This window comes from Rhinoraja longicauda, chromosome 29, assembly GCF_053455715.1.
Source record: "Rhinoraja longicauda isolate Sanriku21f chromosome 29, sRhiLon1.1, whole genome shotgun sequence".
NCBI lineage: Eukaryota > Metazoa > Chordata > Chondrichthyes > Rajiformes > Arhynchobatidae > Rhinoraja > Rhinoraja longicauda.
Window position 1 is genome coordinate 17,477,249 of NC_135981.1, and position 72,089 is coordinate 17,549,337.

At 44.7% G+C, this 72,089-nt stretch overlaps 1 protein-coding gene across 1 annotated transcript; it reads right to left on the reverse strand.

Moving 5' to 3' along the window:
• Window positions 1-5,293: 5,293 nt before the first annotated feature.
• acbd4 (acyl-CoA binding domain containing 4) lies at window positions 5,294-56,297 on the reverse strand. Its single transcript, XM_078424641.1, has 11 exons — window positions 56,211-56,297; window positions 53,983-54,135; window positions 43,509-43,629; window positions 39,985-40,069; window positions 34,753-34,870; window positions 32,132-32,335; window positions 30,482-30,576; window positions 26,109-26,382; window positions 22,075-22,280; window positions 14,309-14,359; window positions 5,294-5,416 (listed from the first exon to the last, which is right to left on the reverse strand). The coding sequence occupies exons 2-11, from the start codon at window positions 54,056-54,058 to the stop codon at window positions 5,303-5,305; spliced, it is 1,344 nt and encodes a 447-aa protein (XP_078280767.1). The 5' UTR covers window positions 54,059-54,135; window positions 56,211-56,297; the 3' UTR covers window positions 5,294-5,302.
• Window positions 56,298-72,089: the final 15,792 nt, after the last annotated feature.

The window sequence follows — 72,089 nt, forward strand, 5'->3', positions numbered from 1 at the left end:
TATTTGATAATTCCACTGTTTTCACAAAGTCTAGATTCACTCTGACGATGACCACCCTGAGCTTTTCCATCTGAGAACATGGCCAGAATGACAGGCACGTGACAATTTTCTCCATCCAACTACCAATTCACTCGCTGTTTCATTAGAATAAAAATGTCAAGCTTTGCACTATATTGCTTGGCTTTAGGTTATACAGATTCTTCAACAAATCCATAAAGTCTTTAATTTTATTTTAAATTAGTGTTTGCCTGGTCTGAATAGGTTTCTCATTACACCATGCGCAGGGCATGCACCTGTTACGCTGGTTACAGTAGTCCAGTTTATTTCCATCGTTGATGCTGTTTGCAGCAAAATAAATGCACCAGTACCTCACGATATTCCTCCCTTTTATGGGTTGGAGAGTCACATATAGCAATCAAGCTATATTGTTTAGGGGTCTCATTCCTTTTGTAGAAGCAGGTGGTCGTTAAACTTTCCTTTTCCCTCAAATATTTTCTTTCTGAAAAAAACAGTTTCACTTCAGTCCTTTGGAATCAATTTTCCTCATAATCAATATATTTTTTTTCTTAAAAAGGTGATGGTTTAGTTCAGCCTTTTAGGCGCTTTGTTTATTTTCCTCAAGGCTGCTGCGTATGTGTTTGCAAATTAATTTCTTCCAGTGCTGAACGAAAATGGTGCCTGCCAAAGATGAAAAGAATCACACAAGTAAGCACCCAAAAGCACCGTGATCTTTGCTGTATTGGAGGAGAAATATGAATAATATAACATTCCATCGTATATTACTACATACATTAGATACATAATCCCTACACAACAGACGAGTTTCGGGATTTAAAAAAAAATTGTGTCTGAACAGCAACAAAACCAGCATTATCTAAGGCATAGATAGGGTAGACAGGCAGAACCATTTTCCCAGGGTGGAAACGTCCAACACTAGAGGGCGTAGCTGTAAAGTTGAAGGTGGAACATCTAATGGAGACTCACCAAGTGTACCCGTTGGGGCCCAAAACTCTCCTGCATTGGTGCAGCACTCTCTCCTCCCTAACTCCCCCTTCCCTTTTCCCAGCCACCCACCCTCCCCCCCCCTTCATTTCCCCCTCCCTCCCCCCTCAACCCCCCTTATCCCCCCTCCCCACACCTCCACCTCCCCTCCCCTCCCCCCCCTCCTCCATCCCCCCCTTCCTCCATCCCCCCTCCCTCCCTAGGAGATAGATTTAAACTTTAAAATGTGAATATAACACCAATTTCAATGAAACTTCTTCCATTAGCACCAAAGGGACGACAGTGAGTAAGATGGGCCTAAAATTGTCATGCTATCGTGTACCATTTTGGCTGTAGTTCAGGAACAAACAAACAAACAAACAAATAAACGAGAGTTTCAGTATATAGAGATGTGCGGGCGTGGTGGAGGCACATGAGAATGGTGGGGGCTTGGAACGCATTGCCAATTTTTTTCCCACATGGAGGGTAGTTGGTATATGGAATGAACTGGGATGGCGGTACTGACATATGATGAACGAATGGTTTGACTGGGCTTATATTCACTGGAATTTAGAAGAATGAGAGGGGATCTTATAGAAACACAAAATTCTTAAGGGATTGGACAGGCTAGATGCTGGTAAAATGTTCCCCATGTTGGAGGAGTCCAGAACCAGGGGTCACAGTTTAAGAATAAGGGGTAGGCCAATTAGGACTGAGGTGAGAAAAACATTTTCACCCAGAAAGTTGCGAGTCTGTGGAATTCACTGCCACAGAAGGCAGTGGAGGCCAATTCACTGAATGTTTTCAAGAGAGAGTTAGATATAGCTCTTAAGGCTAACGGAATCAAGGGATACAAGGAGAAAGCAGGAACGGGGTACTGATTTTGGATGATCGGCCATGATCATATTGAATGGCGCGCTGGCTCGAAGGGGCGTTCGTCACCTATTTTCTATGTCTATGTTTCTATGAGCTGCCAGAGGAGGTAGTTGAGGCAGGTACTATAACAACATTTAAAAGTCATTTGCACAGGCACATGGATAAGAAAGGTTTAGAGGGATATGGGCCAAATACAGGCAACCGGGACTAGTGTAGATGGGCATCTTGGTCGGCCTGGGCAAGTTGGGTCGAAGGGCCTATCTCTTTGCTGAATGACTACGAGTTATTTATGTGTAGGAAAAAAACTGCAGATGCTGTTTTAAATCGAAGGTAGACACAAAATGCTGGAGTAATTCAGCGGGTCAGGCAGCATCTCTGGAGAGAAGGAATGGGTGACGTTTCGGGTCGAGACCCTTCCTCAGAAGGGGCACCCATTCCTTCTTTCCTGAGATGCTGCCTGACCCACTGAGTTACTCCAGCATTTTGTGTCTACCTATGTGTTATTTATGATCGCTGAAATTAATACTACACGGCAATCAAATTTACTGCCATTTTTCTGACCTCCCTCTTATCAATTCCCTTGACTATCTTAATTAAAGCAGTCCTTAATTTTATTCATGAGGGAATATAAATCTTGTCTATGAAACCCTTCCTTATAATTTAGGCTCATAACAATATTATTCTACTTTATTCAATCTCAAGGGATGGAGATGCAGGCTCCAAAAAGATTGCACTTTTTAAGCCAGTTGTGGAGTGTTCTCTGGAACAATACCCCACAGTTTGCTTGTCTAATGGTGGTATTGCAGGATAGGCACAGGCCACAGCAAGAAGCTCTTTAATTTCACCAACAATCTTGGCTCGGTATTCGAGTGAGAACCCGGAGAGCTCCTTGCAGGAAAATACCACAGTGCCACCTACATCTTGTTTTGCTGAATCCACTCCTAAAATAAGCTCCGAGTGCAAAGAGCTCCAACAAAAATAATAACACAGGGGGGAAAAAAACAGAGAACAGATGTAGTTTTCACTTCATGAGCAACAAGGTGACCTTTGCTGTAAATGTATCGGAGCTGGAGGGTTTCTTTGTATTTTTTGACAAGAGCTTTCATGACGGAATCAGGGCTCGGGAGTGGGGAGGGAGGGGGGGGATTTCATAAAACTCAGCTGCTTAGGCTTAATGTCTGCCTCAATAGACCAAATAGAGATCTGGAACTTCTTCAAAACACATGGGAGAGTCCGGTTCCACTGCAAAGTAATGCCCACATTAGGAGAGTCTGCAAATCCTTTCCTTGCTGTGTAGTTCCGGGTTTTGTATTGATCCCAGTTGGAACGGTCGGAGAGAGGGGGTGTGACTGTGGCCAGTATCCACAACTTGGCAACAACAGCTTAAAGACCTCATCCTGGGAAAGGGGGATTGACAGCTACAATGTAAACAACAGGCCCAGAGACCTGCGGGTTTGTTGGTTAATTGGCCTCTGTAAATTGCTCTTACTTTGTTGTTCAGATTAGTTTATTGTCACGCGTACTGAGGCACGGTGATAAGCTTTTTTTGCTGCGTGCTCTCCAACCAGCGGAAAGACTACACATGATTACAATCAAGCCGTCCACAGTGTACAGATACAGGATAAAGGGAATAATGTTTGGTGTAAAATAAAGTCCAGTGAAGTCCGATTAAAGATAGTCCGAGGGTCTCCAATGAGGTAGATGGTAAATAGACACAAAAAGCTTGAGTAACTCAGCGGGACAGGCAGCATCTCTGGAGAGAAGGAATGGGTGATGTTTCAGGTCAAGAACCTTCCCCAGAGGTAGCAGAGGTAGGTGTAGCTGTAGTCATGGGATGGTTCAGTTGCCTGATAACAGATGGGAAGAAACTGTCCCCAAATCCAGCAGAATGTGTTTTCACACTTCTGTACCTCTTGCCTGGTGGGAGGGGAGAAGAGGGAGTGTCCGAGGTGAGACTCATCCTTGATTATGCTGGTGGCCTTGCCGAGGCAGCATACGTAGGTAGTGAATATGAGAGTGGGATAACATTGAACTAATGTGAATGGGGTGGTGATTCGATGGGCTGAAGGGCCCGTTTCCATGCTGTATCTTTCATTCAAAAAGCCATCCACTGAATGTGTCACTGTTATTAAAGGGCCTATTTCTTTGCTGTATGACTATGAGTTATTTATGTGTAGGAATAAAACTGCAGATGCTGGTTTAAATCGAAGGTAGACACAAAATGCTGGAGTAATTCAGCAGGTCAGGCAGCATCTCTGGAGAGAAGGAATGGGTGACGTTTCGGGTCGAGACCCTTCTTCAGAAGGGGCACCCATTCCTTCTCTCCTGAGATGCTGCCTGACCCGCTGAGTTACTCCAGCATTTTGTGTCTACCTATGTGTTATTTATGATCGCTGAAATTAATACTACCCGGCAATCAAATTTACTGTCATTTTTCTGACCTCCCTCTTATCAATTCCCATGACTATCTTAATTAAACCAGCCCTTAATTTTATTCATGAGGGAATATAAATCTTGTCTATGAAACCCTTCCTTATAATTTAGGCTCATAACAATATTATTCTACTTTATTCAATCTCAAGGGATGGAGATGCAGGCTCCAAAAAGATTGCACTTTTTAAGCCAGTTGTGGAGTGGTCTCTGGAACAATACCCCACAGTTTGCTTGTCTAATGGTGGTATTGCAGGATAGGCACAGGCCACAGCAAGAAGCTCTTTAACTTCACCAACATCTTGGCTCGGTATTCGAGTGAGAACCCGGAGAGCCAGACAACTTTTTTTTTCCTGAAGAACGGTCCAGACCCAAAACATTGCCTGTCCATTTCCCTCCACAGATGCTGCCTGGCCTGCTGAGTTAATCCAGCAGTTTGTTTATTGGAACTCACTATTTGCAGTTCCTTGTGTCTCAACTTTTGCTACTGCAAGTTATGGTTATTTTAGGTCAGACCTCAAGAGTGCGAATAAAATCAATATCTTGCACTCACATTGCCATGCTTTTCCTGCAAAGGCTTGGATTGCCAAAGCAAATACATCTTGACGGCATAATGCAAGAGTGCAGTACATGGAGCCACGCATGCGGATCAGATGAATACTAGGAAGCTGACTCCTATAAGGTGGCGCAGTGGTGGTGTGGTGTGGCTGCCTTACAGCGCCAGAGACCCGGGTTCGATCCTGACTATGGGCACAGTCTGTACAGAGTTTGTACGTTTTCCTCGTGACCTGCGTGGGTTTTCTCCGGTTTCTTCCCACACTCCAAAGACGTACAGGCTTGTAGGCAAATTAGCTGGGTATAATTGTAAATTGTCCCTAGTGTGTGCAGGAAAGTGTTGGTGTGTGGGTGTCGCTGGTCGGTGCGGACTCGGTGGGATGAAGGGCCTGTTTCCGCGCTGTATCTCTAAACTAAAATAAAGGCGGCCTTCCGCAACACAGACACTTACCATGGTTTCTCAGGTCCTCCTCCTGCGCAGCAAGGCATGGACAATCCACTGAGCAACGAAGGGCCACAAAACCAGAAAGAACAGGGTGCGTCTGGATGGGCTAAAGAGCCACCTGGAAGTTCTCTAAAAGTAACAGAGAATGAACCGGCTGTGATAAATCATAATAGCGATCGTAAAATTACAATCAAACGAGTCTTCCCTTGCCTTCCCTGTTCCGAAGAAGACAGTCCCCTAATAATTTCCCCATTTTCCTTGCCGACAATAAAAATGGTTCGATGGTTCAATAAATTTCCAATGGTTCAAACATTACATACTCGAAATGTTGTGTGTTATACAATCTGATAACCTTCCCACCTCACATAGCAGACTGATGCATCCGACGTGCGAGAGCTTGGGACAGTTGCTACGTATCAGCAATTTCTTTTTAAGGTGTAGTAATCCCATATTGGACTGTAATAAATATTTCTGATTGAGGTGTGAAAGAGACAAGAAACATGGCCATGAAGTGTGGACATATCGGAAGTAATCAGTATGGTTTCAATGGTCATTGAGAGTTGACGAGGTGGGTGACCAACCTTGGTGATGATCCGAGATCGGCTTGGGAAACAGAGCATGGAACCTCTGTGCATGGAAATGGAAGGGCTGCTGCTGGAGGCGATGAATGTCATGCTAGCGGAGGTCGCAGGTTGTGGTGTCAGCAGAGGCGACCGCGGGAAGCCTGACAGCAGTCGGGTGAGCTAGCCGGTCAGGCGCGGCCTGTGGCAGCTACATGGAGCAGCAGCAGAAGGAGCCGATGGCAATGCACTGGGCCAGGCCAACCCCTACTTCATTGTAGACGGACACAAAATGCTGGAGTACCTCAGCAGGACAGGCAGCATTTCTGGGGTGAGAGAGAAAACGGGGACTTATAGATCAGTTAGCCTGACATCGGTGGAGGGGAAGATGCTGGAGTCAATTATTAAAGAAGTAATAACGGCGCATTTGGATAGCAGTAAAAGGATTCGTCCAAGTCAGCATGGATTTATGAAAGGGAAATCCTGCTTGACTAATCTTCTGAAGTTTTTCGAGGTTGTGACAAGTAAAATGGATGAAGGAGAGCCAGTGGATGTAGTGTATCTGGACTTTCAGAAAGCCTTTGATAAGGTCCCACACAGGAGATTAGTGGGCAAAATTAGACACATGGTATTAGGGGTAGGGTATTGACGGATAGAGAATTTGTTGGCAGACAGGAAACAACGAGTAGGAATGAACAGGTCCCTGCCAGAATGGCAGGCAGTGGTGAGTGGAGTGCCACAAGGCTCGGTGCTGGGGCCGCAACTATTTACAATTTCTATGAACGATTTAGATGATGGAATTAAAAATACCACTAGCAAATTTGCAGATGACACAAAGCTGGGTGGCAGTGTGAACTGCAAAGAGGATGCTCAGAGGTTGCAAGGTGATTTGGACAGGTTGAGTGAGTGGGCAGATGCATGGTAGATGCAGTATAATGTAGATAAATGTGAGGGTATCCACTTTGGCGGCAAGAAGAAGGAGGCAGATTATTATCTCAATGGTGTCAGATTAGGAAAATGGGAAGTGCAAAGAGACCTGGGTGTTTTTGTACACCAGTCACTGAAAGTAAACATGCAGGTACAGCAGTCAGTGAAGAAAGCTAATGGCATGTTGGCCTTCATAACGAGAGGATTTGAATACAGGAGTAAGGAGGTCCTTCTGCAGTTGTACAGGGCCCTGGTGAGACCCCATCTGTAGTATTGTGTGCAGTTTTGGTCTCCTAATTTGAGGAAGGACATCCTTGCTATTGAGGTAGTGCAGCATAGGTTCACGAGGTTAATCCCTGGGATGGCTGGACTGTCATATGAGGAAAGATTGGAAAGACTGGGCTTGTATTCACTGGAATTTAGAAGGATGAGAAGGGATCCTATAGAAACATATAAAATTATAAAAGAACTGGACAAGCTAGATGCAGGAAAAATGTTCCCAATGTTGGGGGAGTCCAGAACCAGGGGCCACAGTCTAAGAATAAAGGAGAGGCCATTTAAAACTGAGAAGAAAAAAACCATTTTCACCCAGAGAGCTGTGAATTTGTGGAATTCTCTGCCACAGAGGGCAGTAGAGGCCAATTCACTGGATGAATTAAAAAAAATAGTTAGATAGAGCTCTAGGGGCTAGCGGAATCAAGGGATGTGGGGAGAAGGCAGGTACGGGTTACTGATTGCAGATGATCAGCCATGATCACAATGAATGGCGGTGCTGGCTCGAAGAGCCAAATTGCCTACTCCTGCACCTATAATCTGTTTCAATGTATAGAAGGAATGGGTGACGTTTTGCATCGAGACCCTTCTTCAGACTGGAGTCTGAAGAACGGTCTCAACCCGAAATGTCACCCATTCCTACTATCCAGAGATGCTGCCTGTCCCACTGTGTTATTCCAACATTTTGTGTCTATCTTCAGTTTAAACAAGCATCTGCAGTTCCATCTTACATCCGACTTCATTGATTCAGCACCGCCAGGACATTGGGTCTTAAAGTGAGAAAATAATAAATTGCACATTTCCTTAGGCCAAAAATTGGACTTTTCAGAGACTTGGAGATTGGAAGATGATACCGGAATGTGGTGCCCCTCTGCGTGCTGTTCCCGAAGAGAGTCTACTTACAATCATTTCATTGTTCTGCCTGTGTGTGCTTGTACTCATATGGAGTATGATTTGACTTGACAGCATGCAGAACAAGCTTTTCACTGTATCATGGCACACATGACAGTAATAATCTAAAGTAAACTAAGAAAAAGCTCAATCCAGGCTGATGTTCTAATGAAAAACTGAAGACATCAGTGACTTTGGGTCAGATGTAAAAGAGCATCCACTCTTGGGTAAAACAAAACTTTACATGTTGAAGGAGGATCTGGGGTAGAAGAATGGGGGTTGGAGGAGTGAAATGATGAAACCATTATCCTCTCCAGAGAGCAGCACTGCGGCACAGTGATGGGAGGCACAGTGGCACAGCAGTAGAGTTGCTGCCTTACAGCGCCAGAGACCTGGGCCAATCCTGTCTACGGGCATTGTCTATACGGAGTTTGGCCGTTCTCCCAGTGACCATGAGAGATTTCACCGGGTGCTCCAGTTTCCTCCCACATTCCAAAATGGTGCAGGTTTGTAGATTAATTGGCTTCTGTAAATCCCCTTAGTGTGCAGGATAGTATTAGCGTACGCCCGATCATTGGTTGACGCAAACTCGATGGGCTGAACAGTCTGTTTCCACGCTGTATTTCTAAACTAAACTAATTTACCACTCAATTAAATATTATCAAAAACTAATGATCAGATCACAATCACATTGCTGTTTGCAGGCATATTGGCTTTTTTCTTCATCATAACTGACTATGCTACAAACGTATTTTATTTTAGTACAAACTCTGCACAGACATCACGTGTAGTTGGGATAGAACCCAAGTCTCCAGCGCTGTAAGGCAGCAACTCTACCGCTGCACCACTGTGCCGCGGTACTTCACTGATTACGAGATGCTATGTAACATCAGGAGAATATATAAAGCCTATATTCCTTGCTCTAATATTGAACGGGAGGAAGCTATTGCCTATCTAAAATTTAAGGTTGAATGAAAGTAGCCGTGAAGTCAAAAGAGACAACGAACTGGTAAAAGCCACAAAAACTAAATGTGAAAACTAATTTTATGACGATGCCAAGGGCACTACACTAGAAGGAAGGCGAGGAACAAATCTTTGTGAAAATTAAGGAGAATTGACATACAATGGGCAGAATCCCAAAAGGTGTTGTTCCACAATGTGCAATGCTGGTGTTTTCTCTTTAGATAGTTGTAAGTGAAATGGGGCATAGCTGGAGGTCAGCACCAGAAAATCTCAGGTGATTAAAAATCACCCTGCTTTTTCAGCAAGGATCTAGGTTTTTTTTTTTGAGGAGGTACAGGTAGAAAAGATGGAGGGATGGTGGTTGACATGAGCAGACCAGCTGGCATGGTGAACATTTAAAAGACATTTGGACAGGTACACAGACAAAAAAGCTTTAGAGGGATATGGTTCAAATGGAAGCTGCTGGACCCAGTACAGATGGGACATCTTTGTCAGCATGTGCAAATTGGGACGAAGGGCCCGTTTTTGTGCGGTACGACTCGGAAACAGTGTACAGATTAGATGGACAGACACACTGTGGTGCAGTGGAGGAAGTGATGTTGGGTGGTGGGGAGAGAACCAGGATATTGTTGCTGAATACAAATACATTATTCTTCATTAAACTGTACTTAGGGCTGATATAATCAGGGAACAAGATTTATTTAACATTGAAAATACCAGCTCCAGATTTACAAAAAGATGGATTAAAAACAATTTGAAATATATTTAGACAATATAAATGTAAACTGAAAATTCAATAGAGCATGAAAAAATGAAATGGCTATGTCAAATTTTAAAACCATTACATTCGGGAAAAAAGGTACAGTACTGGGATGTTCCAATTAAATTGTCTATTTGATTTCTGATGCGCGCAGTTCACTAAAACCGTTAATAACCAGCTTTCATAAACATAATACATAATTTTGCAAAAAAGACAAATGCAAACATAGGGGAGCAGGTTTAATGTCAACATGATTACATTAGTAATCATGTCTTAGATTGCCTTTCTAAGACATGAAAGATATGTATCTTGTAGTCATCACCTCCGAAGAGTCCACCAGGGACTACACTGGAAGTTGCGAGAGTGGGTTTGGTCTAGAGGGGGTTTTGCCGTCTGTGGGCCTGGATGGAGGTCTTGAAGGTTGCGTAGGTGGGCATGTCAACAGAGGATTGTGGGAGGGCATTCCAGAGGGAAATTGCTTCAGGGAAAAAAGACTGGATGTAGGGAGTAGATGTGTGTTGTTGAACTACAAAACTTGCTTGTTGTGGCTTCTTCTGGATCTTGTTGTTTTCTCTTTGACGTTTCAGTCAGCGTCGAGGATCGATGTCCTTGTTGATGATCTTGTGAAGGGTAGTCAATCTGAGCATCTGGCGTCTGGTTGCAAGGGAGTCCCAGTTTAAGTCGGTGAACATTTTGGTTACATTGGATTGTCGTCGGAAGTCGCTGTACACAAATCAGGCTACTCATCGTTGAACATTTTGAAGAACATCTTTATTTTTCTTGGGTTCCAAGCAGCAGAGGCATACTCCAAGTGCGGTTGGATTATTGTTTGGTACAATTTTTTAATAATTTTGGAACAATGGTGGAAGTTTCTCTGGACGAATGAGCATCTTCGTGGGTTTGTTTGCAGCATAATGTGACCGCTTATCCCACTTTAGGTTGTTTTGTATAAAGGCACTAAGATATTTGTCTTCAGTGACTTCCTGTAAGGTTTCGCCAAGCATAGAATACTTTGCTGATCCTGGTTTACGTTTCCTGGACACCCTCATCACTTTACATTTTGATGCATCAAAACTCTTGCCCCATTCTTTGGACCAGTTAACAAGGCTTGTGAGGTCAGACTGAAGAGAAGTTTCATCCTCTTGAGAATTGATGGCTTTATATATGATGCAGTCGTCTGCAAACAGTCTTGTGGTAGATTTAACAACTTCAATAATGTCATTTATGAATAGGATAAAAAGGTGCAGGCCCAATACAGTGCCTTGAGGGAGACCGCTCAGGACTGGTTTCTATGTTGACGCACAACCGTTGACTATAACCCTCTGGAGACGGTCAGTGAGAAAAACTTTAATCCACAGAGATGTTTTGTTCCTAATACTGTGATACTTGAGCTTCAGTAGTAAGCGCTGGTGGGGCACAACTTAAAAGACCTTACTGAAGTCCAGGATGGCAATGTCAGTCGTCTGGTGATTATTATGGTTTGTAGTCAAGTCGTGAAGAGCTGCAATTAATTGTGTACCACAAGATGTGGATTTTCTAAAAGCATGTTGAGCATCAGTGAGAGTGTTTTGTGAAGTCAGGAATTTCATAATCTGGCTGTCAATGATGTGTTCCATTAGTTTACAACAGATGCACGTCAATGAAATGGGATGGCAGTTAACCGGGTTGGACTTACAGCCTCTCTTATAGATGGGAGAAATATTTGCTCTCTTCCAGGCAATGTGCTTTGGTCCAAACTCTGTTTAAAGATGAACTGCAGGGCAGGTGCTAACTCAGCTGAAGCAATCTTCAGGGCAGCATTTGGTCATTCGTCTGGTCCAACAGCCTTGTTTGTTTGAAGCGCGACAAGCAATTTCTCAACACCATCACCAGTGATCTCCAAGTCTGGCACATCTGGGCACAGACTGGTTGTTAATGAGGGAAGGTTTGGGGTCTTCACTTACGAAAACACTTTGAAATTGGTCGGCGAGTTTGTCAGCTTTGGATTGGTCGTCCACAAGTATCTCATTTCCAATCTTCAGTGTCTGAATGCCAACATTGCCTTTTCTACGAGATCTTATGTAGTTCCAGAATTTCTTTGCATCATGCACCTGCAGTTGCTGCGACGTGCACATTAATACACAGACTCATCCCAGTCATTCCAATTCAGAAATAATCTATTGTACACGGAGTGTTCGAACACCTTTAAGAATGCGGCACAGTGGCTCGGAGGTAGAGTTAATGCGCCAGATACCCAGCTTCAATCCTGACTACGCATGCTGTCTATATGGAGCTTGTACCCTCACCCTGTGACTGTGTGGATTTTCTCCCACGGTGCTCCGGTTTAACTCACAATCCACAGTATACAATCCACAGTCCACAGGTTTGTAGGTCAGTTGGCTTCGGTAAATTGCTCGTAGTGTGTAGGACGTGAAACTGGAATAACAAAACTAGTGCAGGGGTGATTGTTGGTCGGCACAGACTCAGTGGATCGAAGGGCCCGTTTCCACGCTGTATCTCTAAACTAAATTTCACAGTTGGCAGAAAGACATTGCACCAATATGCTTTAATCAAAATTCCCTAAGTGTTGAAAACACACGTCAATTGGAATACACTAATCGATCTACGTTTTATGAAAAAGATTATAAATGTGCAGACGATTTCTAGAGAGCTAATAGTATTTTCATTAGTTTCTCGTTCTCTCTTTTTAAAAAGATTCAAAACTATTTGGTTCGGAAGAGAGCCTTAGTCTTTTCAGCTGAAGCAACAAAACCTTTTAAGGCAACTATGATCACTAGGCATTATTTAAAGAAGTCAGACAATAGATTGCAAAGTCTGTAGATATTTCTCCTAAACCTTTGATGCAAGAATTTTTTTACTAGTTATCTACTAGACAGACATCATATTTCAGTTCAAGAATGATTGGAAAACTAAACAAAGCAATTTTAGATCAGTTAATCTAACATCAGTTACGGGCATGTTCTCATTATTTAAGTAGCCACTTAAATGTATTTTAATGGATGAATCCAATTGTGAATTTAACACAATAAAGGTGTCTCAAAGAGAGCTTGGTACAAGAATTTAGATATAGGCTTCAAGAAATAAAAATGTATGAGCACAAACAGAAAAAGCTAATGAAAGATTAGGACTGGTTCAAATGGACATTCCAATGGGCCTGCAAGAGAGCGAACCAGAGCCTTGCCTTCCACGTCCTCAAGGTTGGCTGTGGGAGGCATCCTCAGGGCACAAAGGCTGAAGGTGGCCGGGTGAGGAGAGGGACAATGGTTCACTGGACAATATGGACAAAGGCAATGGATGAAGGCCCTGCAGAAGCCTGGGGCTGGCCTGGATCAGGCACCGTTCCAAAACACTGAGCGCATGGACTGGACTGCACTTTGATAATGGTGCCAAAACCTGCCAACTCTCGCACGCAACGTCTCAGTGGACTATTTCTTTGGCGCTTTGTACCAATCAGGGATTGTACTTTAAGTATGGCAATATTTTACTGAACTGTTTGAAAAAAAAGAATTTCGCTGTACGTCTGTCCATGGGAAAATAAAAACACATTGACCATTGGGGAGATTGAAAGTGAATTTCACTGGTGCCAAGTGATAGGAAGCAGCCCTCGCTCGCCTGCCTCGGGCAGTGAGCCTGGTTCAAACGATTTGAAATGATCTTACTCTGCGGTCTCGGGATTGGAACTAGTCTTCTATTTGTTTCATGGGATTGTAAGAAATCTTCTGTTGTTAGTGTTGGCTTTAAGTTATTTTTTAGTTTAGAGATACAGCGTGGAAACGGGTACGGCAGCCAACCGAGTCTGTGCCTACCAGCAATCCCCACACACTAACGCTATCCCACACACGCAAGGGACAATTTACAATTTTACCAGTCCAATTAACCTATACGTCTTTGGAGTGTGGGAGGAGACCAGAGCTCCCGGAGAAAACCCACACGATCACAGGGAGAACGTACAATCTATGTACAGACAGCACCCGCAGTCAAAATTGAACCCAGGTAAGTCAATTATTATTTGTAAAAAATAATTTGACTTAAGTATAAAGGAACACAGTTATAAAATGTATTTATAACAACAGGAATTTGGTGCAGGAGTAGGCCACAGCTATTCTGACACTTAATAAGATCACAACTGATCTGATTGTAATCTCAAATGCACATTTCTGAGTACCCAAAGTAACCTTTCACCCCAACTCTGTGTTGTTCAATGAACCTTAGTCTGTTTCCTGTATATTGTGCAGTAAAATGAATGCATTTCACAGCTTAATCTGATGACATTGTTCTAAGGGTGTTACATTTAGTATTTGTTTTTGGTGTGGAGATGTTGGAATATTTTCTTGTGATCCCCAAAGCACGATGCCCTGGACAAGGTGAATTTATTATTTTCACAAGACGCAGAAGAACATAGATTTGAGTTCATCAGAGACGGAGATTATTGTGTTAATGTCAGGAAACACGTTTACAACCTGTTCTTCCTATTGTGCTTCAGAGAGAGGTTAGTGAGGAAGAAATCAGCCTTTACAACATTAACAGCAGCATGTTTTTTTCAGTGTAATTGTGATATCAAATGTAATGTCCATTGCAGGCAAGAAAACACTGATATTTAAGAAAGTAAGATATTATTAAAATAATTACTCTCATGACATTATTCACCTTAAACAGAGTCATTTTCAAGCATGAAGGTTGTAACTCAGTTGCTTCCATCTATAATAAGAAAGTAAAAATAAGTATTCATCATAAAAACATCTCATATTTCAGTAGGCTGTGCGTAAGAATTGCATTACAAGGCTTGTTTTCAAAGTATTCAATGATCTGCCCATGGGTGGACCAAGCTTGAAGTGAACGTATTTGTGGGAATGAGTGTTAAAGAAAGCAAACGCAATGCTAGCATTTATTTCAAGAGGGCCTGTAGACAAAAACAGGGATGTAATGCTGAGGCTCTATAAGGCGCTGGTCAGGCCTCTTTTGGAATATTGAGAGAAATTTTGGGCACCGTATCTGAGGAAGGATGTGCTGGCTCTGGTGAGGGTCCAAAGGAGGTTTGCAAGAATGATCCCGGGAATGGGTAGGTTAACATATGATGAGCGTTTGACGGCACGGGGCCTACAGTATATTCGCTGGAGTTTAGAAGAATGAGAGGGGATCTCATTGAAACCTACAGAATAGTGAAAAAGTGGATGCGGAGAGGATGCTTCCACCCGCGGGAGAGTCTAGGACTAGAGGGGGGTCATAGCCTCAGAATTAAAGGAGGTTCTTTTAGGAAGGAGATGAGGAGGAATTTCATTAGTCAGAGGGTGGTGAATCTGTGGAATCAATTGGCACAGACAAAGTCAGTGGATACATTTAAGGCAGAGATAGATAGATTTTTGATTGGTACGGGTGTCAGAGGTTATGGGGAGAATGGGGTTCGGAGGGAGAGATAGATCAGCCATGATTGAATGGCGGAGTAGACTTGATGGGCCGAATAGCCTAATTCAACTCCTATCGCATGATCTGTACATCTATTCCAGCGTTTAGTTCCTCTCTCTTGGTACTTTGTGAGAATTTATGGTTAAAGCAGGCCCAAATGACCAAATATTCAAGGCCACATACCATTGCAAGAAAACATAAAACGTTTCCACCTACTGCTCAATATTTCTAATTATTAATAAGCACAAGTTAAAGTTTAGTTTAGTTTAGAGATACAGTGCAGAAACAGGCCCTTCAGCCCAACAAGTCCCCACCGACCAGTGATCCCCACACACAAACACTATCCTACACAATCCAAGCCAATTAACCTACACACCGGTTTTCTCCCACACATCTAAAGATAGACAGAAGATCTCGGAGAAAACCCATGCAGGTCACGGGGAGAACATACAAACTCTTTAAAGACAGCACCTGAATAGCCTCATTCTTTGCCATTAGGAAGATTGAACCCAATACCTTGAGTTATACTGAAGTTCTCTAGGTCTAGTTTGCAATACCACTGTTTCTATTCTATCCTGAATTTCCAGACAGCAATGAACTTTCCAGTTCAGCTGATTGTGACTATCAAGGGGGACATTGGCATCTTCACTTTACTCAAAGTAAACAGTATGAAAAAAAAACTTTGAGACACAAAGAATTGCAGTTGCTGGTTTACAAATAGGAGACAAAGTGCTGGAGTAACCCAGACACATCTCTGACAAATATGGATAGGTGATGACTGAAGAACGCTTCCAACCCAAAACATCATCTATCCATGTTCTCCAGAGAAACTGCCTGATCTGTTGAGTTACACCAGCACTTTGTGTCCTCTTTTTTTTAAATTGAGAGAGAAAAAACCTTGACGTGTAGGTTTTACTCAGGGTGAATTAAAAAAAACCTTAATTCTCTTGAGTTGGTATTAATCTCAGAATATGGCGCAGACAACTATTCCTGGGCGCACCTGTACAGGTGATGTTACTGCAGGTGCATCATCACGCAATGCACATCACAATTGCACCAGTTCAATATTAATCACAGGTCCTACTAGCAGGAGTAGAATTCTGACTTTGGTAAGGCAAAACAAAAACCTGCCCCAGATCCCCATCTGCTGATCTTTCTTGGGAATGTCATTTGTGGAGCTCAGAAAGAGGGGAGAAGATCTGGCTTGGTTACTTTGACCTCTTTTGCTGAATAGTCCCTGAACAAGCTGAATAGGACACTGTCAAATTGCTCTCTGCTGTACTAACACAGTCCTTGATAAGTCAGTGACTTATGGAGAAATAAATATAAGGGGATAAAACCCTAGAGAGGAAAGTGTGAATTTTCACAGGTTTTGCCACACCAGAAGTAATTTGCTTTGTGAAGTATTAACCAGCTACTAATCATAATACATGCATATTATCACTGGATATGACACTAATAATTTTGTACTAATAATTATATTCTGAATATTCTGATTCCACAAGTTTAATTGCACTACAGAAACGATGCAGTTTGAATAGTAAGTAGTTGTGCATGATAGTTTTTGCAAAAAAGTGTAACAGCTCTTCCCAATATGGACTGCTGTTGCAAAATACTGAAAGTAGATTGCTGAATTACAGTAACATACAGTAAACAAGAACCTCAATTGGAAAATATCACACCCTTCCACTCACTTCAACATGAAATAGATACATTTTGAATTCAAATGATTATCAGTTGTATGCTGTGCTAACATCAAAAACCTTGGAACAGATCTAGGGATTAGTTGAGAGTCTAGAGTGTCAAGAATGTTTAGTTGTCATATGTACCAGCGACGGAACAATGAAATCCTTACTTACTGCAGCTTAACAGGCCCGTAAACACAACAACACACAGATCATGTAAAATACAAACAATTAAATAAATTAATAACCGTAACATTAGCTAATCATAATAGTTCAAAAACATAGTTATGTTTTTTTTTTCTGGAGCATTGGAGGCTGGGGAGAGACCTGATAGATTATTAAAAATCATGAGAGGCACAGATAGAGTAGACAGTCAAAACCTTTTGTCCCCAGAGTGGAAATATTAACGACTAGAGGACATAGTTTTAAGGTGAGAGGGGCAACATTTAATGGGGATTTACGAGGCAAGTTTTCTTGTGCGTATAGAGTGGTAGATGCCTGGAATGCGCTGCCAGGGGTGGTATAGAGGCAGATACAGTTGTGGTGTTTGAATGGTTTTCAGATAGGCAAATGGATAGGCAGGTTTATGGATCAAAGCACAAGAGATTACGTTTTATCTGTCATCCTGTTCAGTGCAGACATTGCGGGTCAAAAGCCTATTTCTATGTGGTACTGTTTTATTTTCACTGTGCATGCAACAGGTTAAAACAATTATGCTGGATGTAGACAAACACCGCAACTTGACTCCACCCGAGCAAGTGCAGCATCTGTGACTTAACGCAATGGTTAACAAACATATGTTATGTATTGAAGTAGTAGGGTTTTTCATGCACCACATCAAGTGACACAGTCAAGGCTATTAACCACTGTGGGGGGGGGAAGGATTACAGACTGCCAGCAGGACACCATCACGCTGTAACGCTGCCAGTATGGTTCCCATGCCATTGAGCCCCTGATCATCATTGTGGGAAAGCTCTCTGCAGCATCCTGGCTAGGGTCCCTCATTTGCTGCCCTGTTTCTCAGTGACAGGTCTAGGAGCTGACCACCAGCCAGACTCTTGGCTCCAGGACTAAGCAAAACGTGCGAGAGAAAATTTGGGGAAATTCATAGGACTGAATGAATCGAGCATCGTGTTAGCAAATGAAATACGTCAGAACAGCAGGCGGCTTGCAGCTGGAAGTGGCACTGATTTTCAGCAGGGAGGATGATGTGCAGAGATTTTTGAACATCAACAAAAAGGTCAGCATTTTAACTGTGTTCTGCTGATTTCCCCTGACCATTACCTTGGTGATTTGTTGCGAGTAGATTTATCACTTTAGCTCTGGTGACATGATTGACCTATCAGGGATACCTGGATGACGTCATTCCCTTTGCCACTTTGTTTAGGGAAGACTGCAGCAAAACATGCATCACCGATCCCACGACTTATTATCGTTAGACTTTCATGAGGCAAACCGGTCGGTCTCTGCACTGTCGGGGTCAGACAGGGATTTACCACCACATGGTCCATCCCATCTTGCCGTTCCTGTCGGTTCTCACCCTCATGGTCATGACCTCCGAACATTCACCGCCCCCGTCCTCAATCGTGATCCAGCCAACTCCATTTCCAAAGACCAATCCCTCTTGTGTCCTGGTCGTCCGATCTGGTGACCCACCAAACCTCGAGTCCCCACCCTCAGGACTAAGTCCACTTTAACCAACAAAAAAAAAATATCACTATATATCTGTTCCTTATGAAAATCCTTAATATCTGCCTGTCCTGTAAATCATTTCACACTATGAAATGCGATGATATAGAGACAGAAATTCAGTGTTTTATTCCTCGATAGCTGTGGAACAAGAGGCAGGCTGCTGCACTTTAGTCCCCTGAAGATTGGGGCTGACTCAGGTTACACATTAGTGCGTTGTTTACCAAAAATGCAAGATTGCAATTGTTCCCCTGTGCAGTTTCACCACCATTAACGACTGACAACTGTCAGAACTTCTACGAGTCTCCCCTTTATCTCCTTGTTCATCATTGAAGATGACATTTCCCCCTCGTGTCAGTAACATGAGTTGCATTGCAGTGCCCACATTGATTACAGTGTGTTTGTAGGCTGCAGAGACTGGAGCCCCATTAATGAATGACTCTCTGCCTTTTGACAGGACAGCACCCGGGTGGCACAGCGGTAGAGTTGCTGCCTTACAGCGAATGCATTGCCGGAGACCCTGGTTCAATCGACTACGGGTGCTGTCTGTACGGAGTTTGTACGTTCTCCCCATGACTCTGCGTGTGCTTTCTTCGACATCTTCGGTTTCCTCCCACACTCCAAAGACGTACAGGTATGTAGGTTAATTGGCTTGGTAAATGTAAAAATTGTCCCTAGTGGGTATAGGATAGTGTTAATGTGTGGGGATCGCTGGTCGGCGCGGACCCGGTGGGTCGAAAGGGCCTGTTTCCGTGCTGTACCTCTAAACTAAACTAAACTAAAAGCACCCCATTTCAGGAAGGATGTGGAGACTTTGGAGAGGATGCAGAGAAGGTTTACCAGAAAGATGCCTGGATTAGTGGGAGCATTAGCTACAGTGAGAAGTTGGACAGACTTGGACTGTTTTCTCTGGAACACGAGGTTGAAGAGAGACCTGAGAGAAGTGCATAAAATTACCAGAGGCACAGATAGGGTAGACAGTCAGAGCCTTTTCCCAGAATAGGGAAATGAAATGCTAGTGGGCTGAGGTGAGGAGGGCAAAGTTTAAAGATAATGGTTGGGGCAAGTTGTTTTTTTAACTTTTACTCAGAGGGTGGCAAGCGCCAGGGATGCACTGCTGGGGGTGGTGGTTGAGGCAGATATGATAGTGGCATTTAAGAGACTTTTGGATAGCTACATGGATAGGCAGGGTATGGAGGGATATGGATCACAGGCAGGAAGATAAGAGTTGGTCTTGGCATTGTTCGGCACAGACGTTGTGGGCTGAAGGTCAGAACCACAGAATTAAAGGATGTTCTTTTAGGAAGGAGATGAGGAGGAATTTCTTTAGTCAGAGGGTAGTGAATCTGTGGAATTCTTTGCCACAGAAGGCTGTGGAGGCAAAGTCAGTGGATGTATTTAAGGCAGAGATAGATAGATTCTTGATTAGTAAGGGTGTCAGAGGTTATGGGGAGAACGCAGGAAAATGGGGTTCGGAGGGAGAGATAAATCAGCCATGATTGAATGACGGAGTAGACTTGATGGGCCAAATGGCCTAATTCTACTCCTGTCACTCATGATCTTATGTGCAGCGTAGGTTCACCAGGTTAAATCCCGGGATGGCGGGACTGACATATGATGAAAGAATGGGTCAACTGGGCTTATATTCACTGGAATTTAGAGGGATGAGCGGGAATCTTATAGAAACATATAAAATTGTTAGAGCATTGGACATGGTAGATGCAGGAAAAATGTTCCCGATGTTGGGGGAGTCCAGAACCAGGGGTCACAGTTTAAGAATATGGGGTAGGCCATTTTGGACTGAGATGAGGAAAAAAAATTTCAGCACAGAGTTGTGAATATGTGGAATTCTCTGCCACAGAAGGCAGTGGAGGCCGATTCACTGGATGTTTTCAAGAGAGAGTTAGAGTTAGATTTAGCTCTTAGAGCCAAGGGAATCAAGGGATATGGGGAAAAGCCAGAACGGGGTACTGATTTTGAATGGGGTACTGATTTATGGCTCGAAGGGCTGAATGGCCTACTCTCCTGCACCTATTTTCTATGTTTCTCTCATGCTGTACTGTTCTATGTACTATGAGGGCCATGCTCTCCTTTTCCACACTAATTTGTACGATGCCACTGCCATTTCCTGGAGGGAGTGGGGCTATTCTAATTGTGACCCGATTCTCACCACGGCCCGTCCACAGATGGCGCCATCCACGGTCAACAAGGGCTCAGATTTTAACTCTGGCACATAATCTTCACACAGCTGGGTTTCTGCAACTGGAAACTTGTAAAAGATATAATACAAATCCCTTTCATTTTTTATTAATGTATCAGAGAGGTAGAAAAGTGGGAACGTCAAGCACAGCCTCTTCGTTCTTATTTTTATTCTTTTAAATCTCATTTAGTTTAGTTTCGAGATACAGCGCGGAAACAGGCCCTTCGGCCCACCGAGTCCTCACTGACCAGCGATACCCGCACATCGACGCCTCGTTCGGCTCTTGGGCTGCGGACCGTCGCGGGGTGAGGCTGGGGGGGGGGGGCGAGAGGGTGAGGGGCGTGAAGGATTATCCCATCATTTAAGAAACAGTTAGACAGGTACATGGATCGGACAGGTTTGGAGGGATATGGACCAAGCGCAGGCAAGTGGGATTAGTGTAGCTGGGACATCATTGGCCGGTGTGGGCCTGTTTCCACACTGCATTACCCTATGACTCTATTAACACTATCCAACACACACTAGGGACAATTTTACACACCAAGCCAATTAACCTACATACCTGTTCGTCTTTGGAGTGTGGGAGGAAACCGAAGATCTCGGAGAAAACCCACGCGTTCACGGGGAGAAGGTACAAACTCTGTTCAGACACCACCTGTAGTCGCAATAGTACCTGGGTCTCTGGTGCTGTAAGGCACCAACTCTTCCAATGCGCCACCGTGGCCTTATTCTTAATAATCCAGAACTTCAAAATGGTGTACATGAACATTAATTATGAAGTATTTCTTATCCTGCCTAACTAATTGAAATCCTTTGATTGGATCTCCTAATTCTCAGCCATGTTCAGGATAATTTTTCTTTAATTGATACGCTGGAATTTTGTGAGTCTTTTTCGTCCACTGAATTCCTCCAATTTTTAAATGCTAGAATTTAAAATTAAAGCAATGGAAAAAAAACTCAAAAAAACTAAGTGGGCAATAAAAATATCCCCAGCTCGGAAAGGTCATCAGTATCATCTCTGAGATGGTGGAGGCTGAGGTGAGACCTGATGGATAAAATCATCAGATGCATAGATCGGGCAGACGGTCAGGATTACCACCAGGATGGAAGTGTCAAAGATCGGACGTCATAGGTTTAAAATGAGAGGGATAAAGGTTAAAGGAGAAAAACAGGGCAATTGGAATTATTTTGTCTTTAGTTTTTTTTTAAAAACACAAAGTAGTGGGTCCTGGAACGCGCTGCCATGGGTGGTAGTGGGAGCAAAAACAACAGTGATGTTTATGAGGCTTTCAGTGAGGCATAGTAATGCAAGGAAATGGGGGGGGGATATGGATCATGTGCAGCCAGATGGGATAGGTTTAATTTGACGTCATGTTCATCGTGGCCAAAGTGCCAGTTCCCGTGCCATACTGTCCTACGTTCTGCTATTTGCTCACCTGAGATGTTGCCAGGTTTTCAAGATGGCCGAGCCGCCCTAAAACGTTCTGCATATCTTCCTGCAGGTGAAGGAGAACAATCCCAACCTTGTCATCGAGGCTGGCTGCACCCATTCCTCCGTGTGTCTGTCTTTTGTTGTCCTCCATGTTGTGGACAAGGCCGTTTCTCAGTCTCCGCGAGGACCAGCCTTCAACCTGCCGCAAGCCTGTTGGAACAAGAAATGTCCTTAAACATAATATATGTGGCGGACGCCAAAACAAAGTTGGGATGTAACAAAGAAAACACAAATATTAAGTTAGGGTCTACTTAGATTCTTGAACATTGCATAACACTAACCCCAGCAGCTATAACCTACAATGGTCTGTGTCTTTGGTTGAACTCCACACTTTAGTTTTGCACAATTATGATTACCCAATATGACTGTTACTAATTAATTGTATTGTTGATGTATATTTATCTGTGTGTTTGTGTTAGCAAGCTTTTAAGCAACAATAAATTTAGAATCTCATTGTTCCGTTACAGGTACATGTGACAATTAAACACTTGACTTCCAGTTTCTTTAAAATCACGTTCAGTGTGCTTTTTAGACATTTACGCATGATCCATGCTTATCGTTCTGCGAAAATATCCTCATTTATAAACGAAGCCATTTCCCATAGCTTAGTCAGGGTTTGAGTTGACACAATCACTGGGCGGGAAGGTTTATCATATCATATATATACAGCCGGAAACAGGCCTTTTCGGCCCTCCAAGTCCGTGCCGCCCGTTTAAAGAGAGCTGTCCCACTGAGTTACTCCAGCATTTTGTGTCTATCTTCGCTGCATTTATACATTTGTGTATTCACATTCCAACGATCCATCTGGCCACTCATTTAAGTCAGGAAACAGCCCCTTAGAGTAGCGGATACCCATATAAAACCTCACCCACGAAATCACTGTCATTTGTAAACATCGGCAAGGGGGGCTAGAATTACCTCCCAAAGAACTTCTGGCAGGAGATGAGATCCAGACATCAATCCCAAATCCCACAGCCAAGCATTTTTCCCATACTGATTGCGGACACTGTAACCGTTCATCAGTACACACCTCACTGGAGGAGCAAGCTCCACAAAGCAATGAGAAGACTCCGAAGAAGGGTCTCGACCCAAAATGTCACATATTCCTTATCTCCAGAGATGCTGCCTGACCCGCTGAGTTACTCCAGCATTTTCTGGATATCTGCCCTACTATAGGCCCAGTTTATTGGACTGGATGTGTGCTTTGTCTAAACATTCAAGTCAGGTCGTGCTGTGCTGGCCTGCATTATCGAGGTCGATGCGACCCGGTGACCTTTGGTAGAGGTGGCCGTGTTAGAAGGGCCCTTGACCAGGGATAGGAAATATTAAACAGAAATAGCAACTTTTGCCCCCTGTGCCTTACAATGCAGGTCTCACCATCGCACAATTCTTCCTTCACAACGTCGTTTGATGACAGTTGTATATTTAGAATTGTTATTAGAATGTTTTTTTTTAAAGCAGAATGGTGGCTGGATTAGGGGGTGTTAGCTGCAGGATGGTTTTGGACAGACCTGGGCATCTCTGGAATGCCAGAAGGTACGGAGAGAACTGATAGAAGTATATAAAATGATGAGAGGCATAGATAGGGTAGACAGTCAGTGTCTTTTTTCCCCAGGATGGAGAAATCAAATACTTGAGGATACAGCTTTAAGGTGGGAGGGGGCAAAGCTTACGAGAGATGTGTGGAACAAGTATTTTCTTTACAATACACACAGAGGGTGGTGCGAGTCTGGAATGTGCTGGCGGGGGTGGCAGTGGAGGCAGGTTTGATAGTGCCATTGAAGAGACCTTTGGATAGACACATACTGGAGATGTGCAGGGAATGGAGGGATATGGATCATGTGCAGGCAGACACATGGTGGTCTTGGCATCATGACGAGTACGGACATTGTGGGCCGAAGGGCCTGTTCCTGCGCTGTACTGTTCTACGCTCTGCGGAAACGAGTTGCAAAGGCTCGGTGCTAAACCACTGTATCCTGCTGGAACTGGAGGCCTGTTCTGGTAATCAGAAGCAGCTGCACTCTCTTCTACAGCAGTAAAGCTCAGTCAAGTGTTAGGTGAATGAAAACAAGGAGTTGAAGCAATTTCCACACGAGATTTCAACAGCAGTCATATTTAAATGCCACAGTACCTCATTAAAAAAAAAATCACACAGATTGTTTTAATAGTCCATAGATTAGTGGAAATCAGATGATGCAAACTGAGGGACAATACTCCAGTATTCGATACACTCCATTTATACCATTTGAAGTGGGGAACCTGCTCCATTTTAGCTCGTATAACTCTGAAATAACTGGAAGTAAAATGGGAGCTGCACTTTCCCTCACCAAAACAGAGACAAAAACAATTTTAAATTATGGCTTCCTGTTCTAGCTTCTCCCTCAGAGGAAATAGTTATGTTCAACATCTGAAATAATTCAATCAAATCAATCGCAATTGACTCAAAAGAGCTCTGGCCAGGTTCATACAACCTCGTCTCATAACTTAACCCTTTGGGTCTTGGTATCACATTTGGCATTTTCTATCATTCTTTTGAGGTCCATTAACCAGAACAGAATTCAGTTCTATCCCTAACAAAGAAGAACTGCCTTCCTTTATACTACAAGCGTCAAGAGACTAGAGTGTTTAATTCTCTTATGTACTGACACGGAACAATGATATTCTTACTCGCTGCAGCTTAACAGGCCCATAAATGCAGGACACACAGATAATCTAAATTGTTTGTTTGTTCCTGAACTACAGGCAAAACGGTACACGATAGCGGGACAATTTTAGGCCCACCTTATTCACCGGCGTTCCTTTGGTGCTAATGGAAGAAGTTTCATTAAAATTGGTATCTCTAAATTAAATTACAGATATTTCAGTCAAAACTGCGAGTTCATAATGTTGAATGCAACAGTTTACAACAAACAGATAGTTCCGTGGCCTTTGCCATCACATGCACATAACGAGGTACAAGCCCCCTGTCTCCTAATCTAAACCATATTCTGTTGGGAAACTAAAAGCCCACGGTTGCTCTCGGAATTGAGAAGGAGTTCAATGGATTGTTCTCCTCCGTATAGATCAGGCAAAGTTCAGATGGAAAACATATTCCTCAGATATAAACAAACACCAAAGTGTGTCTGTGAAGGCAGAAGCGATGGTATGGATTAAAAAAAAAAATCCATTCTTGATATTACATCAAAAGGCAAATCTAAGCATGCCCTAAACCAAAGCTCAAAATGTGGGGGGAAACCTGTTACCAGCTATAAAGGTCATTGTCTGAGAGTTAAATATTCATGCAGATACTCCAGCGGCGAGTTTATTTTCACATCTACTGTAGCTAGGAGAGTGAGACTTCAATAGTCATATGTACCAGCAACAGAACAATGAAATTCTTACTTGCTGCAGCTCAAGAGGCTTGTCAACACAATAACACAAAACATAATGTACATAAATTTATAATACAAGGGTGGCACAGCGGTGGAGTTGCTGTGTTACAGCGCCGGAGACCCGGATTCGATCCCGACTACGGGTGATGTCTGTGCGGAGTTTGTACGTTATCCCCGTGACCTGCGTGGGTTTTCTCTGAGATCTTCGGTTTCCTCCCACACTCCAAAGATGTACACGTTTGTAGATTAAATGGCTTGGTAAATGTACAAATTGTCTCTAGTGTGTGTAGGATAGTGTTAATGTGCGGGGATAGCTGGTCGGCATGGACCCGGTGGGCCGATGGGCCTGTTACCGCGGTGTATCTCTAAACTAAACAATAACTTAATGACCATAATACTAGGTAACCATAATAGTGCAAACCCAAAGTCCAAAGGGCAACCAAAGGCAGTCCATAGATGATCTGAGATGTCGAGGACCTTAGTATAGAGATGCAGCTTGGAAACAGGCCTTTGGCCCATCGAGTCCATGCCAACCATCGATCACACCAGTTCTAGGTTATCCCACCTTCCCATCCACTCCCTGTACACTAGGGAATTTTCTACATACCATTTTCCTTGGTTAGCTCGTCAGGTTCCAAGAAATGGGTTGCAAATGATGTTTTTCCTTTCTTCCGACTTCCCACAACTAATGCATGCTCTCCATTGCCATTGCTGCATGAATGTTGGCATTGATGTAAATCGTCAGCTGTGGGCTGGTACCCGGCTGGCAAACCGGCAGGCAGTGCGTCACAGTGGGCATGGGGAGGGTGTGCAATGTCTTGTGAAGCGGAAGAGTCTTGAGAACACGTGGCGATCATACAGCTGCTGCGATTCTCCAACATCTGGACAACACAAGGAAACAAAAAGGTTCTCAGCTGAGCAACTCTTCCCTGAGAATACCCAGGAACACCACAGAAACCTCCACCTTGAATTTGTACCTGTACCTTTTTAGCTTCCTCTTTAAATTAAATAAACTGGACACACATTGTGACTGAACTTGACTCATTTTGTTTAGTTTGGAGATACAGCATATACTCCCACCTCTATTTCTTAGTTCCAGACTCCCTAAACAGATAATGTAAGAATACAAGAAATAGAAGCAGGAATAGGCCATTCAACCCCACATGCCTGGCCTATCATTCAATAAGACCGTGTCTGATCATTTACCCCAGAACCACTTCACTGTACGAAGCACAAATTCAATCAGGACACAAGGAATGGAAATTGATCTCACTATTCCTGCCCCAAGAAAGATCCCTTTAGTTTTCATGATCATGAGATAGGAGGTGGTCTCGGAGGGCAGGATGCTCCTCAAACTGCAGTGCATCCTGGACAATACAGCTCATCCCCTCCATGACACACTGGTCAACCTGAGGAGCACCTTCAGCAACAGATTGGTTCCACCAAGATGCAGCACAGAACGCCACAGGAGATCCTTCATCCCTGTGGCTTTCAAACTTTACAATTCCTCCCCCCTCCTTTGTGGGGTAAACTGAGACTGACTCCCCTCCCCCTCCTCAATCTTTGCACATCCCCCCCAGCCTTTCCACTCGTCATTATAATTTCATGTTTCATGGATTTTCTGTTTTTGATGTCTGTTGGCAGATCAATTTCCCTCCTGGGATAAATAAAGTTCTATCGTATCGTATCGAGTAGAATTAGGCCATTCGGCCCATCAAGTCTGCTGCGCCATTCAATCATGGCTGATCTATCTCTCCCTCCTAACCCCATTCTCCTGCCTTCTCCCAGTAACCTCTGCCACCCGTAAAACCCGTACTTCTCATTTACGCTATTAAATAACTGCATGTTAACTAACAAACACCAAGATCATCCCAGATGCACAAGTAACTGCAGATGCTGGAATCCAGACAACAGCACAGAGAGCTGAAGGAATTGAGCAGATCAGGCAGCATCTCGGGAGGAAATGGACAAAACGTTTAAGATCAGGATGCTTCTTCGGACCGAGTGGAGGGAGAGGGAAGGGGAGGGGGTGGGAAGAAAGTTGGAAAAGAGGGATGGGGGAGGGGCAAAACCAGCCTGGCAAGTCAGGTGGGGGCAGGGGTGATGGAAAGATAGGCGGAGTAAGTGACAAAGGCTCGGGGTGAACAGGAGACTAAATAGTGTCAGACAAGGAGAGAGGAGTGAAATATAAAGTTGGAGGGAGAAGGGGAGAGGGAAGAGGGTGTTGAAAAGGAAATGCGGGACTTTGAGGTGGGAGGCGAGTCTCTGGAGGAAGGGAATGGAACAGGGTGACAGTGGTAGTGGCAGATACGTGAGTGCACCTTGTGGGGCAGGGTAGAGGAAAGAGAGGGGGTGTTGGAGAATTCAATTTCAAGAGATATCATTTCATGTGACAGACGGCTCTACATTTGTTCAGTGTTCTGGAGATTTGAGGAGGAAATAACCTATCAGGTTTTCTGCTGGATGTTTATCTGTGGTTGTTTGCATCAGTGGGGAAGTAGATTGGACAGGGCCTGCTTTGGGGACTGCCCATGTACGACACAGAGGAAGGAATAGCCTCGGCACTTTTACCCAACTGAAGCTTGGTGATGTTTAGTTCTCAACTACAGCAAACTGCTCCCTCTTGTGGTCACTTTGCAGCTGTTCACGCATAGGAGTTTTAGAGTTTAAAAATACAGCTTGGAAACAGGCCCTTCAGCCCACTGAGTCTACGTTAACCATCGATTATCCCACTTTCTTACCCACTCCCGACACACTAGGGGCAATTTACAGAGGCCAGCTAGCCTATAAACCCGCACTTCTTCGGGATGTGGAGGGAAACTGGAGCCACCCGTAGGAAATTCATGCAGTCACAGCAAGAACGTGCAAACTCCATGGATACAAACTAACATGGATACAGCATGTGTATGGGCGGAGCGTGCCACCTTGACACAAGAGGCTGCAGATGCTGGAATCTTGAGCAAAAATACAGTGCTGGAGGAACTCAGTGGGTCAGGTATCATCTGCGGAGGGAATGGGCTTGCGATATTTTGGGTCGGGACCCTTCTTCAGACTGATAGGACAAGTATCCCCCCCCCCCCCCCCAAAAAAAAGAAAGTCTGAAGACTGGCCCCAACCTCAAGTGTCTCTCCCACTTCACCTTCATCTACCAATCACTTGCCAGGCTTTATTCTGCCCCACCCCACTCTTTTCTGGCTTTCTCCAGCCTTTTAGACTGAAGAAATGTCCCGACATCCAAATGTCGTCTGTCCACAGGGGTGCCAACTATCTCACTCCCAAATACGGGACAAGGTGATGTCACCACCCCGCGCCCCACGTGACCTCTCCCAGCTAGCGGCCACGTGCTCCCACTCCACCAATGGCGGCCGCCCGGTCCGGGAGGCCGATTTGCTACGCAACCGCCCGGGCCTCCGGACCTAGACTGCCCGGAGCTAAAATGTCGGAAACCTGGAGTGTCGGTACCTAAACTGTCGGGACCTACAGCGCCTAATACGGAAAAAGGGCAGTCCCATACGAGACAAACCAATTTAGCCTAAAATACAGGAAGTCCCGGCTAATACGGGACAGTTGGCAACCCAAATCTGTCCATATCCCTCCACAGACGCTGCCTGACCTGCTGAGTTCCTGCAGCATTGTCGTTTTTGCTCAGGGATTGAAATGTTATCTGATTACTTTTCCTTTGAAGAACCAAAACCAGCTGGAACAGGAACGCTCGACAGGGAGGAGGTCTCTTTTACTGCAATGAATATTCTCACCCATCTTCGGTGAGATATTGATGCACCTCATCCCAGCAGGTTGCCTTAACTGTCTTTATACACACTTCTGGGGCAGTAGAGCAAGAAAATATTTCAAGAGAAAAGAAACAGGTGATGTTTTGGGTCAAAACCCTTCTTCGGACCCGAAACGTCACCTATTCCCTTTCTCCAGAGATGCTGCCTGACCTGCTGTTACTCGTGCAGCTAGTAGGATTGTCATAGTTCTGTTCCCATCCCACATGACAGTTAAATAGTCTTGACGGGAAAACAACAGAGTTTGCACCTTCTCCCCAACTGTGTACACTTCCTCTGGGTGTTCCCACTTCCTTTTGCATTCCAGACGCGTGCTGGCTGGTAGTAAATTGCCCCTGGTTTCGGAGATTGGAGCACAAGGGTGAAGTTGCTGGGAATGTGAAAGAGAATGTTGCAGAGAAACAGGTGGGGAGAATGGGACTGATGGCATGAGGGACAACACTGATTTGATGGGAGAATTGCTTCTTATGTTGAAAGATAAAGAAGGATTTTCATTGCTAAATCAACGAACCGTCTCAGTTTCCCCTAAAAGTAAAACTATTTTCAATTCGAGTCAGTCATACAGGCCCTTCGGCCCAATTTTCCCATGCCGACCACAATGTAATTAATTGTTATCCAATTTGTTGTCCTCCCAATGCTTGGGACTTAACATATGCCATCTATTTTAAAGTCATACAGCACAGAAATAAGCCCTTCAGCCCAATTTATCCATCTGGCTGGATTTAGCTGGAAGCTAGGTGGTGGGGCCTAGCTTTCCTGCCTCATCCAAGCTGGTCCCATTTGCCCGTGTCTGGCCCATAACCCGCTAGATGCAGGAAAAATGTTCCTGATGTTGGGGGAGTCCAGAACCAGGGGTCATGGTTTAAGAATAAGGGCCATTTGGGACTGAGATGAGGAAAAACTTTTTCACCCAGAGAGTTGTGAATCTGTGGAATTCTCTGCCACAGAAGGCAGTGGAGACCAATTCACTGGATGTTTTCAAGAGAGGCTTAGATTTAGCTCTTAGGGCTAAAGGAATCAAGGGATATGGGGGGAAATGCAAGGGATATGGGGGAAAAAGCAGGGGTACTGATTTTGGATGATCAGCCATGATCATATTGAATGGCGGTGCTGGTTCAAAGGGCCAAATGGCCTACTCCTGCACCTATTTTCTATGTTTCTAACCCTCTACAATCTTTCCAAAAAGGCTTACCAGATCTTCTACAGAATCACAGAACACCTCGCTCTCTGAGTCACTCGTGAGGTGATTGGCTTCAACTGTGTCCACTGTGGAATTCCAGTTACTGCCTGAAAACCAAAGAGCAAAGTCGGTGTTAAACAAAGGAAAATCTCTCAGCCCGAGCGTTTGGTGTTTTTTCATTTTCAGCCCAAACTTGACTGGAGTGGCTTCAGGTTCTGCTCTTGCAGATCGCAAGCATTCATCTTGGTGTCAAAATGGCACACTCATTATCGACGCCACAGGCGTCAATATTAAGGCTGTTTCGTCATGTGGGAAACAATTGCTTCAAAACCCACAGGTTTAAAAATTATAAATAGATCAGTTGAAAACTGAGCAAAAAAAAAAAGATCAAAGTGATGGAGGAACTCAGTAGAACAGGCAATATCTGTTGAAGAAATGGACAGATACAGTTTGGGATCCTCCTTCAGTCTGAAGAAGGGTCCCAATCCAGAACTTTGTTTATCCATTCCTTCCTCAGATGCTGCCCAATCTGCTCAGTTCCTCCAGCACTATGTATTTTCTTCAGGATTCAAGCATCTACAGTTCATTGTGTCTCCAATTTAACACTGATTCTTGCAACTGATTTCCTGAGCTTTCAAAATCAGTGATCATAAGACCTCCATTATACAAGAGAAAATTTGGGAGAAAAAATAGATTACTTGACATGCAACCTGCATCCAGTCAGATCTTCCAGTCAAATGCAGATTTTGAGAGCTTCATTGCAGAGCACAGCTCTGCAGAATGGTGACTTGCTTGTTATGACAAAATATTTTACGTATTACAATTAGTTTGCATTAATTTTAGTTTAGAGATGCAGATTGCAAACAGGCCCTTCGGCCCACCGGGTTCATGCCGACAATCGATCACCCATTCGCACCAGTTCTATGTAATTCCATTTTCTCATCCACTCCCAACACATCAGGAGTCAATTTTACAGAGGCCAATTAACCCACAAATCCGCATGTTGTTTGGGATGTAGGTGGAAACTGGAGCATACGGATGAATCCCACGCAATCACAGGGAGAACTTGCAAACTCCACACGGACAGCACCCGGAGGTCTGGATCGAACTCGGGTCTCTGGCGCGGTGAGGCTGCGCCCTTAAGTAGTAAAAACAATTAATGTGGATATAATGGGAAATATATTTTACATATACAAAGTGCAGGATTAGAACCAAAGTAAATTACAATACCTAGCCCTTTAAAGTACAGCAGATATTAATGGTCAAGTAAATTAGTAAGCCAAGTAACAAAAAGAACCATCAACACTATTGACCTAGTGATCGAGGTTGCACAGCAGGAACAGTGGGATCAGCTTAAATGGACCTTGTTTATTTGTAGATAAGTAGGTTCAATCAATAGCATCAATGGTCACTTAATGCACTTTGGCTTTTTAACAAAAAGCTTTTTCTGACGACAAAGACTTTGCACAGTTTGAAAGCTACTCTGCCCTTCATTGGTTATGCTGTCCTTCTTGTTCGCCACAGCTTTGCAACACATACCCCCTGTTCGTCAAGCATACTGCGCAGTTCCTTTTTAATCTGCTCCCAGCCTTTCAAGCATTGCCTTCTAGATGGTAACTCTCAGGTGGGTAAAACTCCCCTTGTTCCCTTTGGCTCATTTACCGTTTGCCACATGTGTAGCCGCCTGAAGCTCGTGGGAGCTCTCAGGTTGCACGGTGTTTACAAGATCCTTGGTACTTTCCAGCTGAAAGATCTCCACCTCTGCATCAAGACCTTCACTTTCCGAATGGTCATCTTCCGTTAGATGTGACCCGTTGTCACTGGCATCATCTTTCCCGACATCCTCTTGAAACCGGACCATCTTTCCTACAAACATAAATCCATCTTTTAAAATTAAGTCACACTGAAGCCGTTTAATGCCTACGACACACTTATACTGCAAGTGGCTTCTCCGGAATATTTAATTCCCTGTCCTGCCCAGAGTAAATCTCTGAGTACCGCACACCTTTATTTCAATTGCTGCCTTGTTCGATTGATGGAAAGATACAGCCCTTCGGCCCACTGAGTCCAGGTTGACCATTGATTAACTGTTCACACTCGTTCTATGTTATCCCACTTTCTCATCTGCTCCCGACACACTAGGGGCAATTTACAGAGCCCAACAATTTACAAAAACCTACAAAGCCACAGGTCTTTGGGATGCAAGAGGAAACCGGAGAACCCGGAGGAAAACGACGTGATCATAGGGAGGACATGTGAACTCCACAAAGACAGCACCCAAGCTCAGAATTGATGCTGAGGAGCCAGCTCTCCCAGCTACGCCATCAGTACTCACTTTATGCTGTTAACTCTACCTGTATCACTCATTCATAACATCAGTCTCCATTACACAGATCTTACCTTCTGTTTATCCTTTCTAAACAGGATAGTCCAATTTTCCCATTCTATTTTTACTTGCAATTCCTCCAACTCCACAGTATTGCAAGGCAAGTCTCCCTATAAACTCCAGGTTTATATATTTTATGCCTTTATGTCTTTTAAAAAAAAAACTATAATCAAAACTAAAATTCTCTTGCAAAAAAAAGTATAACTGTTCTCAAATGTGAAACCTTTCTTCTCGAACCACACTGCAGGTCACACATTTACCAGGGGTTCATCTAATTGCTGCACTGTAGTGTCGCCATGAACACAAACCACGGTTTTGTTTCTCCACTTGCTTTTAGTTCTGCATTTTGCCTGAGAAACATCTCTACCAGGCTATGCTCAATGATAAGCCCCATCAGGATTTCAATAAGCAAATGCCTTACTTAGGGACTGGTGGCAAAGTGGTCGGACTCACCACATGGACATTAGGTAAATAGTATTGTTGTATTCACAGGGAAACAAATGTCCCCACACCACCAGAGTTAGGAACAGCTACTTTCCTACCACTATCAGTTTCTTCAACAACCTACACATCCCTAACTCCACCTCGACGACAGAACACTATGGTGCACCTAAGATAGACACAAAATGCTGGAGTAACTCAACGGGACAGGCAGCATTTCTGGAGAGAAGGAATGGGTGACGTTTCGGGTCGAGACGCTTCATCTGATGTCTGAAGACGGGTCTCGACCCGAAACTTCACCCATTCCTTCTCTCCAGAGATGCTGCCTGGCCCGCTGAGTTACCCCAGCTTTTTGTGTCTATCTTCAGTTTAAACCAGCATCTACAGTTCCTTCCGACACTATGGTCCACCTGTTGCACTTCTGTAGACTTGTTTCTTTTTCAATCGTGTTTCTGCACTGACGTCTTGATTTTTTTGTACCATCTTTCTTTTAGAATTTTATGTATAATTTGTTTTCTTGTCTGCCTGTCTCCAGTCTGTGATGATGCTGCAAGCAAGATTTTTCATTGTACCTGTACCTCACCGTACTTGTGAAAATGATATTAAACTTGAACTTGTTCTGGCCTGTATGTGACTGCAGGCACAAACCAATGCATAACAAGAGGAGTTGAGTATAGGAGCAAAGAGGTCCTTCTGCAGTTGTACAGGGCCCTAGTGAGACCGCACATGGAGTACTGTGTACAGTTTTGGTCTCCAAATTTGAGGAAGGATATTCTTGCTATTGAGGGCGTGCAACATAGGTTTACTAGGTTAATTCCCAGAATGGCGGGACTGTCACATGTTGAAAGACTGGAGCGACTGGGCTTGTATACAGTGGAATTTAGAAGGATGAGAGGGGATCTTATCGAAACGTATAAGATTATTAAGAGGTTGGACACGTTAGAGGCAGGAAACATGCTCCCAATGTTGGGGGAGTCCATAACCAGGGGCCACAGTTTAAGAATAAGGGGTAGGCCATTTAGAACAGTCAGAGAGTTGTGAATCTGTGGAATTCTCTGCCTCAGAAGGCAGTGGAGGCCAATTCTCTGAATGCAATCAAGAGAGAGCTAGATAGAGCTCTTAAGGTTAGCAGGGTCAGGGGGTATGGGGAGAAGGCAGGATCGGGGTACTGATTGTGAATGATCAGCCATGATCACATTGAATGGCGGTGCTGGCTCAAAGGGCCGAATGGCCTACTCCTGCACCTATTGTCTATTGTCTATGAATAAGATGGGCTGAAGAAATGGTCCAGGAGGGCAATGTGTTCAGGAAAGGACAATAGATGCTATGTTGATCAATGATGGACAATAAGCCACATGCACAAAGAAAGAAGAAAATAAATCTGCATCCCAACTGCTTCACCATCTCAGTTGAGGGAAATATTGGTGACTCCAGCCCACCGTATCCCTGCTCTTACCCGGTACCTTCAGATGAAAGCCAGGTGGCCGTGGCATATCCTCCATAATTTCGTAGAGTGGTTGGAACAGGAGGAAGTGCTGCTCTGCATTTTCATCGCCGGCCATCTTATCCACAGCCTGAGTGAATGGATTTCAGAGAAGATTAACATTTCTAGCTTGGCAGAACACCACTCAGCAATTGTTCCTATGTTGCAAGCCAAAAATAATTAAACTTCTTGAAATTTGCAATAATAAACGACTCTTTTATTTTGAATGAAATAATGCTAACCAGGGACAGGCATCTGTCCTCCGCTGTTTGCTCTAAATGCGTCGTTAGTAATGTGAGCATTCGACTCTTGTTTCAGAATTTGAAATTTGATTCCATGACAGTCAATGGAGCTGACTTTCAGTCAGAGATTTCACTGTGCGCACGTTACAAGACCAAGCATTTAGTTCACTAAAAGAACAAAATTCAACTCAAATTTTGACACCAATCTAAAACATAATGAACTCTGTAATATTATTTAAGTGAGGGGGGAAGACTTAGTGAGGGGGTGAAGACTTTAAGGTGGGGGGGGTGATTTTAAGGTGAGGGGGGAAGATTTTAAGGTGAGGGGGGAAGATTTCAAGGTGAGGGGGGGAAGATTTTAAGGTGAGGGGGAAGATTTTAAGGTGAGGGGGAAGATTTTAAGGTGAGGGGGGGAGATTTTAAGGTGAGGGGGAAGATTTTAAGGTGAGGGGGAAGATTTTAAGGTGAGGGGGAAGATTTTAAGGTGAGGGGGAAGATTTTAAGGTGAGGGGGAAGATTTTAAGGTGAGGGGGGAAATTTTAAGGTGAGGGGGAAGATTTTAAGGTGAGGGGGGACATTTTAAGGTGAGGGGGGAAGATTTTAAGATGAAGGGAAGATTTTAAGGTGAGAGGGGAAAGATTTTAAGGTGAGGGGGAAGATTTTAAGGTGAGGGGGAAGATTTTAAGGTGAGGGGGAAGATTTTAAGGTGAGGGGGAAGATTTTAAGGTGAGGGGGAAGATTTTAAGATGAGGGGGAAGATTTTAAGGTGAGAGGGGAAAGATTTTAAGGTGAGAGGGGAAAGATTTTAAGGTGAGGGGAAGATTTTAAGGTGAGGGTGAAGATTTTAAGGCGAGGGAGGGATTTTAAGGTGAGGGGGGAAGATTTTAAGGTGAGGGGGAAGATTTTAAGGTGAGGGTGGAAGATTTTAAGGTGAGGGGGAAGATTTTAAGGTGAGGGGGAAGATTTTAAGGTGAGGGGGGGAAGATTTTAAGGTGAGGGGGGAAGATTTTAAGGTGAGGGGGAAGATTTTAAGGTGAGGGGGTGATTTTAAGGTGGGGGGGAGATTTTAAGGTGAGGGGGGAAGATTTTAAGGTGAGGGGGGAAGATTTTAAGGTGAGGGGGAAGCTTTTAAGGTGAGGGGGAAGATTTTAAGGTGGGGGGGAAGATTTTAAGGTGAGGGGGGAGATTTTAAGGTGAGGGGGAAGATTTTAAGGTGAGGGGGGAGATTTTAAGGTGAGGGGGGAGATTTTAAGGTGAGGGGGGAAGATTTTAAGGTGAGGGGGGAAGATTTAATAGGAACCTGAGGGACAATTAAAAAAATAATTTACGCAATGTGTGGTAAGTACTTGGAATGAGCTGCCAGAGGAAGTAGTTGAGGTAGGTACTATCACAACATTTAAATAACATTTGGATAGGTACATGAATAGGAATGGTTTAGAGGGAAAAGGGCCAAACACAGGCAGGTGGGCCTAGTGTAGATGGGGCAACGTTAATCACCATGTGCAAGTTGGGCTGAAGGGCCTGTTTCAATGCTGTATGATTCTATGACCACTATTCATCCTGAATGATATAACTAATCATTCAAAAAAAACTTCAGCTTCAATTTGTGTACAAATATATGGCTATGATGGACGACATTTTTGTCCACAAAATGTTTGAAGTTTTTGTTACCTTTATCTTGTTCAGGATTAAAGGAATGCTTTTTTTTTTGTTGCAAATTGATGTTTGAAATTCTGCAAATGTGAATTACATCCGTATCCCACTCATGTTTATAAAATGTCCCAAGTAATTGGTTCCTGATTAAAGGGCCAATTAAAAGCAAGTCGAAAAAAAAATCAAAAGAAAATCAGAAATAAAACCAGGAAATGCTGGAAACACTCAGCATGTCAGGCAGCATGTGCAGAAACAGCAGACAACAGTGGGAAGGGTCTCGACCGGAAACGTCACCTAAACGTCACCTATTCCTTTTCTCCAGAGATGCTGATTGACCCGCTGAGTTACTCCAGTGTGTCTATTCCAGCACGGTGTCCTTTTGTGTATTAACCAGCATCTGGTGAAAGGCTTGGATAGAGTGGATGTGGAGAGGATGGGTCCACTAGTGGGAGAGTCTAGGATGAGAGGTCACAGCCTCAAAATTAAACGACGTTCTTTTAGGAAGGAGATGAGGAGGAAATTTCTTTAGTCAGAGGGTGGCGAATCTGCGGAATTCTTTGTCACAGAAGGCTGTGGAGGCCAAGTCAGTGGATATTTTTAAGGCAAAGATAGATAGATTCTTGATTAGTACAGGTTTCAGAGGTTATGGGTAGAAGGCAGGAGAATGGGGTTAGGGGGGAGAGATAGATCAGCCATGATTGAATGGCGGAATAGTCTTGATGGGCCAAATGGCCTAATTCTACTCCTATTCCTTATGACCTTATGTGCAGTTATTTGTTTCTACAGCTATGGTTCAGGTCATTGAATTCTGGAAGTGATGAAAGACCAAAGTTACAAGTATCACGGTCTTTGAATGTGTTGGTACCACAGACAGCAGATACAGGCCTTTGAAACCACAAGAGAGTTTCTCCTAGTTTCAAGAGGCAGACAGTTCCTGTTCCTTCAAAGCCTCCACAGTCACCAACGGAATGACTGTAATATCCGGATCCAATCCTCCCTCCACCAACTCTTACTTCCCTCTCCCTGCCTACTTTCACATCCCACTCTGGCTCACACCTCACCTCACCTCATCAGTTCTCACAATTCCTGATCCCCACGTCTTCCCTGGCTTTATGCCTCTCTCATTCTGTAGCTCAAGTCAAGTCAAGTCAAGTTTATTTGTCACATACACATACACGATGTGCAGTGAAATGAAAGTGCCAATGCCTGCGGATTGTGCAAAAAAAAGTTACAATTACAGCATATAAATTGAAACTAATACAGAAAAGAAAATTTAGTCCCTGGAGTTATAATAGTTAACAGTCCTGATGGCCTGTGGGAAGAAACTCCGTCTCATCCTCTCTGTTTTCACAGCGTGACAGCGGAGGCGTTAGCCTGACCGTAGCAGCTGGAACTGTCCGTTGCTGGGGTGGTAGGGGTCCCTCATAATCTTGCTTGCTCTTGATCTGCACCTCCTGATGTATAGGTCCTGCAGGGGGACGAGTGTAGTTCCCATGGTGTGTTCTGCCGAACGCACTACTCTCTGCAGGGCCTACCTGTCCTGGGCTGAGCTGTTCCCAAACCAGACTGTGATGTTGCCGGACAGGATGCTCTCTACAGCCCCAGAGTAGAAGCATTAAAGGATCCTCAGAGACACTCTGAATTTCCTCATTTGTCTGAGGTGGTAAAGGCGCTGCTTTGCCTTACCCACCAGTGCGGCAATGTGTGTCGTCCATGTCAGATCCTCTTTGATGTGGACTCCCAGGTATTTAAAGCTGCTCACCCTATCCACAGTAGACCCATTTTTTCCAGTGGCGTGTACGTCCTTGGATGTTGAGCCATTCTAAAGTCCACAATCAGCTCCTTCGTTTTAGTGACATTCAAGAGGAGGCTATTGTCCTGACACCAGAGTGTCAGATCAGCCACCTCCTCCCGGTAGGCCTTCTCATCGTTGTCGAAGATCCGGCCCACCACCACAGTGTCATCAGCAAACTTGATGATGGAGTTTGAGCTGAACCCGGCCACACAGTCATGTATGTACAGGGAGTACAGTAGGGGGTTAAGGACACAACCCTGGGGGGATCCTGTGTTCAGGGTGAGGGGGCTAGATGTGTGTTCCCCCATCCTGACCACTTGGGGCCTGGCAGTGAGTCAATCTAACCCTTGACTATTCACCTCTAGATAGCACAGTTTGGAATTATATTTAACCATGCAGCAAATAAGCCTCCTCTCACATAATTTACGTCCTTTCTAGCTCCCAAAATGATGGGTTTTGGAGGACACTGAAATTCCAAAAATTGGAACGAGAGTCAAATCTGCCCATGTCTTGCCTGTCAGAGATGATGAATGGTCACGTGGGAAGCAGATCGGTCACTAGTTTAGAAGAATATAACAATGACTCTTTAATCAGCCAACAGTATGCACACTAATGCCCAGTCCACATCCCCCAACTGAAATATTGTCTATCCATGTGTAGGAAGGAACTGCAGATGATAGTTTATACCAAAGATAAACTCTAAATGCTGGAGCACTCAGCAGGTCAGGCAGCATCTGTATGCCCATTGAGCCATAGTGGACGTAGTGCAAGGAGTTGCCATTGCTGATGCTATTGATTGATCCTATTTATCTAAAAATAAACAAAGTCCATTGCTTAAGTTGATCCCACTGTTCCTGCTGTGGAACCTCCATCTGGAGACGCTGCCCGACTTGCTCAGTTCCTCCAACACTTTGAATGAATGAATGAATAAGTTTATTGGCCAAGTATGTGCATATACAAGGAATGTGCCTTGGTGCTCCGCTCACAAATGACAACACAAAACTTACAGTTAACAATGAAGAATAAAGCACAACCACATCAAAACAATAAGGACACAACATTACGGTCTAAACATCTGGGTGAAAATAAACTGGAGCAAAAAAGGGAGGACAGACTTTGCTTATTGTGCAGAACTACCACTCGTGGAAAAAAGCTGTTTCTATGGGCTTTTTGTTCAAGATTCCAGCAACTTTGTAAAACACAAAGTGTCTATATTTCTACATTGACAACCCCCGTGTCTACATTTCTTTTTGTGCTCCTCTCCAAAGTACCTGTGCATGACTCCTCAGTCACACTGATGATAAACTTACAGAACTTTGTGCAAGTTCACACTCGTGCATGCATCAGAGACAATTTCGCATCTTCTGGCATTGCCGTTCCTTAATCAAGGGGTTATAGGAATAGGCTAGCTACTTCCTTAAAATAAAATATCTATTAACACCTTTTCAACGCAAGGAAAACAACTTTGCCTTTTGCACAGACGGATCAGGTGGAACCGCGGACTGGAAAACCTACCTCCCCTGCGGCTTTTTTAATCTCTTCCACGTAGTTTGCCATGGCTTCTCTTTTCGACGTGCTCCCGAGAGCTTTCCAAGCATCCCTGCAGGAGACAACACACCTGGTCACTGCCAGATCTTGCCTATTCCACCCTGCGCACATCCAATCAAATTTGCAGTGATTTCCAACCGTCGGGGAGAACATACAATCGGTAATGAAATAATTCGCTGCTATTGTATCTAAACAGGGCCATTATAAAATTGGCAGTCTCTGAGCAACACAACCATTTTACACACTCACACTACTCATAATGTACAACCTTTAAAAGGGTCCCACTAACCTACTTAGACACCCATCTGCAAACCTTTTGTTGTTTAAAAAAGGTTTCCAAATTGAACGCACTACAAAATGCTACTTAAAGGCACAGAAAAGATGAAATAATCTATCAAACAATACTCTAATGTGGAAGATTACTTGATTACACTACCATGGACGTGTTTACATTATAGGGAAAAAACTGCAGATTCTGGTTTAAATCGAAGGTAGACACAAAATGCTGGAGTAACTCAGCAGGTCAGGCAGCATGTCGGGAAAGAAGGAATGGGTGACGTTTCGGGGCGAGACCCATCTTCAGTCTGAAGGAGGGTCTCGACCCGAAACGTCACCCATTCCTTCTCTCCCGAGATGCTGCCTGACCCACTGAGTTACTCCAGCATTTTATGTCTACCTTGTGTTTTGCATGTGTCTATTTCTTTTCACGATCTTGTAGAATTTTCCTGCAATTTTTCCATTTGTTTAGTTTATTATTGTCACGTAATGAGGTACGGTGAAAAGGTTTTTGTTGCGTGCTATCCAATCAGCAAAAAGACTACACATGATTACAAACAAGATGTCCACAGTGTAGAGATGCAGGATAAAGGGAATAATGTTTAGTGCAAGGTAACGTCCAATTAACGTGCCCGTGGAGCTTCTGCACGCTAGATTTTCATTGTGCCTGAACTGCATATGGCAATATACTCAACTCAACTTGATTGCTATTATTAATGTTAATACAGCGCAGAAACAGGCCCTTCGGCCCACCAAGTCCGCACCGACCAGCGATCCCCACACATTAACACTACCCTACACACACTAGGGACAATTTACACTCGTACCAAGTCAATTAACCTACAAACCGGTACGTCTTTGGAGTGTGGGAGGAAGCTGAAGATCTTGGAGAAAACCCACGCAGTCGCGGGGAAAACATACAAACTCCGTACAGACAGATGCACAGAGTCCCATGCCCAGAGCAGGTGAATTGAGGATCAGAGAACATGGGTTCAAAGTGAAGGGGAAAACATTCAATAGGAATCTGAGGGGTAAAATCTTCACACAAAGGGTGGTGGGTGTATGGAACAAGCTGCCAGAGGAGGTAGTTGAGGCACGGACTATCCCAACATTTAAGCAACAGTTAGATGGGTACATGGATAGGACAGGTTTGGAGTGATATGGACCAAATGCTGGCAGGTGGGACTAGTGTAGCTGGGACATGTTAGCCGGTGTGGGCAAGTTGGGCCGAAGAGCAAGTGCTGTAAGGTAGCAACTCTACCGCTGCACCACTGTGCCGCCCGTAACATAACAATACGTTCAGTATGTTTATTCATTTCTGAAGGTATAATTCTTAACTGGATCGAATGAATACACTGCTGCATCTTGTGCCCCATTGCACTGCAGAAATACTACTGATAACATTGGCAATATGATTTGAGTGCAGACATTTCAGATTACAACAGAACATCGAGCACTTCCGTCTTTGTTATTGGAGCTTTAAAAAAAAAAATTAGTCAAATTTTAGAGCCAGCGTGCTCTGGTAAGGATGAAGGGAAAAGCTGATCATGGAAAGAATTGGACGACTGAAGGTTTGATCAGGGAGAAAAAAAACCATCGTGACAGGTCTAGGCAACTGGAGAGGGGAACATATAGTTTTATTCACAGCGCGAGTGAGGAACCTGTAACTCTGCCAATGGAGTTGGTGGAAATGGATACCATCACCATGTTTGGGACATTTAACGACTTTGAATAAGTCAGAGAAGGGGCCCTAATAGGATTAGTGTGGATACTTTAAAAAGATCAGCATGGACATGGCAAGTCAAGTAGCCCATTTCTGCACACTAACTATGGATTGTTTTAGAATTATTGGACTTTGTTGTTTGCTTTATGATGTTATCAATTGAGTACTGCTTACAGGTCTGTTATGCTGCTGCATGTAAGAACGTCATTAACCATATAACCATATAACAACTACAGCATGGAAACAGGCCCGTTCGGCCCTTCCAGTCCACGCCGACCACTCTCCCTGACCTAGTCTCATCTACCTGCACTCAGACCATAACCCTCTAATCCCCTCTTATCCATATACCTATCCAATTTACTCTTAAATCATTGTTCCGTCTCAGTACATAACCATTAAACGCTCTTGATTGAAAGTTATAATTCACAAGCTGGTAGTGCTGCCGCCTCACTGTGCCAAACCCTGACCTCAGACCTTGCTCTCTTTCTGGAGTTTGCATGTTTCCCCTCTAGATGCATGGGTTTCCTCCCACATCCCAAAGACCTGCGACTTTTGTGGATTAATTAGCCTCTGCAAAATTGCCTCCAGTGTGCAGCGAGTGGATGAGAAAGTGGGATAACGTAGAATTAGCGTGAACGGGTGATCGATGGTCAGTATGGACTCTGCTGGCCAAAGGGCAAGTTAACCCAGTAAATAAATGAATTGAGCAACGTGTTACAACAACCTTCAACTGAGGTGGAATGACTGAATATCTCCAAAATCTTTCACCATAGTTAAAAACTTTAAAATTTGAAAGTTTTCCTGGTGTTTAACCATAAGGCACCTGTTCAAGTGGAAAAGCCCAAGAGCTCTGGTCGGCCTCCCTACTCCCTGAAGAAGGGTCTCGACCTGAAACGTCACCCATTCCTTCTCTCCAGAGATGCTGCCTGTCCCGCTGAGTTACTCCAGCTTTTTGTGTCTATCCCTGTTGGGGGGCTCCAGTTAATGAACCCAGGTGTGCCTGAAGCAATGTGGCCGATAAGTGGTAGAGGATGAGAGCAGTTGTGAAAATGGTCTTAATCTAGTTTAAGATCATATTATCTAATGATAGGTGCAGAATCCCTAATATTACTTCAATTACAATGGCAAGAATAACAGCAACTTCCAAGGTTACAGTTCAAGAGTGATAAGTAGGATTTCTAATGCGTTGAAAGATTAGCAGTGTTAATCATGAACTGATTTGCCAATCTCCCCAAACGCAAAAAAATACCTCAATTGTCTAATTAAGGGAAATGTCTGGCATGGAACAAAATAGTTTGGCTCATCATAGCCTCACTGAAAAATCCCCCATCTACATTTTCCCCAGTTCCTTTGAGTTTCCAAACATCAAAGAGAAACCAAAACCAGCTCAGAGTCCACATATTAAAACAAAAGGCACAATGACTTCTCGGTGACGAGGAATCGCCATACTTCCTTCACCTTCATTTGATAGCTAACACAAGGCAAAGGTTACCATTTTATGCGTCCCACGGGGTCCCAGAAGCCAGGTCTGCTGATGGTACAGGGGCCAACCGTTGCCTGTTTGTAGTAACTGTAAAACTTCAGCATCTTCTCATGGGACGGCTGGTAAGAACCTGACGGTAGAGAGACAAATTTAAAATAGAACACTCTATTTAGTCCTCCGAGATATTTCCACTTGGCCACTTGCTGCTGCCATTCACAGATGAAAGAAAGTGAATGATTAGTTTTTTGTGGAGTAGTTCCCACATTCTTTGCAGCAATTCCTAAAGCAAGCAAGCAACCCCACCCCTATTCTGATATCTGAAAGACTGCAGCCAATTTCTGTAAAGTAAGCTCCCACAAAGAACAAATCTAACAACGGCTGACGCAGTCTCCTTGGCCCTACACTCATCCCTGGAACACCTGCATAAGAGAGACACCTATGTCAGATTTTTATTCATAGAATACAGCTCTGCTTTTAATGCCATGACCCCATCCAGGCTCATCTCCAAACTCATGGAACATGGAGTCAGCACTCATCTCTACAAATGGATCCCTGACTTCCTGACCAACAGACCACAATCAGTGAGGATAGGGGATAAATCATCCCCAACAATAATGGTGCTCCACAAGGATAGGTTCTCAGGTTCCTTCTTTACTCCTTACATGCCCATAACTGTGCAGACCAGTGCAAATCCAACTCAATTTACAAATTCATGGATGATTTCACAGTAGTGGGTCACATATCAAATAATGACGGGACGGTGTACGGAAGGAGATTGAGAATCTCGCAACCTGGTGTCAAACATAGAAAATAGGTGCAGGAGTAGGCCGTTCCCCCATCGAGCCAGCACCGCCATTCAATATGATCATGGTTGATCATCCAGGTTAATTTCCGGGATGGCGGGATTGACATATGATGATAGAATGGATCGACTGGGGTTATATTCACTGGAATTTAGAAGGATGAGAGGGGATCTTATAGAAATATATTAAATTCTTGAGGGATTGGATAGGCTAGATGCAGGAAAAGTCTTCCCGATGTTGGGGGAAGTCCAGAACCAGGGGTCACAGAGTAAGAATAAGATGTAGGCCATTTAGGACTGAGATGAGGAAAAAAGATTTCACCCAGAGAGTTGCGAGTCTGTGGAATTCTCTGCCACAGAAGGCAGTGGAGGCCAATTCACTGGATATATTCAAGAGAGAGTTAGATATAGCTCTTAATGCTAACGGAATCAAGGGATATGGAGAGAAAGCAGGATTTTGGATGATCAACCATGATCATATTGAATGGCGGTGCTGGCTCGATGGGCCGAACGGCCTACTCCTGCACCTATTTTCTATGCTTGTATGTTTCTAACCTTTCAATGTTAGCAAGACAGAGGACACAGTGATCGACTTCAGGAATCGAAGCGGTACACACACACACACATTGATGGCGCCAAAGTAGAAATACTAGGAGTCAATATCACCAGCAATTTGTCCTGGACTAGCTATATCAAACCAATGACCAAGGAAGGCGACCAAAATCTCTATTTCCTTAAAAGGCTTGTGAAGTTCGACACGTCCCCTACAACTCTAGCCAACTTCTAAAGATGGGCAGGAGAAAGCATTTTATCGGCATGAATCACAGCATGGTTTGGGAACAGCTCCATTGAAGACTGCAAGATATTGCAGAGAATTGTGGACACAAACCGATCTCCCTTTCATTGACTGCATCTACACTTTCCACTGCCTCCCAATGCCAGCAGCATAATCAAGGACCAGTCTCACCCCAGACACTCCCTCTTCTCCTCTCACCCATCGGACAAGAGGTACAGAAACGTGAAAACGCACACCTCCAGATTCAGGGACATTTTATTCCCAGCTGTTATCAGACAACTGAACCATCCTAACACCAACTAGAGAGGTCCCGAGTTAGACTGCCAGACTATCTTTAATCAGACTTTACCATGCACTTTACCATGCACTAAATGGCCATTCTACATTTCCTTGATCGACATCTGCTTTGATCTGTCGTTTTCACACCCTGCTCTTCCATATCTCTAGTTTCCCTCTCCCTTGACTCTCAGTCCGAAGGGTCTCAACCTGAAACGTCACCCATTCCTTCTTTACAGAGATGCAGCCTGTCCCGCTGAGTTACTCTAGCATTTTGGGTCTTTCGTCGATGTAAACCTGTGTCTGTTGTTCCTTCCTACACGTTATTCCCTTCATCCTGTATCTGTACACTGGACTGCTCGATTGTAATCTAATCATGTATAGTTGTTTCACTGACTGCACGGCGTGCATCATAAAGCATTTCACTGGACCACTGTACATATGACAATAAACTATTAAACCTTCGGCACCCTTATCAGGAACCTAAGAGTCTCCGCTTTAAAAATACATTTTGCAATCAATTACACTCGCACTGAATGAATGCTTTACCATCAAACCATAGCCTGAATGAGAATTTTTAAGACAGCTTAGACTGAGATGAGATGACAACCAAAAATAGTTTAAAGATTAATGAAGCAGAATGCGTTATTCATCCATTCACGAATATGGTCAATTGGAAAATTTATTTCATATTCCCATTACTTCAATAGTTTTAATATTGATTTTCAGCGCTCCAAATCTCAAAAGGCTTGTGCTTAAATCAATAACATTTTTAAAACTTAATAAATGTTGTTATTTAACCATTCATTGTTTGAAGATCCATTGACAAGCAATGAGTGGCACGTTCAATACATTCATTGAGATGCATAACTGCATCTTAGTCTCATAATGTAAATGATTTGCTCTGTTTTTAGTGACATTTATTGTTTCAGAAACATACATCAAATATTGTTACACCCAGGCCCACATCCCTCAGGAAATATGTAGCGTAGAGAGGGTTCTTAAAACATTTCAGTTATATTTGAATAATAAATTATCAGCTTAGTGTGAAATGTAATGGTGGCAATCTGGCTTAATGAACAACATGATAAATTTCAGTGCCCATTCCTATATATAGACAATAATCCAATGCAAGATATCCAGCCAGGACATTGCAAATTGAGGAAAAATAATGAGTACCTCAGTGCAAAAGCAAATTAAAACAATAAGATAAAGATTATCCCAAGCATCCCTTCGGAATGAAATCCTACACTTGTTATTCCTTTGTAACTGGAGTAAAACACAAAGTGCTGGAGGAACTCAGCGAGTCAGGCAGCATCTGTGGATGGGAATGGACAAGTGGCGTGTCAGAATGGGACCCATCTTCGGACGGATGTAGGAAGGGAAAGAAAACTGGAAGAGAGAGGTTGGGGTGGGATAAATCCTGGGGAGTGTGTAGGAAGGGACTACAGATGTTGGTTTAAACCGAGGATAGACCCGAAATGCTGGAGTAACTCAGCGGGACAGGCAGCGTCTCTGGAGAGCAGGAATGGGTGACATTTTGGGCCGAGACCCTTCTTCAGACCCTTCTTCAGGTGAGGGGGAGGTTTTGCCCGGCCTGCCATTCAATAAAATCTTGGCTGATCATGCACCTCAGAACCACATTTCCTGCACCAATCCCAAATTTCACTGGGTCGCGAGAAATGCTAAATGATTTCACCCTCCCTGACCCAAGCAGGGTCCCTTTACTTTCCAGTCATGGTATTGAACGGCTGCACATTTAATAACAAACCTCGCACAAACACAAACTGAAGTCTTTCAGCAAAAACACGATGTGTTGGAGGAACTCAGCAGGTTAGGCAGCGTACGAGGGGGGAAATGGGCAGGTGACTTTTTGGGATGGGACCCTTCTTCGGATTGATTAGAATATGGAGCAGAAAGCTGAAAAAGGAAGGTGGAGGCAGGAACATGCCTGGCGAGTGATAGGTGGATACAGGTGAGGGGGGGGAGAACGGCAGGTGGATGAGGCAAGTCAGAGGCTAAAGAAAAGAAGACAAAAGGGTGCAATATATGATGAGACGAGGGGGGAAGGGGGAAACTTTACCATCTGCCAACCCCCCCTGCCCCCACCTTTCTTCTACAGCCAAGGGTGGGATATGGGTATAAGGAGAGAGAATAGAGGGATACGAGGGGGATAAAGTGACTTAAGTTTAAGCGTATATATCCAAGAGTCCAAGAGAATATATTACTGCACATAAATGGCCAGAGCATATTTTGCATACTTGTTTAAAATTGAAGCCCAGTTTCCCCCAAAAAACTAGCACAGGAGGCAGATACTAAACTTCAGCAGCCTTTAAAAATCACCTGCATGAAGATAATTATCTCCCCACCTCCAACAATCAAATTTTATTAATTCTACATTTAAAAAAAATCTCAAGGACTATTTTGCAGAGCCTGGTCATTTTGCTAAATTAAACATCAAGGGAGTTTTGATTTTCATGGTCCACATGCATCACAAGCCTTCCAATCCAGACGCTGTACAATCTAGAGCACTGCTGGCATAGACTGCGGGACTGGGATGATGTCCAGTGGGAATTCTGTCTGAGGATTGTGTGCGGCATCTGCCTGTTGGCTGCTCCCAGCGAGCACAGAGGTATTAGAAGATAGACACAGTGTGCCGGAGTAACTCAGGGGACAGGCAGCATCTGTGGAGAGAAGCAATGGGTGACATTTCGGGTCGAGACCCTTCTTCAGACTGATCAGTCTGATCAGCATCTGCAGTTCCTTCCTACCAAAGTATTTGGTTAGGCCACACACCACACAGAACCCACTTTATAGATAAGTTAAGCCAAAGTTGTAATTCTTAGTTAGAGACTGATGGGACTCAGAATGCATAACTTGAGGCAGACAACTTCAACAAAAAAACAACAAACTTTCCTGTGTTACTTTTGCTATTCTGTCTTTATCTGCACCTGGCATTAAGTAGAATTTAAGACACTTTTGGATAGATACATGGATGTGCAGGGACTGGAGGAATAGACATTATGTGCAGGCAGATAAGAGTTGGTCTCAACGTCATGTTCAGCACCGACACTGCGGGCCGAAGGGCCTGTTCCTGTGCTATACTATTCTACGTTCTCTGTTTTACCTCTGCAAATCAATGTTGGAATTTGATCTTCCTTTAAAAAGTCCGATGCAACCAGGTAATGTTTTACCATTTCAATTGTTTGGCAGATGCAGAATCATTATAATTTCACACGTAGATGTTTGTTATTAAAGGTGACAGAATGTATTGCTATGGTATCTCCCTTGTGTTTATGGATCAGACAGTTAATTAAAGTCACATTTCAGAAATATTTTCCTTTGTGTTTTATAGATCCACATAGAAATATAGGTGTAGGAGTAGGCCATTCGGCCCTTCGAGCCAGCACCACCATTCAATAAGATCTTGGCGGATCATCTAAAATCAGTACCTCATTCCTACTTTTCCCCGATATACCTTGATTCCTTTAGCCCTATGAGCTAAATCTAACTCTCTCTTAAAAACATCCAGTGAATTGGCCTTCTGTGGCAGAAAATTCTACAGATTCACAACTCTCTGGGTGGAAAAGTTTTTCCACATCAGTCCTAAATGGCTTACCCCTTATTTTTACTCTGTGACCCCTGGTTCTGGACCTCCCCCAACATCGGGAACATTTTTTCTGCATCCAGCCTGTCCAATCCTTTAAGAATGTTATATGTTTTTATAAGATTCCCTCTCATCCTTCTAAATTCCAGTGAATGCAAGCCCAGTCGAACCATTCTTTCATCTATGGCTTTTGCCAACAGTTTCAAGATGACTGGAAGACCATACACACTCAGAGTCAGATCTTTCACTGCATGCTTGGAAGGGGAGGGCAGAGTGAATGGTAGAAATCCAAGCCATCAACTTAGTAATCAAACTTCTTTTTTTTATATATATCCAAAAATACTTTACTCTAGTAATAAATATTTACAAAAACATTTTCTTTTCAGAAACTCCATCCGACGTTCCCGGAGGTTATACATTCAATGCAGATATTTATTGCCATATTTACACAGAATCCCTTACTTGGAGGGGCATCTCCACCACACCCTGCCCCCCCCGTGTCCAGAAGCAGAAGGACCCTAGACTGTGGTCCTCCCCCACAGAGCCTTGGCGTTGGCTGCACCAAGCTTCAGTGCGTCCCTCAGCACGTACTCCTGCAGTCTGCAGCGGGCCAGTCGGCAACATTCCCCAACGGACAGCTCGTTCCGCTGGGAGGCCAACAAAGCTCGGGCAGACCAAAGAGCGTCTTTCACCGAGTTGATGACCTTCCAGCAGCACTCGATGTCAGTCTCTGAATGCGTCCCTGGGAACAGTCCGTAGATCACAGAGTCCTCTGTGACGGAGCTGCTCGGAATAAATTGAGACAGGGACCCCTGCAAACCTCTCCAGACTCTCTTGACAAATCCACACTCTGTGAAGAGGTGGGCCACCGTCTCCTCTCCGTAGCAGCCGTCTCGAGGGCAGCGTGCGCTGGTAGTAAGGTTCCGGCAGTGCAGGAAGGATCTGACTGGGATGGCTCCCCTCACCGCCAGCCAAGCCACGTCTTGGTGCTTGTTGGTGAGTTCTGCCGATGAGGCATTTTGCCAGACAAGCTGGGCAGTCCACTCTGGGAACCATGCCACAGGATCCATGGAGTCATTCCCCTGCAGTGCCTGCAGGACGTTCCGTGCTGACCACTGCCCGATGGACTTGTGGTCAAAGGTGTTGGTCCGGAAGAACCTTTCCATGAACGACAGATGGTGCGGCAATGTCCAGCTGACTGGCACATTGCGTGGCATCTGCGCCAGGCCCATCCGTCGCAACACCGGGGACAGGTAGAACTTCAGCAGGTAGTGGCCCTTGGTGCCCACATGCCTTGGCTCTATGCTCCGCCTGATGCAGCCACACACGAAGGTGGCCATCAGGATGAGGGCAGCGTTGGGCACGCTTTTACCCCCGTTGTCTGCCGACTTGTGCATTGTGGCTCGTCGCACCCGGTCCATCGCCGACCCCCAGATGAAGCGGAAGACGGCCCGGGTGATCCCCCATGGCGTAGGAGGGAGGGACGGGCCACACTTGCGCCAAGTACAGCAGCCCCGAGAGCTCCTCACACCTGATGACCAGATTTTTTCCTGTGAAGAAGACGGAGCGCTGCTTCCACAGCTCCAGCTTCTTCCCCACCCTGGCTATCCGCTCCAGGCAATTCTTGTCACACGCCTCAGCCCCCCCGAACCAGATCCCCAGCACCTTCAAGAAGACCGGCTTGATGGTGAAGGGGATGGAAGATCGGTCGGGCCAGTTGCCAAAGAGCATGACCTCGCTCTTCCTGCGGTTCACCCTGGCCCCCATGGCCGACTCAAACTGGTCGCAGACGCTGATCAGTCTGCGGACTGACCCTGGATCTGAGCAGAAGACGGCGACATCGTCCATGTACAGGGAGGTTTTGACCTTCCATTCCAACATATCTTGAATTTCAAAGCAATAGTCATAACATTTTTCAGCCACCATACACTGTTTACGATACTGCAGGTCTTTAGAGGTAGGGTGTGGTACGATTGCAAAATTGTATTGGTATTTAAGGTGATGAGAATACAATTCAAGTTTTAATAAAAATCACCCGTGTAACTAGACACAGTAGACGGTCAGAACGTTTTTCCCAGTAATGGGGGTGGGGGGGAATCAAGACTAGAGGACATAGCTTTAAGGTGAGAGGGGCAAAGTTTAAAGGAGACTAGACCAAGTGGACCTGTTGGGCCCAAACTTCACCTGCATTGGTGCAGCACCCTCTCCTCCTCCTCCTCCTCCTCCTCCTCCTCCCCCTCCCCCCCTCCCCCCTCCCCCCCCACTCCATCCCCTTCAACCCTCCTTATCCTCCCCCCTCCCTAGGAGATAGATTTAAACTTTTAAATGTGAATAACTTAAAAAATATAACACCGATTTCAATGAAACTTCTTCCATTAGCACCAAATGGGCGACGGCGAGTAAGGTGGGCCTAAAATTGTTGCGCTATCGTGTACCGTTTTGTCTGTAGTTCAGGAACAAACGAACAAACAAGACTTTTAGTATATAGATACTAAAATGTGTGGGGCAGGTTTTCTTTTTAAACAGAGGTTGGGAGGTGCCTGGAACACACTGTTGGACTTTGAGGCATATATGATGGTGGCACGCACGAGAATTTTGAATAAGCTCAAGGATATGCTGGGAATAGAGGGACGGGGGATAAGGATTATGTGCGGGTGGATAAGATTTGGTCTTGGCATCATGTTTGGCACAGATATTGTGGCGTGTATGGTCTGTTCCTGTGCTGTACTGTTCCATGTTTTAACTACAAGCATAAGATCGGCCGTGAAGCAGCACCACCATGCCAAATTTGTGTGTTATTTTCTTTCATAATATTCCTGATGCTTCTCAGAATTAAAATCTGCTCCAATTTTTACATCAGAAAATCAGTTTAATAACATAAAGCATTTTTAAGAAGGACATTCAGTTGCTCATCTTCTCAGTAGCTTAGAAATGGCAAAAGATGTCTTGAGGTGTCTGTATTGATCCAAATACTCCTTTTGTTTGTGTACATTTCCCATTAAAAAAAAAATACGAATGAACTTTGAACACAAGGCCACTGATCTCTGTGTGTGATTGAAAAAATCTTGTACAACTCGAAGAGTCTTCTCTGACTGATGGAATCGTGCATAGGTTGCTCTGGGATGACACTGAGAATGTAAAATATATACAAGTTTTTCTAGGTTTCCCACAACTATACAGATGATGACAATAATGGAAACCTGCAATATGCTGGTGTCTGAAGAAAGGTCTCGACCCGAAACATCACCTGAACCTCTTCTCCAGAGATGCTGCCTGACCCGCTGAGTTACTCCTGCATTTTGTGCCCATCTTGGGTATAAACCAGCATCTGCAGCTCCTTCCAACACATGCTGCTGGTGACAGTGGGTATTGCGGAATTAATGGACTAGTGGTTGTGCTCAGAATTTCCTATTTGGCGCACCTAACACAGGTTGTTTGTTTACAGGCAGAAACCACCTTTAGTTTAGTTTACTCACAAAATGCTGGAGTAACTCAGCAGGTCAGGCAGCATCTCAGGAGAGAAGGAATGGGTGACGTTTCGGGTCGAGACCCTTCTTCAGACTGATGTCAGGAGGGCGGGACAAATGAAGGATATAGGGGGAGACAGGAAGATAGAGGGAGAACTGGGAAAGGGGAGGGGAAGGGAGGGACAGAGGAACTATCTAAAGTTGGAGAAGTCAATGTTCATACTGCTGGGCTGCAAGCTGCCCAGGCGAAATATGAGGTGCTGTTCCCCCCAATTTCCGGTGGGCCTCACTATGGCACTGGAGGAGGCCCATGACAGAAAGGTCAGACTGGGAGGGGGAGTTGAAGTGCTCAGCTACCGGGAGATCAGGTTGGTTAAGGCGGACTGAGTGGAGGCGTTGAGCGATGCGATCGCCGAGCCTGCGTTTGGTTTAGAGATAAGGCGCAGAAACAGGTCCTTCAGCCCACAGAGTCCATGCCGACCAGTGATCCCCATACACTAGTACTACCCTACACACTAGGGACAATTTACAATCTTTAATGTATACCCCAATAAATATTTTCCAGATGCTTATTCTTACTACAGTGTGCTTATTCCAAGAAAGTACAGGTGTCAGGGATTATGGAGAGAAGGCAGGAGAATGGGGTTAGGAGGGAGAGATAGATCAGCCATGATTGAATGGCAGAGTAGGCTAGATGGGCCAAAAGGCCTAATCCTGCTCCCATCACTTATGACCTTAAAAAGACAGGCAGAATTCATAAAGAAAATCATGTAACCTACATCTAAACCAGTCAGATCAAATAGCAGCAAATTTGAACATTAGCATATGCAAATGGGTCTTTTACTACAAAAAAAGGCAGCACCCTAGAGAGAGAAGTTTGTGCAATGTACAAAACTGTTCCGCAATACTCCTTGAAATGAGCAGAGCTACAGAGCAGAGTGGAGGTCAGAGATCAGCACAGCCAGAGGCCAGAGAGGTGTTTGTCTGTCACAGGGTCTCAGAAGTATGAGGCAAAGGACAAAAGTAAATGGTTTAGTTTGGAAATACAGTGCGGAAACAGGCCCTTCGGCCCACCCGAGTCCGCACCGACCAGCGATCCACGCACATTAACGCTGCCCTACACACACGAGGGACAATTTTACATTTACACCTTACATTACACAAGTCAATTAACCTACAAACCTGTACATCTTTGGAGTGTGGGAGGAAACCGAAGATCTTGGAGAAAACCCACGCAGGACACGGGGAGAATGTACAAACTCCGTGCATACAGCACCCGTAGTCAGGGTCGAACCTGGGTCTCTGGCGCTGTAAGGCAGTAGCTCTACCGCTGCGCCACCATGACGCCCCATCCCAAATGGAGAGGAATATATGGCATTGTCTCCATCCTTTACCATTCCCACCAAAACCTCTGCACCACACAGAGTGCTATGTTTTATAGATGTGTTGTGCTGCTGCAAGTAAAAACTCCACTGTTCCATTTCGGGACATACGACAATAAAACACTCTGGACTCTTAAAGGATAATTCGCTCACCTTTTTTTGGCAGGGCCTGGATGACAGAAACAGCCACCTGGAATTGTCTCTGGAAGTCCGATTGAACCTCTTCCATCGTGTCCTTTTTCTAGCGTTGGGGAGGAATTTATTTCAACTGCACCAACACCTCAGAATCCCTGGTGACCACAGACGCTGTCAGTATGAACACACAACAGGCAAGCAATTACAAGTAGATCTGTCATGGCTGCATGGCACTTTCCAGAGAACCGCGTGACACACTTCAAAACAGTATCGATGGATACATTTGCTGTTCGCTTTTGGTTTATAGATTTGCATGCAAACAGGCCCTTTGGCCCGCTGAGAGCATGCCAACCATCGATCACCCGTCCACACCAGTTCTTTGTTATCCCCCTTTCTCATTCACTCCTTGCACACGAGGCACATTTTAAAAGAAATAGACGCCAATTAACCTACAAACCTGCCGGTCTCTTGGGATGTGGAATTCCTAGAGGAATTCCATGCGGGAGGACATGCAAGCTCCATACAGCATGCACGTGAACCTCTGTCTCACCTGCGACGCTGCCAGGACAACAGACCTTCCTAGTCAGATCAAGATCCCTGCACTTACAACAAATTGGACTTGATGAGGGTGCCAAACTGGCGGCTCCATACTGACACAGTGTACCATTGCTGTACACTTGTACTGTATCTGAGATGCTTATCTAATATGTATTTAAGCGCTTATGTATAGTGATATTTGTACTCAACTGTACACAAAAATGAATTTCACCGCACCGTGACTAATAAGGTACCACTACCAAACGTCTAAAGGACTGTTGGGGTCCCTGGAATAGGGGGAATCATCGTTGAAAATGTTAAACAGTTGGGACGTGAATAAAATGTAAACTCTTCCCAGGCCGTGACTTGAGTGAGGTGGTGAGGTTTGTCAACAGCGAGGTAGAGACACTGCTCACAATTCCGGCATTGGTCTTGGCTGACATCCAGCGCCACTGTTTATACAGTGGCCTCTCGGTCAGCAGAGCAGCCTGGAAACGCAAGACGCTCTCAGAAGACTTCACATATCCAATTTGAAATTAAAACCTTTGAAACAGAACTGCGCCTTCCTTATCTCCAGCAGTCAGAGCTTCTGTGTGTCACCCTTCAAACCCACAACTGGATTAATGAAACCTACTCCCAGGTGGAAAGGTTACTTTGTTGGTTTACCAAAGGTGATCATAAATTTCCACCTCCCTCAAACCCTTGCACTGGGATGTTACCAGGTTAGCTTGCGTTAGAGGGAGCGGTTTCTCGGCTGGAACTTTTTCTTTGGAGCAGAGGAGGCTGAGGGGTGAATATATTGTGGGGCAGAAGATCATGAGGGGCAAGGATGAAGTAAACACTCAGTCCTTTTTTTCCCCCAGGTTAGAGGATTCTAAAATTAGAGTGGATCAGCTTAAGGTGAGAGGAGAATTAAGAAGGGCCTCAGGGACACCTGTTTTTCACTCAGAGGGTATTCCATATATGGAATGACCTGCAGGAGGAAGATATAGAAGTGGAAACAATTACACAGGTTTTAAAAGAGAGAGATATTGGACAGATATATGGATAGGGATGTGTCAGTCTGTGATGAGAGTGGTGAGTCTGTGGAATTCTCTGCCACAGAAGGTAGTTGAGGCCAGTTCATTGGCTATATTTAAGACGGAGTTAGATGTGGCCCTTTTTGCTAGAGGGATCAGGGGGTATGGAGAGAAGGCAGGTACAGGCTACTGAGCTGAATGATCAGCCATGATCATATTGAATGGCGGTGCAGGCTCGAAGGGCCGAATGGCCTACTCCTGCACCTATTTTCTATGTTTCTATGTTTCTATGTCATGGGCCAAATGTAGGCAAATGGGACTGACCAACTTGGTCAGCATGAACATGGTGGGCCGAAGGGCCAGCTTCAGTACAGTACAACTCTATGACCCTGTGAGCAACTTTAGATTTAGTTCAAGCACTTTGCATTTACTGAAGTGAGGAAACCATTTGTGCCAAGCTGTTTAAAGTTGAACAGCTAAACATTCACACAGGTTGCACTGATCGCCAAAGCCTGGCTGCAGCTGATGTTCCTGAAGAAATCAGCAAAGAAATCAGCAGAGATAAAAAGGACCCTCCCCATAAAATACACTTGACCCAACCAGCATCGCTGACAACCACCACAATTCAAACAGAACAGCCTAAAATTGCAAACAACTAAAAAGAAAGGCCTGCAGCCGACATCCACTAACCTCGGTCACAGGAGTATACAGGAAGTATAAACGGGGAGGTGGAGTCAGTCTCAGGCAGCTTTAAAGGGACATGTCTCTAACGCTGCACTCAATCCACACATTGATTGACACAGTATTGAACACTACTCTATATCCGAGGAAGCAATTAATTGAATTTTTGTCCACGCACCATTAAGGAATGCTGGAAAGAGTTTTTTTTTGTTGTTGCTTGATTCAACCTGAAATAAATAGCCAAGGAGTGCTTAAGAATATTGCATATTGCTATGGCAATTGCTTATTATTGTCACACGTACCTACAGTGAAAAGCCTTCCTTTGTGGGCTATCCAGTCAAATCAAGAGTGATTTATTGTCATGTGTCCAGAAATGGAACAATGAGCTTCTTCCCTGTAGCACACATGGCACACGAGAGCAGTACTCACTCAGTACATATAATGAACACCAAAAAGCAGTTAAATACATTTAAATAAATATATACTGCAATAACAATACCAAAACAGACAATGAAATTCTTACTCACAGCAGCACACGTTTGTGAACACAGTACTCAATAGAAAATATAACGCATAAACAAAAAAATGCAATAAAAAAGAATAATATTGTGTAAAAACAAAACAAAGCCTAAAGTCCCCAGTGAAACCAAGGCAGTTTATAGTTTAGTTGTAGTTCATAGCAGAAATAGGGGTGTTGGTATCTGTATCTTGACGTATAATCACCATCATTGGTTGTTTCATACCTTAGGAGAGTCATGTGTCAAGTCACAATTAAATATTAAATTGGGCCTTAAAGGTCAAAGTCTTAATATCGATTGTTTCCAACTTGGTCTTGAAGGTCTTAACATCGTCCTCAGCTTCCTATTAACCCTCAGGCTGCTCAGCTTCCTCGGTCCTCCTCATAGGCCTTGCTCTGGATCAGCCTGTTGTGCCTGTTGTGACGTTTTGATCTGCCAGCCTGCGGTAGCCGGCTAACTTCTCCGGGCTCTATGCTCCTTCGCTCCTGCCTGGCATGGCACTGAAGTACTTCGCTGCGAGGCTGCTCCAGCTCAACAACCACTCCACTCCGCCATGCATCTCTGCCATCATCAACCACGGACTTCTACGACGACCCAGATACATCCACAGAGGCTCCGGTCACAAGTTTGTTTACTCCCAGACCGGTCACTCCATCCCTGCACTCTGGTCAGCTGATCGGACTTCCACTCGTCCATTACGTCATCACAATAACGCACACGAGCGTGCCCCCTGTCTACAAGCCCTGGCTAAATCACCCATGTCCATCCACACCACACAAAGCAACATGAAGCTCACTCTGTTCAATATCCGGTCCCTCAACAATAAAAGCCACATTCTGACTGACTTCATCCTGGAAAATAAACTGGACTTCCTCTGTCTGACAGAAACCTGGCAACAACCTCTGGACTACCTCTCACTCAACCTCACTACACCCAACGGATACTCCTACATCAATAAACCACGCTTGGAAGGCCGAGGTGGTGGGATTGCCGTAATTCACCGACAGGACTTCAAGATCAACCTCATCTCCATCTCACCTGCTCCTTCATTTGAACACCTGGCTTTCAAACTCTCTGGCAACACACAATTAGTCATGGCAATTGTCTACCGCCCTCCCAAACCACACTCATCATTCCTTTCTGACTTCTCTGACTTTCTGACCCAGTTCTGTTCTCTCTCCCCCTCAATCCTCTTCCTCGGTGATTTCAACATCCATATGGACTCCACTGACTCCACAATAACCGCTGACTTCACTGAAATACTCAACTGCTTTAACCTCACTCAACACGTCAATTTTCCCCACCCATAACCGTGGGCACATTCTGGACCTTGTCTGCTCCACTGGACTAAATCTACATCACCTCTCTGGCTCCGATCCCACCCTCTCTGATCACTTAGCCATCACCATGTCTGTCAACATTCCCACCCCAGCTCCAAGGCAAAAACGCAAAATCAACTTCCGTAAGCTGAACTCTGTTTCACCTACCTCGCTCTCATCCTCCCTCTCTGAAATAATGTCCGCCTCTCCCTTCGTTGACCTCCACAGCCCCTCTGACCTCACTGACTACTACAACCACACTCTCTCCTCCTGCCTCGACCAGCTTGCACCTATAAAAACCAAAACAGTTTCCTTCACCCACTCTGCTCCCTGGTTTACCCCTGAACTCCGCATGATGAAAACTCATGCCCGCCAACTTGAAAGACTCCGCAACAAAACAGGTCTCACAATTCACTCCCAAGCCTACAAAGCCCACCTGCAGCACTACAAAGATGCCCTCTCCCGTGCCCACTCCACCTACTACTCTCAAATAATTCACTCTGGCTCCGGAAACCCCAAAACACTCTTCTCTACAATAAACAAACTCCTCAGCCCCCTGAACACCATCTCCCAATCATTCACAGTTGACAAATGCACCACTTTCCTTTCATTCTTCCAAAGCAAAATAGACAGCGTTTACAGCACCTTAACCACCAACGCACCTGCTCCCCCTCAAACCACCTGCCCCCCCTTATCCTGTCAACCCCTGCCTCAGTTCTCCCCAGTCTCCACCACCGACCTCTCTGACCTCTTCACAGGAATAAAAACTGCCACCTGCTCTCTGGACCCCATCCCCTCCAGCTTTGTCAAGGCCTGCCTTCCTGCTCTCTCTCCACTTATCACTGCAACAATAAACTCCTCCCTGTCCACTGGCATCGTCCCGCCATCCCTCAAAATCACTGCTGTCACCCCCATTCTGAAAAAACCTGGTCTCAACCCTGACACCCCAAACAACTTCAGACCAATCTCCAACCTACCCTTTCTGTCCAAAGTTTTGGAACGTGCTGTAGCTTCCCAACTCAAATACCACCTCTCTACCAATAACCTGTGTGAAACTTTCCAATCCGGATTCCGCTCCAACCACTGTACTGAAACTGCGCTCCTCAAAATCACAAACGACCTTTTCCTCTCCTCCGACGCTGGCAACCTCAACATCCTCATCCTACTTGACCTCAGCGCCGCCTTTGACACCATAAATCACTCCATTCTCCTCACCCGACTTGAAACCTCCTTTAACATCACCGGCACAGCCCTATCCTGGTTCAAATCTTACCTCTCTGACAGGCACCAGTTCATGTCCATTAACAACTGTAAATCCCCCACCGCTCCCCTCCCCCAAGGTGTCCCCCAAGGCTCAGTCCTTGGCCCCCTCCTCTTCATCCTCTACCTGTTCCCCCTTGGTCAATTAATCCGCCGTCATGGTCTCAACTTCCACTGCTTCGCCGATGATATCCAGCTCCACATCTCCACCAAGTCAATCTCCACCACCACACACTCTACACTGACAAACTGCATCACTGAAATAAAATCTTGGCTTCAATCAAAATTCCTCAAACTCAACTGCAACAAATCTGAAATCATCATCATTGGTCCAAAAACGCTCACCAAATCCACCCAAAACTTCATCCTCAATATTGATGGTCTCCCAGTATCCACCTCCCCTCACATCCGGAATCTTGGAATCATCTTTGATCAAACCCTCTCCTTCGACAAACACATCAAACACATCACAAAGACAGCCTTCTTCCACCTCAAAAACATTGCCCGTCTCCGTCCATGCCTCTCCTCCACAGCTGCAGAAACCCTCATCCACGCCTTCATCACCTCCCGTCTGGACTACTGCAACAGCCTCCTCTATGGCGCACCCTCAAAAATCATCAGTAAACTTCAATACATTCAAAACTCCGCTGCCCGTCTACTCACCCACACCCCGATCCGTGACCATATCACCCCCGTCCTTTACAAACTCCACTGGCTCCCCATCCCCCAGAGAATCCAGTACAAAATCCTCCTCATGACCTACAAAGCCCTCCATAACCTGGCCCCATCCTACCTGACCGACCTCCTCCACAGGCACACTCCCACCTGCACCCTCCGCTCTGCTGCTGCCAATCTCCTATCCCCCCACATCCGGACCAAACTCAGATCCTGGGGGGAACAGGGCTTTCTCCATCGCTGCTCCCACCCTATGGAACTCACTACCTCAAACCGTCAGAGACTCCTCCACACTCACCACATTCAAAACATCACTGAAATCTCACCTGTTCAGTACTGCCTTCAACCACTGAAGGTCACCCCACCTTCTGTCACCTTTCTCTGTTCGTTTACTTATTTATCTATTTATTCACTTCCCTATGTTCTCTAAATCCCTGTAAAGCGTCTTTGAGTATATGAAAAGCGCTATATAAATGTAATGTATTATTATTATTATTATTATGGTGGAGATGATTTCATTCGTGAATTGTCTTTGGGTACAGTGAATACCTATAACAATCTTTACTTGTTAGGATGATGTTGTATTTGAAAACCCCCGATTGCCTGGTCTTTGGTTGTCTGGATGAATTTGCAGATTGAAGATGACTCTTGATGTTACAGTCATACAGCACATAAACAAGCCCTTTGGCCCACTAGGGCCATTTCTTCACCCATTTTGATTGTATCTATATTAATCCCATTTAAACCTTCCCTGATAGCAGTAGGGGGGGGGGGGGGGGGAATAAACTCAGTTTACCGACCCACCCCACACTTTAACTCAATGATAATCCCACTCGATTGTGCTCCTGTGCACAGTCAGGTCAGACCAAGGGAGCAAATATAAAGAGGCCACCATGAATACAGTATCCTTCAGGTAGACTAAGGAGCACCAAAATTTATTCACAAAATGCTGGAGTAACTCAGCAGGTCAGGCAGCATCTCGGGAGAGAAGGAATGGGTGACGTTTCAGGTCTCGAAACGTGAATAAATACCTTCGATTTGTACCAGCATCTGCAGTTATTTTCTTACAAAGGAGCACCAAAAAATGTATTTGCTTAATGGCGTTTTACTGTTCTGTGAAAATAATTCTGTTTTCTTCCCAGATTAAAGGTCATTTACCCAACCTATCGTCTCTATTTAATTTTCCCAAAATGCTGATTATTTCCAACAATTAGTTCTCAGAATTGTGCCAAAAGATTAGATTTCCCTGATACACTGCAAGGGAACTTTGTTTAACATTAAAAGCAAATCAGAAGTCATCAAGCAAAACAATCAAATGTCAGTACATCCTTGCATTACGAAACTGCAATCATGGGTTTAGGGCATTTGATAAATGTAAGCACCATCCCCATGTGTCTTGCAGCCACTGCTGCTTTTATATATATATACGTATATATGGACATACGTCCATATGTATGTGTGTGTGTGTATATATATATATATATATTTGTACATATTTTTATATATATACACACACACACACATACATATGGATGTATATGTCAAGTCAAGTCAAGTCAATTTTATTTGTATAGCACATTTAAAAACAACCCACGTTGACCAAAGTGCTGTACATCTGATTAGGTTCCAATGGGAAAAAAAATGAAACATACAGTAGCACGCAAACAGTTCACAGCGCCTCCTCAATGAGCCTCAAACGCTAGGGAGTAGAAATAGGTTTTGAGCCTGGACTTAAAGGAGTCGATGGAGGGGGCAGTTCTGATGGGGAGAGGGATGCTGTTCCACAGTCTAGGAGCTGCAACCGCAAAAGCGCGGTCACCCCTGAGCTTAAGCCTAGACCGCGGGATAGTGAGTAGCCCCAAGTCGGCCGACCTGAGGGACCTGGAGTTAGAGAGGGGGTTAGAAGATTTTTGATGTAGGGGGGGGGAGTGTCCATGTGTGTGTGTGTGTGTATGTCAATGTAATGGAGGTCGGTTTGCGCAATGGTCTGGGTTACGTCCACAGGTCTCTGGAATTTCTTGCGGCCTTGAATGGAGCTGTTCCTTGTTGGGGACATGCCAAACTTCCTCAGCCTTCTAAGGAAGTAGTGGCCTTGGTATTCTTTCTTGTTTCAACCTGACTGGTCCAGGACAAATTGCTGGTGATACTTACTCCTTCGAACTTGAAGCGTTCAACCATCTCTACTTTGGCGCTGTCAATTTATATGCAGGTGACTAATGAGTTCTGTGTACAAAAATGTCACCATCACTTGTGCTGTAACATCACAATATGGAGAATCATAGCGTCCAAATTTCTCATTTTTTATACACACTGAACATTTTAAAATATTCATTTATTATGTTGTTTACAGCATACTATGTTTACATTTTCTGTTGTGCTGCTGCAAGTAAGAATTTAATTGTTCTATCTGGGACATATGACAATAAAACACTCTTGGCTCTTTTGCAAGATTACAGCAGCAGCAATGTCATTTGCACACTGAAGTGTGAGAATTGGTCACCCTGATAGTGATCTGACTGCCTTGGCGATGAGGGGAGAGGTTGAGGGGAGGGGAGAGGTTGAGGGGAGGGGAGAGGTTGAGGGGAGGGGAGAGGTTGAGGGGAGGGGAGAGGTTGAGGGGAGGGGAGAGGTTGAGGGGAGGGGAGAGGTTGAGGGGAGGGGAGAGGTTGAGGGGAGGGGAGAGGTTGAGGGGAGGGGAGAGGTTGAGGGGAGGGGAGAGGTTGAGGGGAGGGGAGAGGTTGAGGGGAGGGGAGAGGTTGAGGGGAGGGGAGAGGTTGAGGGGAGGGGAGAGGTTGAGGGGAGGGGAGAGGTTGAGGGGAGGGGAGAGGTTGAGGGGAGGGGAGAGGTTGAGGGGAGGGGAGAGGTTGAGGGGAGGGGAGAGGTTGAGGGGAGGGGGTGGTATTGGCACATTGGTCTCCTGGGACAGAGATCTCAGTCTTTGATAGCCACAAGTGCCGCATGGCCAGGGGCCCCACAAACAGTTGCAGTGTTGAGATCGCAATTCAAGAGGCACTGTCACTGTCAGATCACAGGAGCTTCAATCGGCTTGAATCAATCTGATTGAAGCTTCAAAGGCTTACAGGCCATGAATGCAGGCGGTGATGTTAACTGATAAAATGATATTCCAGGGAATGCTTTAAGTCACACATAGTTTCCCATCGCAAGTACTGACCTCCCCAGCATCAGAGTGATCGATCGGAGACACTGCCTCAAAAAAGGGCAGCCAATATCCAACCAACCTCAACCCCGGCCATGCTCTCGTTTCAGTCCGGCCATTGGGAAGAAGGTATAGGAATCTGAAAACAGTGAGCACCAAGAACGGCTTCTCCCGTTCAAGGCCGCAAGAAATTCCAAGGAGCTGTGGACGTAACCCAGACCATCGCGCAAACCGACCTCCATTACATTTACTCCATCTACACTTCACACAGCCTCGGTAAGGCCAGCAGCATAATGAAGGACGAGTGTCACCCCTGTCACTCCCTCTTTCCCCCTCTCCCATCAGGCAAGAAGTAAAGATGTGTGAAAGTGCTCACCTCCAAAATTCTTCCCAGCTGTTATCAGGCAACTGAACCATCCTATCACCAACTAGAGAGTGGCCCTGAGCTACCGTCTATCTCATTGGAGCCCCTCAGACTATCTTTAATTGGACTTTACTGAACTTTATCTCCAATTAAACATTATCCCGTCTCTGTATACTGGATGACTTGATAGTAATCATGTACAGTCCTTTCACTGACTGGATAGTGTGCAACAAAAAAGTTTTTTTTAACTGTACCTCAGTACACATGATAATAATAATAAACTAACTACCAAACTAGCAAATGAAAGGTTTTTGACATTGATTGAAAATCATTCAGTATATGATTCTGAAAGTAGTCATAAATCAAGAGTGTTTAACTGTCATATGTACCGACAATGGAACAACAAAATTCTTACTTGCAGCAGCATAACAGTCTGGAAACACAGTACACACTGTGACTGCACCCCCTCTCTTGGATGCCACTCTGATCCCTATCACTGGCGGGAGAGTCAGGAGAGGCCAATCCCCAGCATCATTGGTGTGAAGGAAAATAGCTGCAGATGCTGGTACAAATTGAAGGTATCCCAAAAAGCTGGAATAACTCAGCGGGTCAGGCAGCATCTCAGGAGAGAAGGAATGGGTGACGTTTCAGGTCGAGACCCTTCTCAGGAAACGTCTCAACCTGAACCATCACCCATTCCTTCTCTCCTGGGATGCTGCCTGACCCGTTGAGTTATTCCAGCTTTTTGTGATACCCAGCATCATTGGTATCAGCTGGATCCAATTAGCTGACATCAGATTGGCCCACCTGAACCTCGTCAGCCTACTCCTTATAAAACCCAGATGGGGAAGGGTGCCTCGCTGCTGACGGTGTTTCTCTGTTGTTGGTTTGACAGGGCCACTGGAATAAACATGAGCCCACCAGTGCCACTTTGCAGCCAAGACTGGGCTGCTGGGAAGAAGCCCTAGACAGCTAGCTGACTGCTGAGACTGAGTGGCCTGAGGGCAAGCCTGAGATGCTAGTGCCTCTTCCGCCCATGGACAATGAGGGACTGCATCCACACACTGAGACTGCACCCCTTCCTGCAATATGCATAAAAAATAGGCACAAATGTATTTTATCTCATGCAACCTCTCAGTTAGGAAATCATTAAATGAATGCAGCACTGAGTTTATGATGCGTTGTTAACAAGCAATCCAACATTCTTTTCCTGGCTTTTCCCCTCCAGGCCTGAAATGTTTTAGACAATAGACAATAGACAATAGGTGCAGGAGTAGGCCATTCAGCCCTTCGAGCCAGCACCGCCATTCAATGCGATCATGGCTGATCACTCTCAATCAGTACCCCGTTCCTGCCTTCTCCCCATACCCCCTCACTCCGCTATCCTTAAGAGCTCTATCCAGCTCTCTCTTGAAAGCATCCAACGAACTGGCCTCCACTGCCTTCTGAGGCAGAGAATTCCACACCTTCACCACCCTCTGACTGAAAAAGTTCTTCCTCATCTCCGTTCTAAATGGCCTACCCCTTATTCTCAAACTGTGGCCCCTTGTTCTGGACTCCCCCAACATTTTGCCTGTTTGAATCTGTTTTTTTTTTAGTTTTGCGCTCCAGGTTATAAGTAGTGGTGAGAATGGTTTTACTTTCATGCATCCTGTGTTTCTGTTTCCAATCATATTGCAAAGATGATCGCCAATTTACTTTTTAAAAGTGGTGAACACTGCCCAGTCTATCACGGGTACTACTCAGGATCTGCAAGAGGTACTGCCTCAAAAAGGCAGCCAGTATCATCAAGAGGCCAACAACCCTGGTCGCGACGGTACAAGACCCTGAATTAAATTGAACTGAATTGAAAATTATTTGTCATTCAAAACAAGTTTGAACGAAATTTAGTTACCATGCAGTCACAACACTAAAAAAGCAACAAAAACACACAACTACATAATTCAACACAAGCACCCATCACAGTGACTCTCCTCCAGGCACCTCCACACTGTGATGGAAGGTAAAAAAGAAAGTCTTATCTCCTTCTTGCTTCTTCACCCGTGGTCAGGCGGTCAAAACTGGTGCGTCGAGGCGACCGAGGCTCCGTACACTGATGCCCCCGACGGGCGATGGAAGATCTCGCGGCCGATTTTAAGCCGCGCCGGACGATGAAAAGTCCCTCGAACGGGCCGACCCAAGGCCCACGATTCTGGGCGGACGAAGACACTGCCGCTGGAGTCCCTGAAACTCGGTCGCCAACCAGGGACCCGCGAGCTCCCGACGCCGCAGTTCCCGAGGACACAAAAATGCAGAACAAAGCCCAAAATCCTGAGTATAATCAAGCCAGTTCATAGTTCGTAATTTAGTTGGAGTTCAAAGCGTTCAATAGCCTGATGGTTATTGGGCAGAAGCTGTTTCTGGACCTGGACGTTACACTTTTAGACAATAGACATTAGATAATAGGTGCAGGAGTAGGCCATTCGGCCCTTCGAGCAAGCACCACCATTCAATGTGATCATGGCTGATCATTCTCAATCAGTACCCCATTCCTGCCTTCTCCCCATACCCTCTGACTCTGCTATCCTTAAGAGCTCTATCTAGCTCTCTCTTGAATGCATTCAGAGAATTGGCCTCCACAACCTTCTGAGGCAGAGAATTCCACAGATTTGGAAGATGCTATGAGGTTGCAGGGTGACTTGGACAGGTTGTGTGAGTGGGCGGATGCATGGCAGATGCAGTTTAATGTGGATAAGTGTGAGGTTATCCACTTTGGTGGTAAGAATAGGAAGGTAGATTATTATCTGAATGGTGTCAAGTTAGGAAAAGGGGACGTACAACGAGATCTGGGTGTCCTAGTGCATCAGTCACTGAAAGGAAGCATGCAAGTACAGCAGGCAATGAAGAAAGCCAATGGAATGTTGGCCTTCGTAACAAAAGGAGTTGAGTATAGGAGTAAAGAGGTCCTTCTGCAGTTGTACAGGGCCCTAGTGAGACCGCATCTGGAGTACTGTGTGCAGTTTTGGTCTCCAAATTTGAGGAAGGATATTCTTGCTATTGAGGGCGTGCAGCATAGGTTTACTAGGTTAATTCCAGGAATGGCGGATCTGTCATATGTTGAAAGACTGGAGCGACTAGGCTTGTATACAATGGAATTTAGAAGGATGAGAGGGAATCTTATCGAAACATATAAGATTATTAAGGGGTTGGACACGTTAGAGGCAAGAAACATGTTCCCAATGTTGGGGGAGTCCAGAACCAGGGGCCACAGTTTAAGAATAAGGGGTAGGCCATTTAGAACGAAGATGAGGAAAACCTTTTCAGTCAGAGAGTTGTAAATCTGTGGAATTCTCTGCCTCAGAAGGCAGTGGAGGCCAATTCTCTGAATGCATTCAAGAGAGAGCTAGATAGAGCTTTTAAGGATAGCGGAGTCAGGGGGTATGGGGAGAAGGCAGGAACGGGGTACTGATTGAGAATGATCAGCCATGATCACATTGAATGGAGGTGCTGGTTCGAAGGGCCGAATGGCCTACTCCTGCACCTATTGTCTATTGTCTATTGTCTAAAAGTGTAACGTCCAGGTTCAGAAACAGCTTCTGACCAACAACCATCAGGCTATTGAACGCTTTGAACTCCAACTAAATTACGAACTGTGAACTGCCTTGATTATACTAGGGGCTTTGGGCTTGTTCTGCATTTTGCAGAAATTAGGTTCTTTTTTAAATTTATGGAACTTTTTTTGTTTGTTTATTAAATAATCCATTGAGTAGTATTTTACAAACCTGTTGAGCTGCTTCAAATAAGAATTTCATTGTTCCATTTCGGTGCATATGACAATAAAACTCACTCTTGACTCTTCATCTTTGTTTTCCAGCTAGCGCCCACAATATTTGCATCTTTTCATCTCAACAGGAAAACGTTTTGAATGGCAGTATCTTCTTATTTTCCTGTCTGCAGATTTCAGCCCTGAGTCTGGGTTGCAGTGACTGGTTACAGGAAACACTGTCAATCTGCGCGGTTACATGTTGCAAAGCAGAGTGGAATAGCCGCGGCTAGAAATGGTCAAATTATGGATACATCGCAGATGTAAGTGTGAGACTGGCCACAGCAAGGGGCAGTGATTCTGCATGGTAAAGGGTGCAAGGTGGCTTGGCATGTCATATTCAGAAAGAGATTGCAAAAAGCCACCATCATTTCTAAATCAATTGGAACTGCTGGGGTTGGTATCGTGGAGGAAGAAGTATTGTTACTTACTTTTAATTTAGATTAGTTTAGTTCAGAGATACAGCACGGAAATAGGCCCCTCTATTTGTTTCATGGGCCGGTAAGAAATCTTCTGTCTCTACCTTCTGTTGTTAGTGTTAGGTTTGAGTTATTTTTTAGTTTTAGTTTAGTTTAGAGATTCAGCGCGGAAATAGGCCCTTCGGCTCACCGAGTCCGCGCCGACCAGGGATCATCGCAAACTAACAACATCCTGCACACACAGGGGACCATTTACATTTATACCAAGACAATTAACCTACAAGCCTGTACGTCTCTGGAGTGTGGGAGGACACCGGGGATCCCGGCGCAAACCCACGCAGGTCACGGGGAGAGCGTACAAACTCTGTACAGACAAGCACCCGTAGTCAGGATCGAACCCTGGTCCCTGACACTGTAAGGCAGCAACTCTCCCACTGTGCCACCGTGCTGCCTAGTTCTCATGACCACGAAAATAAAAATAAGAAAGTCACACACAGAAAGCTCAAACAACCCCTGCCACATTGTATGAGATAGTCCTGGCTGATCTGGAAGATTAAGATGCACAACTCTACTGTGACTTGGCATTGAGGATTGAGAATTGGCCTTTGTGGTGGGTTAGGGTGAAAGGCTGTTATTCTGGCTGGGGGTCTGTGACTAGTGGAGTTCATAAGGATCTGTGATGGGGCTTCTGTTCTTTGTGATATACTTGTGATATACTTGGACATAAATGTAGATGGGTTTATTCACAAAATGCTGGAGTAATTCAGCAGGTCAGGCAGCATCTCAGGAGAGAAGGAATGGGTGACGTTTCGGGTCGAGACCCTTCTTCAGACTGATGTCAGGGGGGCGGGACAAAGGAAGGATATAGGTGGAGACAGGAAGATAGAGGGAGATCTGGGGAGGGGAAGAGAGGGACAGAGGAACTATCTAAAGTTGGAGAAGTCGATGTTCGTACCACTGGGCTGCAAGCTGCCCAGGCGAAATATGAGGTCCCCCATTCCTTCTCTCCTGAGATGCTGCCTGACCTGCTGAGTTACTCCAGCATTTTGTGAATAAACACCTACGATTTGTACCAGCATCTGCAGTTATTTTCTTATACTAAAAGTAGATGGGTTGGTTAATAAGTTTGCAGATGACACCAGGATTGCTGGAGTGGGAAAGGCTGTCAAAGTATAGATCAGATCCGGAAATGGGCGGAGAAATGGCAGATGGAATTTAATCCAAGTGCGTGTGCGGGATTATACTTTGGAAGGTCGACTGTAAGGGTAAAGTATACTATGAATGGCTGGGCAACTTTTTACACAGAAGTGGCAAGTGCTAGGAGTGTGCTGGCAGGGCTGGTGGTGGAGGCAGCTATGATAGTAGCATTGGGGAGGCTTTTAGATAGGCACATGCTTAAGCAGGGAATGGAGAGATATGGATCGTGTGCAGGTAAACGAGTTTACTTTTCCTGGCATCATGTTTGCCGCATCATTGTGGGCTGCAGGGCCTGTTCCTGTGCAGTACTGTCTATTTTCTAATTTCTAACGTCATCATGGACTTCCTGCGTCAGCATTTCCAGAGGCCAATGTGCAGTGTTTTACATAGTGAGCTTCCTCATCACTTCCCAGCACAAGAATTGCTGAATCCTTCATAAGCCAGGGTTACTTCTGGGCAATTTTACACCATTTCTACATTGGACAGATAATGTAATCACGCAAGGCTTGTTGTTCAGTCACGTGATCTAATTTATCTTTGTATGTTTTGTCCCATGTGACTTGGAGCTTCCTCATTTGAAATGTTGAAAGTCCTCCAATTAGACTATGTTGACATACATGTGCATATTTTCAGTCTGAATAATTACTGCAAGACGGATCACTTACAAAGTTGCCTCTATTAAAGACCAGATATGTAATTAGGTGGTCGAAATCGGAATTGTTGAAAATATTTAGCTCTAGAAATGGGAAAGTCCCTAAAGTCTTGGAACCCTACTTAATGAACAATCTTATTAAAAGCTGAAATCTTGATTAGTAAATTGTATTCATGTTCTCCAAAATGGACAAATTGCCCAGTTTTGATTTTTTTAAAAATGCTGGAAGAACTCAGTGGGCCGAGCAGTATCTGTAGAGGGAATAGACAGATGATGTATCGGATCAGGACCCTTCTTCAGACTCACTGACTTTTTACCTCCACAGATGCTAACTGACCCACTGCGTTCTTCCGGCATTTTGTTTTTTACTCAAGCGTCCAGCATCTGCAATTTCTTGATTTTGATATTATAACATTAGATCTTCCTCTGCAATAATATTGAGTCATGATACCTTGCCCAGCATTGGCCTTCCCTTCATATCGAAGGATATATTAAAATAGAGGCACAACAACAAAAGTTTGGATGATAGTTTCCTGAGAATCCCCAGAATTAACGGACGTCCTTTTAGGAAGGAGATGAGGAGAAATTTCTTTAGTCTGAGGGTGGAATTCTTTGCCACAGAAGCCTGTGGAGGCCAAGTCAGTGGATATTTTTAAGGCAGAGATAGATAGATTCTTAATTAGTACAGGTGTCAGAGGTTATGGGGAGAAGGCAGGAGAATGGGGTTAGGGGGGGAGAGATGGATCAGCCATGTTTGAATGATGGAGTGGACTTGATGGGCCAAATGACCTAATTCTACTCCTATCCCTTATGACCTGAGCTGTGGAAACAGATACAATTACAACTTCTAAAAGACACTTGGACAGATATATGATTGGGAAGTGTTTAGTGGTCTGTGGTCCAACTGGGCAAACAGAACTAGCCCAGTATGCCAACTTGCTCACCATGTACTTGTTGGGCCATAGTGCCTCTTTGCATGCTCTACAGCTCTATGACTATATGACTATGAGAATTAGTCCCATAAGGAGAGATTAAGCACATTGGGCTTCAACTATCGCGAGCTTAGAAAATTGACAGATATATCTTATGAAAATGTACCAAATTCTTACAGGACTTTACAGGTTTAATGCTGGGATAATATTCCCCCCAGTTGGCTAAGTGTGTAGAACCAAGGAAAGCAGTATCAAAATAAGAGGTCAGCCATTCAGAACTGAGCTGCGAAGTAATTTGTTACCAAGAGGGTAGTGAATCTGGAATTCTCTCTCCAGGAAGTTTGTGGAGGTTCAGTTACTGAATATATTTCCAACAAAGATCAATTATTGATATTAGGGTATCAAGGGTTATGTGGTTAGTGCAGGAAAGTACTAAGGTAAAAGCTTGGCTGTAATCTTACTGAATGCTGGAGAGGGAATTGGCCACTCCTGCTCCTATGTCTTATGTTCTTTAGAAAGGATGAAGGAACAAGTAATTCAGAAATTTGGACACACAAGGTATTGCAGATGCTGGAATCTTCAGCAAAACCCAAAGTACTCATGGGCAGTACGGTGGCGCAGCAGTAGAGTTGCTTCCTTGCAGTGCCAGTGACCCGGGTTCGATCCTGACCTCGGGTGCTTGTCTGTACCGAGTTTGAACGTTCTTCCCGTGACCTGCGTGGGTTTTCTCCAGGATCTCCAGTTTCCTGCCACATTCCAAAGACGTCCAGGTTTGTGAGTTAATTGTCTTGGTATAATTGTAGAGTATTTGTAGGATAGTGTTAGTGTGTGGGGATCGCTGGTTAGCGTGGTGAACTCGGTGGGCCAAAGCGCTGTATCTCTAAACTAAACTAAACTACTGATGACCTCAACGGGTCAGGCAGCATCTGTGGAGGGAATGGACGGACATTTCTTGGGTTTGTGATCCTTCTTCAGACTCGGAGATTTGCCTGATTGGCCCCAAGGATGGCTTACATCGGTAGAATGGAAAAAAACAGAGCTGTTCCCTGTGGCGTAGGGACGATTGAGAAGAGATTTGATAGATATTAGCATGGGTCCAGTCAAAGTAAGCAGGAACATCTCTCATTAGCAGGTTACAGATTTAGGTTATTTTGCTGAGGCAAGTGAGAACAAAGTTCTCCAAAAAAATGAGTGGTTTGGATTTGAATTAAAATAACTGTGATGGAAATGAATAAATAATTGAAATAAATAAGCTTTAGAGTTCTGGGGAAAAGAACTAGGAATGGGACAACCTAAACTGCTGCTCAAAAGAACTGGAAGAGATTAGATGGGCAGAATAGACTCTCTAGGAGGTGTATTCTTCTATGATTTATTTCGATAACTCTGAAACCTCACCGTACACCTTTATTGGCAGAACACAACCGAGCTTTGCAAAGTCTACAACTTTTGTTTGATAATCTGACAGGATGTGGGTGTGGGAGCATGAGGCCACAATGCTCGAGAACGGAGTGATGGGGGGGGGGGGGGGGGGGGGCGGTGGGGTGGGGGTTGAATTTATTGTGTTGCCTCTTGCTGCTGTTTAGTGACATTTTG

Excerpts from the sequence above, each read along its gene's own strand:
- acbd4 (XM_078424641.1), bottom strand. The coding sequence starts at position 54,058 with ATGGAAGAGGTTCAATCGGACTTCCAGAGACAATTCCAGGTGGCTGTT. Across the intron at positions 43,630-53,982 it reads CCAGGCCCTGCCAAAAAAAG|GTTCTTACCAGCCGTCCCAT; the intron begins GTGAGCGAATTA and ends CTCTACCGTCAG. Across the intron at positions 34,871-39,984 it reads TTAAAAAAGCCGCAGGGGAG|GCTGTGGATAAGATGGCCGG; the intron begins GTAGGTTTTCCA and ends CCATTCACTCAG.